This window comes from Podarcis muralis, chromosome 9 (assembly GCF_964188315.1).
Source record: "Podarcis muralis chromosome 9, rPodMur119.hap1.1, whole genome shotgun sequence".
In the NCBI taxonomy this organism is placed as follows: domain Eukaryota; kingdom Metazoa; phylum Chordata; class Lepidosauria; order Squamata; family Lacertidae; genus Podarcis; species Podarcis muralis.
The window spans coordinates 47,107,240-47,179,006 of record NC_135663.1 but is presented as its reverse complement, the minus strand read 5'-3'; the positions used below and the strand labels follow the sequence as shown (position 1 = coordinate 47,179,006).

Below are 71,767 nucleotides of genomic sequence, written 5' to 3'. Positions count from 1 at the left end.
GAAAGTTGACAGCTATGGGCTGATGTTTCTATCATCTGCCTTGTGAACGAACTGTTAATGGTAAATGATAGAGTAGAAAACGACGAGGATGAACTTTGTAACCATAGGAAACTGCCTCACACCAGGTCAGACGAATTGATCCACCAAGCTCAGTAATGATTGGCAGCATCTCTTTAGGATTTCAGATAGGAATCTCTTACAGCCCTACCTGGAGATGGGGGGGGGAATGGGACCTTCTGTGTGCAAGGAGGATGTTCTGTCACAGAGCCACATCTCTACCCCTTTAACTCTGTAAAATATTTCTATGTCCATTTGACTGGATATGCTTAAAATGGCTTTTTCAGCTGCTTTCACATTCACCTGGGTTTGCTCTAACGTAAGTTTACCCTATCCCCCCATTAAAACAAATCAGTCTGGGTTTAAGTACACCCATTCTGCGAAATAGTCTTCAGGGAGCATAAGCAAAGCCTCTGGTGATGAAATGTATGGAGATTTTTATTGCGACATTATCACATTATTGCCCACAGCAGAAAAAGTACTCAACTCTCACAGACATTAGAATGCTGCGAGGGAGCCATTTTGGAATTGTTCCAATTTTGTAAGCATCTCGGACAAATATGAGGCCATAGAGATTATTGGGAGGGGGGACTGGGGGAGAGATATTAACATTGAGGCAAAGCTTGATTTACTTGAGAGAGATGACAGCGATGGCTGTTTAGAGACGCTCTTGCCAAGGAGGTGATGACTAAAAGGGGAGAAAACATAAAATTGAACATTGTTTTCCCTGCTGCATGGCAAAGTCTGCTTATCATCAGTAGAGGAAACAGAACCCAGGTTGCAGTGTTTTCCAGAGAATGATAAAGATGCGACTGAGGTCATAAAATAAAATAAAAATGGTATATTACAATACACACACATGTTAATAGCAGGAAAGCTTTATGGACTTTAGTAAGGTTGTGTGTATATATATATGTATACACACACATGAATGTGAAAAGCAGACATTCTAAGATTGGTAAACATTGTCGAAAAGCTCCTGAGTATCCCCCCCCCCCACATAGTTTAACCCTTCGCCATGAAGAAGCGGAACCACATCCCAAATGCTAAAACAGGTGTACTGATCAGAATCATACATGCAAAAACAAAGGTGATTTATATAAGTGCTAGACCTGGATTAATAAGAGTTTATTTCGCTACATTTGTGACTATTTGATTCAGAGAAAGAACCTGGTCTTTTAGAAAACAAGATATGTTTATTTTATAAAAATTTCAGCATTATTATTTTTTAAACACTGTTGTTATAAAGGTAAAGGGACCCCTGACCATTAGGTCCAGTCGTGGCCAACTCGGGTTGCGGCGCTCATCTCGCTTTGTTGGCCAGGGGAGCCAGCATACAGCTTCCGGGTCATGTGGCCAGCATGACTAAGCCACTTCTGGCGAACCAGAGCAGCACACGGAAATGCCGTTTACCTTCCCGCCGGAGCGGTACCTATTTATCTACTTGCACTTTGACGTGCTTTCAAACTGCTAGATTGGCAGGAGCAGGGACCAAGCAACGGGAGCTCACACCGTTGCGGGGATTCGAACCGCCGACCTTCTGATCGACAAGCCCTAGGTTCTGTGATTTAGACCACAGCACCACCCGTGTCTCTCTACTGTTGTTATAAAGTGTAGTAATTAATAAAATAGGAGACTTTTTATAGCTGGCCATAGATTTATCTATTAAAAGGCTCACAAATGATTTAACGGTGTCATTGTTTTTCATTCACTAGGGTCACAGTCACCCCATTCATTTAAAGCACTATGATACCACTTAAAACAGTGATGGCTTCTCCCAAAGAATTATGGGAGCTGCAGTTTGCTAAGGGTGCTAAGAGTGATAGGAGACCTCTATTCCCCTTTCGGAGCTACAGTTGGGAGAAGATGTGAGCACGCTGTGGAAATAACAGAGAGAGCAAATTGGCAAATGTGCTCAGGCAAGATTCAGACACAACAGGAGGCTTTGAAGATGCAGCTCGAAAGAGCAAGTGACTCTGGAATACATTAAGAAAAGGTTAATCATTAATCCTGCACTATGTGTGTTGATGGCACCCTATAAATAATACATATCTTGAAGCTCCCACAAGATGGTCCTCAGGTAATGGATTATCTACTAGAGCAAACATCAGATTCTAAACTTGGCCATCTACTCAAGAAGTTAAGTCTCCTTGTAGAATATTGAAATCCAAACTGGATGCAGTTAGTAGTTCCCAGACTTTTTATTAAAGAGTTTCTTATCATTCAAGAACTCACATTTTGTGTTTCAGTTCTTAATGCAGTTGTGAAATTCCCAGTACCATCTGATAAGCAGAGAGGCAAAGTAACGAGGGTCTGTCATCCTTTGGGGAAAATGAGGCGCAGTGTAGTCTACAGTGTCTTTGGAATATGATTTATTTACACCAGAAACTTTCAAAGGAGAGAGATTTCACAGCATTCACATCTCAGAAGCAGCCTGTCCTCCACAGCAGCCCAGCATTGGATTCCCATACATCTCTGTCCTTCTCTCCCAGCCTGCCAGCTTCAGCCATCCTGCCAGTATGGTTTTGGCCTTGCACAGCAGCTCATTGAGTTCTCGCCATTGTTCCCCAACCTCTAAATTTCAACAGGATACGTTTTTCCTATGTGACATCACCCCTCCTGGAACCTTCTCCCCCCAACTCAGCTATTCACCCAGAGCTCAGGCAGAGGGTCAATGACTGGCCATTGCCTGGTAAGTTCAGGTTACCAGACTTTTTTCTAAGAATCCTGGGACACTTTTTTTTTTAAAAAAAAAAAGAGGGGGAAAATTATTTTTTAAAAAATATTTTAAAAATATTAAGAATTCTGTTCTGTAGTCTCCTCGGTCACACGGCCCTCCTCTGGGCCCTGGCCTGTTCTCTTGGAGCGTTAGCCACTGTGGAGTAGGCTCAGGTCAGGCCTGGGCTCTCCTACCACCACTCCTCCTTAGCAGCAGCAGCGTGGCAAGGTCAGGGCTCCCCTCTTTTTTCTCCTTCCTCTTTCTCTCTCTTCTTTCTCCTTCTCCTCTCCTCCTCCTCCCTGCATTGGCTCCAGGGTTTTTACTGGCTCCGGAGCATCGCTGGGCAGTCGGTCTGGTGGCTGGGTGCGCTCACTCCCAGCTCAATTTGGGTCACGGGGTGTGTGTGTCAGTGGTTCCCCCAGTTGAAAATGCCGGGTGTCCCCGGTTCCCCCTCAGCAGTGGCAGTGGCAGTCTCAGCAGCCCGTAGACAGCCTGGTAGCACAGTTGGCTCCGGCTGGCTTCAGGAGCTGCTCGCTGTCGTGGCGCCTGCCATTTTGCCTCACCGGAAGTCCCCATATGATGTGTCTTGTGCCATTGAACTAATCACGCAACATTCATTTTTACTAATAAATCTACAACACTTAAAATATAAATCCAGGGACATTAAATGAAATCCGGGGATATTCCAGGGATGGATTTTGTCCGGGGACAGATTTGTAAACCCAGGAAACGGGGACGTCTGGTAACCATATGTAAGTACACCTTGATAGCCCTTCTCCCCAGGGATTTCCTGGTTTAGCCTGCATTTTACATCTAAGAATCTTCGCTTTAATACTCCAAATATTGTCTAAATGCTACCATTTATTAATTTCTAACATCCTCTAACTCTACCAGCCCTTACACCCCCAAACATTGTTACCTGAGATCTGTAACAATATGATTGACTGCATGCAGAAAAGCTCCCCTACTGCCCAGAATAAGGATGTGATGACGGAGAAAGTTTCACCTGCTGTAATATTATAATTATTTTATAGTAGTAGAGGCAACTACCCTGCTCACTTCTTCCACCAACCCTACATACCAGCTCTTTGCCAACTCCCTGTCTCTTTACACCTGGCCAACCCCAACTTTACACCTAGCCCCCCCAAAAAAAACTTCCATCCTTTACAGTTTGCCCCCCAAAGCCACTCCACTTTCTTGGCCAACCCCCTCCCCTTGGCTTTACACTTTGCTCCCCCTCCCTTTACACTTCACTGTATCGGGAGGGGAACCCTCCAAGAACTGAAACGCATTTTCAGTTAAAATGCAGACATTCTCCTTCATATTTCCTATAGCAGTTTTGGGGGTGGGGTGGATGAAGGAGAGGAATAAGCCCCAGAGGAGGAGGCAGGACCAGTGGCGTAGCGTGGGTTGTCAGCACCCGGGGCAAGGCAAGTAATTTGCGCCCCCTAACCCGTGGATGTGCGCCCCCTAACCCGTGGGTTTGCGCCACCTAACCTGTGTATTTGCCCTAACCCCAGATGTTGCACCCGGTGCGGCCCGCCCCCCCTGCACCCCCCACGCTACGCCACTGGGCAGGACAGAGCTCAACCTCTTTCAATTGCAAATGCATTGTAGCTCTTTTATATATATATAATTTATCCTAATTTGTAAAGAGAAGCTGAGAAATCTTTCTGCGATACAGATTCATTAATAATTGTCATTCTGTCTGCGCTGTATGTTCTTTGCCAGAGCTCAGATAATTTTTCACTTTATAAATGGAGAGCATCAGTGCTGTCACATTACCCGGAGCGGTGAGTCATTTGCATATAAACTATAAGCAGCTTTCAGTATTATATGCACAATTTTGGTTCCCCCTGGATTTAACTTCTGTAGAAGAAGAAACAGGAGAAAACACTTAGTACTTCATAGACGAATCACACTGGATTGATTTAGATCAGTCAAAGTTTAAAGGAAGAGTTATTAATCTTCAAAGTTTTCAAAATATTTTACCCTTCCTGTCTAAATTGACTCTCAGCTTGTTCGCAACGTAAGAATAATGCAACATAATACTGGAGATTCAGCTGTGCATATTTAGACAGCATTTGGATAGGTGAGAACAGAAGCCGCTCACCCAAATTGATGGGCATTGCCATTCAAATGATGTATGTGTGCCGCGTCTTGTGATCAATTAAGCAGGGTGGGGCATACCTGCCCCCTCAATACTTCATTGAAGTTGGCACCCCAGTTACAGGTCTTCTCTTTTCCTCTGGAGTTCCTTGTCCTGTGTCTAATAACCTTTGGATGGGTGGTACCTTAGACCCAAATTGGCCCTGCTATTTGATATGCTGCAAAGGCATGAAACTCTTATGTGCAAAGGACACATAGACAGACACCTTGATCTGGGTCAGACTATTTGTCCAGCTATGAAAACAAAGAACATGCACTGATGCAACACTGCATTCTAAATTCCCAGACTTCTAGCTCTATTGCTGCCTCTTTCTTTCTCTCTTTCCTCTCTCTCACACTTATCAGTCCACTTACTTTAGCTGTGTGTGGAGGAGAAGGGAGTGTTACCATCCTCAAGTTCTGATAGGTATCTAATTCCTGACCATCTCCTAACCAAGAGCTCCCAAGGCAGAAATGTCATCAACTAACCACTCTAGACTACTGTTAACCAGCAGTCTGCCTAATAGAAGAATGGCAGGCCAAAATTCATAACACCAAGGTGTAAAGAAGACCTGTAACAGTAAGGAAAAATGTCTTTGCTGACACACATCCTGCCCAACTTTAGTTTAGTATCACCTGGTCAAGGCAAATTGCATTGCCTCTTTGAGAGCCAGCCCCAAAGATTACAGTATACAGAATCTGGGTGGCATTAAATGCTAATCCTACCCAGAATAGATCCATTGAAGTTGATGGACATGACCAATTTAGGTTTGTTACCGTATTTTTCGCTCTATAACACGCACCTGACCATAACACGCACATCGTTTTTAGAGGAGGAAAACAAGGGAAAAAATTCTGAATGAAACAGTGGATGTATCATTTTTGTGCTTCATGCTGTGGCCACAGACATGTGATCTGATGGTGAATTTGGGGTAGCTCAATGCAAAGATCCTGAGGATCCATGTGGATCCATGCTTTTTAACCACATTTTTGCACCATTGCAGCCCCAGGCAACAGTGGGTGTGTGATTTTTGGGGGGCAGGCTGCTATGTGATCTGATGGTGAATTTGGGGTGGCCCAATGCAAAGATCCTGAGGATCCATGTGGATCCATGCTTTGTAACTACATTTTAAGTGGGGAGTGAAGGAAAAACACAGAAGGGACAAGAGAGCGGTGTGCAGAGAAGCAGCTGGCTAAGAAAGCAGGAGAGAGATTTTACGGGAGGGAGGAAAGAAAGGCAAAAGTTTCCACAAACCGAAGCCAGCTTTCTCTCTCCTCCTGCATGTTTTCTGGCTGCCTGCGAGGAGCACGGAGAGGAATTAGAAGGAAAGACCTCTGCTTTCCCCTCTGCTTGCCTGGAGGGGAGGGGATTTGCCTGCTCTTTGTTCCGTTTGAGCAAACACAGCAACGAAACAGAGGAGGGTGGGCAGTAAGACCCTGAGGCAGAATGCAGGAAAGCAACCACTTCCTCTTTTCAGGTTTCCCTCTCCGACACAACGCACGGTTGATTTTTGCTGATTTTTGTTCCTGCGCTCCCCTAATCGGCTCCAGGGACCCCCCCCCCCCACATTCGCTCCATAACACGCACAGACATTTCCCCTTCCTTTTTAGGAGAAAAAATCTGCGTGTAATAGAGAGAAAAATATGGTAATTTCAGTGTGTTTACTCTGAGTAGGGCTTGTTGAATACAACTGAAGTGCCTTCCTGGACATGTATGCCCTCTCCAAAATGTCACTCATAGTTGCATTTAATCTACCACATGACTTTGTCATGCAATGAATGTTTAGACCACCGCTGTCATGGAAATATAGCCATATTTGTAATGCTTATTTACGTATTTGCTTAAGCATTAATTTCAGAATTGACCCCAACACTGCAAACACATGGGTGGTGCTGTGGTCTAAACCACTGAGCCTCTTGGGCTTGCCGATCAGAAGGTCAGCAGTTCGAATCTCCGCGACGGGGTGAGCTCCCGTTGCTCTGTCCCAGCTCCTGCCAACCTAGCAGTTCAAAAGCACAGCAGTGCAAGTAGATAAATAGGTACCGCCATAGCAGGAAGGTAAATGGCATTTCCTTGTACTCTGGTTTCCATCACGGTGTTCCGTTGCACCAGAAGCAGTTTAGTCATGCTGGCCACATGACCTGGAAAGCTGTATGTGGACAAACGCCAGCTCCCTTGGCCTGAAAGTGAGATGAGTGCCGCAACCCCATAGCCACCTTTGACTGAACTTTACCATCCAGAAGTAATTTACCTTTTACCTTTACCTAAACATTTATTTCAGAATTGACCCCAACACTGCAAACAAATGGGAGGGATACCATGGAAATCAATCAATGAGCATTTATGTTACAAAGAAGAATGCGCATGCTTGGACTGCTTGTACATAACAGTTGTGCTTCAGTTTACAGGCTTTCTTGGTTGTCACAGGCCAAAAGTCATACATTAAGTCTGGTTCTACAACAGAAGAAATCAATAAATGTGTGCATAGTAGGATACCTGTTGATGGGAACAGGATTAGAAGAAAATCTTCCCATTATTCAGAGTGAAATACACACAATGAAAGAATGAAAAATAAATTTGATTATTTTTAGTTGGAACCGTTATTGAAATAAATGTAAATAGCATACTAAAAATGAATAAAACATACCAAAGGATGACTTCATGTTTATTTTTCTCCAAAAGTGAGTGCAAGCCTAATGTAATCACTATTTTTTTATTTTAAAAATGTTAATGAATCATTAAGGCATTTCTGACATTTTATTTTAAGCCTTTTTTGTTGAAGTTTTGTTCAGCAATACATTAACTCTTACACTAACAAGTGCTAATGTAGATCCTGCCTTCTCTCTAAAGAGCTATAAAACTCCAGAGCTTTCAGGATTTAAGCACAGTTATAAATCTCAAAGCCAGGTGTTTCTATATCATTTTCTGTAATCTGCAAATGATACTAGACTTTCTCAGCTCAAGCCAAATATGACTGTTGCACATGTTAGTATTAAACGTAACCCGCTTAAGAATGAATATGTAAAGCAAAACAAAAGGCACACTGACAGATTTCACCTTTGGGGAAAGAATGTCAAATGCCCTTGAAAATCAGATTTGAAAGCCAGCCGTGGAAAGGTATGCAAGAGTGATAAATGAAAGGTAAAACACCACAAACTAAGCTGGACAAAATACAGTAGGGACCTGATTGCCTACTTCAAGTAGCATTCCTCTTAATTTATGACCTACCAAACGTCTTCCAAGTTATGTCAGCATTGACGATGGTTTGAGCTGGGTTGGGTTGCTTTTTAAGTTTCAAGCCGCCTCTCACATTGTGAATGTAAACTGTGAGGGTTGTTTTTGTTTTTAAAAAAGAACTGCTTCTGAAAAGCAAGCAGGGAAACTGTAAAAAGCTGCCAAGAGGCCAAAACTCATTCATTCCTCCTGCAAGCCCTGTATTCAGTTTTCATACGGTTCCACGCATTTCTCTGCTGCCATAGGAAAACCTTCCCTCATTACTCTGACTGATTACTTCAATTACCAACCGAGCAAGGCCTAATGTTCTAGGCTTCATTCCCAGGAATGCAAAAGGTTCAATGATATGCTTCAGATCCATCCAATTAGGAGGGAAATTAACGCTAAATGCTCCAAGAACACACGTGCAGTGCCAGCTTGTAAGTATTTGGCCGAATAATCTCCACGTACTATCTGCACACCTCTATGTTTTCAATGACTATAGCTTTGTTTACTTTGTATATTTATTCCAGAATAAGTGCTGATGATTAATGGAGCTTTCCACTGGAAAGGGCGAAGAATTTGTGTGGATGGCAATAGGCCAACGACTGGGACAGAAATGAGAAGAAACATTACAATTAGCACACTAAAGCCACTACAATTTATACACAGGCTTAACTTTCCCAGCACAAAGAATTCTGTTGAAATAATTAGCTAAAAAGTATTTTACTGTGACAGGGTTGCAAAGATTAGAAGTCTGTGTTGGCGTAAATTGGACAGCCCGCTCCATGCTACGCAGAGAAGCAATTTGTTGTCCTCGTTATTGATTTTATTGTCTGGTATTATTACTTGATTTAGAGCATTTGTAGCCCACGCTTCAGACAAAGTGCCTCCAGAGCATCTTGCATATGATCAATTAAAACAAGACACTCCTTACCTTTAGGCTTAGCTTACAGTCTTTAAAGGGGGGGGGGAGGACAGGGAGGGAAGATGAAAATAAACATCTACACTCAGATACCCATTTCTAAACAGCAAAGCTGATGGAATGAGCCCTGCTTCCTCTCTCTCCCACGGAGGCTGTCTCATGGAACGGCTGCTCCCTGGAGACGGCTGAGGGAAGAGGAGGTTTGATGGAGTCACAGCGGAGCCAATATCTGTACCAGTTACTTTGGAGCAACTACATTATACAGGTAACTCGCAACTTATGCACATTTAACTTGTGCACATTCAGCTTTACATGCTTGGCAAAAAAAGGGGGGGAGGTGGGCGTCCAAGAAAAAAGAATCTGGCAATCCCACCTGTTATTGAACCCAATGTGTTTTGGCCATTCACGATTTTGGCTTTACATGCTGTCAGGGGTTCAGGAGCAGAGGCAAGGGCAAGGAAGGAAACAGAGAGCGAAGGGGAGGAGGCAGAAGAAAGGATGAGCGATGACGACGACCCGAGATCTCCGAGTCTCTCCAGTGAGTCGGAGGATTCACAGAAAGGAGCACCAGTGGCCAAGGCAAGGGGGGAGTTTAGGGGGGCACCCCAGGGAGATAGAGCCAGAGGGGAATCAGAGGAGAGCAGTTGGAGATCGGGTCCAGCGTCACCGCCAGAGAACAGGGAAGAGGAAAGGAGCCAGGGGGCAAGCGCTGGCAGCTCACAGCAGGAGGGAGGGCACGAGTCAGGGGTGGCCACACCTCCATCTGGGAGCGAAGAAACGGTTAGACGGAAGGTGGAAGGTTGGGCGCGCGCGCCAAGTTCAAATGCACAGGAAGGAGGCGCAGTAGGCAGCCCGGAAAGAGAGCCGGGTCCTAAAGCCCGGCGCAAAGAGACAGGAGAGTCCGGGGGGTCAGCGTCCGAAGAATCCCGGAAGGAAGAGACCCAGGGGGGCAGAGGGACCCAGAGAAGAACAGTCAGGCGGAAAAGGTGGAGCAGGGCTAGGATATTAAGTTGGTGTACGAGGGGCGGAGATTCAGACGGAGCTTCGCCGATCTAGCTACTAGACGTAGGGTTGCACGCAGCAGCTTGAGAATGGAAACTGTAACTCAATAAAGACTTTTACTTAATGACCGTTGGCTAGTGTGATCCTCTGTGAGCTAGGATCTTGAAGCAACCCTGACACATGCTATCCCCAGAACGTAACCCCCATGTAAGTTGAGTCACTTGTAGTCAAAATAAGACAAACCAGTGCGGTGTAGTGGTTAGAGTACTGGACTAGGGTCGAGGAGATCCCAGTTCAAATCCTATCCAGCCATGAAGCTCAGTGGATGAACTTGGGCTAGTCATGACTCAGCCTAACCAACCTCACAAGGTTGTAATGAGACTATAATGTAGCACCATGTATGCCACCTTGAATACACTTGGAAGACGACAGGTTGAAATGCGTTAAATAACTAAAATATGGGAGGACAGAGATTTTAAAAATAATAATAAAATCTGGAAGAATCCATTTCAAAATCTGGGGAGAACTATTGATCTACGAATGGTTATATTAAAATCCTAGGTCCCTTCTATTCATTGGCTAGGACTCCCAAAATTGCTGGGGTGTTTATGTAAAATAGAAGCTGAAATTTGGTACCATATCAAGTTACTAGAAAATTCAGTTAGAAGTTCACTTTCAAAACACAGGACACAAACGGAGCTTCCTGACATCCTGTTTCTTGAGCATTTGTTTGGATACGTTTGATGCTTGTTGCATTAAAAAAAGTGTTCTCTCACACTTTCCAGTTTCCATTTCCCCACCATTTTCCTTGTCACAAATCTTTCCGGGAAGCAGGGTTGTTGCACAAGAGCTCCACATCAATCATAACTGTGCAACTTGATTGAACTTCACCTGAAAACAGTGAGTCTGGAAGCACCCAGGGTCTGCCACAAAGCAGCATCTTGCCTACACTGTTCAATTTATGGGGAGGGGCAACCAAAAAGGCCAACAAGTCTGGCTAATGCCCCATATGAAGCATCTGTTCTAGAATGTCCCCCATAATCATTTGTGGTTTCCAGCAGTTACTTGGCACTCCTGCAGAGCAAGGAGCAGTTTGACCCAAAAGGGTCATAAAAAAGAAAGAATATTTGTAAACAACTGTTGTAAGTGAATCAACAGGTTTTAATGTGAACCGATGAGATGACATATTAGAACTTCAGCTCCAGTTGTTTAATCAGGAACATTCAGTAAATTACACATCCAGCATGGGGAAACTTCTGTCTGCAACATGGATAGCATTTGTGTAGCCCAGCCCACTGAATGCACCATGCATTTGTTTTCAGTCATAATCTTGTCTTATCTGGCATCAGGCATCACACAAATGCTGCAACACAATCCTACTTTTGCACTTCTGGGAGCTCCAGTTCACAAGAGCCTTCTTACCCTGTTCAATGCACAAAGACAGCTGTTTGCATATAGTGTTGTCACACCTTCCCAGGTCTGACCAATAATAAAGGGAAAGCCTTGCTAACACAGCACCTTTATGTTGATTCTAGTGCTTCAGAATCTGGTTAGAGCATAGATTCATGTGGCCATGCCTTTTCATTAGGAACAGCTTACTTTTTATAAAGAAAAAGAAAAAGGCCACGTTTTCCCTTTGATAAATTACTTAAATCAACTAACTGCACTGACTAATTTATTAATGCTTTCAGACTCACCACAAGTATATAAACACATATTTAAGAACTGACTGACATGAATATACTTATTGTGTAAAGCTACATTATTTTCAAGGCATGAGCACTTCACCGCGAGAGTATTTATTCCTTGGCACTTCCTCTCCCTCTCTCCAGCCTGATTTATAAGGTTCTGTAGTTAATTTGATGTTAACATACTGCCTTACAGCTATGCTGGTATTCTTCTTCAGGAATACATTTTCCAGATTGTCACTTTAGTCATAAAGTACGATCAGAATATTTCAACTCCAAGTGCTGAAAGTCTAAAGGGAAACTTTTGGTGCCTCCATGTTTATTGAGAAAATTCTCTCACCGGTCTTGTATTTTCTGCTTTAAACCCAGAACTGTATTTCAGTAGGCTCACTTAAGTGATACCAGTTACTTGACATTTATTCCCACCCCACTGTGAGTGCTATAAAATGATCACTAGAGTGTCGACATTCTTTCCAATATTTTAGACCATAGCTATGCAAGGTACTAAAATAATGTTAAATATTGGTGAATGAATTCCAATTTTATTTAATTATCTAAATTCCTATTTTATTTTATTAATTTTATTTCAGGGGTTGGGATGATTTTAATTCAAACTCATTCAGGGACGTTAGGTACACTCTGGAGCAGCACCAATACCCTTGCGTGGGAGATCAATACAGATCAAAATGAGATCAATACAGATGAAACTGGGCTGATGAAAGACCTTTTTCATTGTATCCTTACTGAATTCACATCATTCCCTTCAGTCGTTTACTCTGAGCTTGGCAGGACAGTACAGGTAGAGTTCTGTATGCAGCTGCCTCATCGATTACTATTATTTATTGATATACCAATGAAGGCCAAAATAGGCTTCTATTACTCAAACTGTAATAGGGTCTGTGGCTTACTGCCATGAAAAAACAAAAGAAGAGATATGACCCATTGATTTCCTAATATGCAGTTCATTCTTACGCACTGTGCTACATCACCTCATTGACAGTACGCCCTCCAATGTGGTTTATCAATAATTTATTTTTCTCAGTCAAATACTAGAATTTCCTGAGTTATTTTTTCCCTTAGGAATTCCTTAGATCAGGGAAGCTTTTATTGTTTGATGTTTTAATTTGTAGGAAGCCACACATAGCGGCTGGGATACCCCGGTCAGATAGTTGGCATATTATTATTATTATTATTATTATTATTATTATTATTCCCAACTATATGCCATGAAGGCTGAGGCTGTTGGGAGTCCAACAAATTCTGAAGGGCCACAAGTTCCCCATCTCTGCCCTAGATCCTAAGAACACTTTTGCTTAGAAAGTTTAAATGCAATACAATCCTATGCATGTCAGTTCAGAGCTGAAGAGATCAAAGGACTGTGCCAGGCATCCCCAAACTCGGTCCTCCCGATGTTTTGGGACTACAACTCCCATCATCCCTAGCTAGCAGGACCAGTGGTCAGGGGTGATGGGAATTGTAGTCTCAAAACATCTGGAGGGCCGAGTTTGCCTATGCCTGGGCTGTGCAATTTATGAGAAAGAACTGAAAGATTTGCTGGCAGATTACTTTGGTGACCCAACATTACTAAAGTTGCATTTGGATGAGAGACAAATATTATTTTCAGACACTGCATTTAAAAGGTTTAGGAACTACTGCTATTCCACAACAAAAATTATAGGAATTTTCCTTGTACCACAAGGTGGTGCCAAAAATCTACTAGATCTCACAGGTTTTCAATAAGATGCTGTTTTCCAGAAGAAATTAGTTATAGCTAAAATCAAAAGATTATTTACTTTTCAAGAACCCCCCCTTCCCCTTTCATTGCAGCCCATCACATTCCCTCCTCAAGATACCTGAAAGACATGGGACTCTGCAGAGTGAGATTTAACCTGTTATTGAGAAGATGCAGCTGGGAGTAGGAAAAATAACTATCTTCCTTAAGTCCCACCCTGCATCCTGAGCAGTCCAGAAGCACTTTCTGCTTGCACACCATTCATTTTTTAAAAAGCGAGTAGCCCACAGGTTCATTCAAAAAACAAGCAAACAGCAAATCACCACCAGATTAAAACCAGTTCAATGGCATGCTGATATGAAAAGGTCTTTACTGTGAGTACATGGCATAAGATACTTATCAGCAGGCATGCTATAATTGTTTACACAATTGAGAAAGTACCTCTCTCCAGGTACTCTGCCTAACCTCAACAGGGAGACTCAGTGGGGGTTTCCAAATAAACCTATTAGGTAGGCTTGTGTGGGAAGCAATTATCTGTCAGGTACCCATGCACAAATATTGCTTAGGGTTCTTTGTATCCAAGGCCATACAGCAGCTGTTGCAAAAAGGGTATTCTATACAAACATGTACAATTTTAGGAATTATTTACATGTATAAATTTGTTTTTAATTTGCTTTTTTTTTTGCTTTTAACTTGTTTTTAACTTTTTAAGTTGTTATTGTTTGGCTTTATGTTTTCATATTGCTGGAATATAACTGTGATATATTTCCATGATACAGGTGCACAGAAAAATTTGAAAGAAAGCAAGAAAGTTCTACTTTAAATAAGCACATAAAAATGACAGTGTTTACTCATCGGATTCCTATTAGGGAAAATGCTGTGGAGGGTGGGGTGGAAGAAAAAAAATAGTGTCCTTAATGCAACAAGTTTCCAAACATATTTTTAGAGGCAAAAGGACTCAGAACTAAAGAATACTATTTTAATATATTAATATTAATTACAATATTAAAATGTGACTTTTACTGTCAGTCGCTTGAGTGGATGTCAACTCAGTTCATGATTACTGTTTATAAAGTGCATGGTTGTCCCATATAGCACAATGAGCACCAAACTAGAGACTTTTCAAATGAAAATTCCCCAGGATGCCATTCCTTGAGCACTGGAAAGCCTATTTAAAAATGAGAAGAGAAGCAAATGAACATAAAATAGCCTCAAGACCTAAGCTTCTTGCAGTTTCCCTGCCTGCAACCTTTCTGCTCCAGATTACCCACAAATGTCTGCCCTTCAAAACACACATTTTGAACTGTGTAGGAGTGTGTGCATGTAAGACAGAAATCCAGAGCAAAGACATCTTTGGACAGATAGTGTTCCCTAATGGTGGGGTGACAGCCCACTTAGCTACTTTCTTGGGAAGGCTAGAGGGGAAATGATTCAGATACCTGGCTAGTTAATTTCCAGTAAACATCCCCTACCTTTTTCTCCTCCAAGCAATGTTCCACTCTTTCTCCAGTCCAAATTCCTAGTACCCAAAGCAGCTTCCCTTTAACTAAATAAGAGAATCATTTGGGCTTATGCTTTTCAAAGATAGTTCATCCCAAACTCACATTCCATGAAATATAGATCCAGGCAAACCAACTATCCCCTTTTTTAAAGAGGTGAAATGTTAAAAGATGCAACTGTCTTCATGCCACTTCATGTTGTGCACAGTTCTAATCCCACACAACAGGCAAAGGTGGCAAATGGAAAAGGTGTGTAGTACAGATAGAAAGGGTACTGAAGACAATCCAGCTTTAGTTATTGGCATCTTCCTCATGAAAAACACTGAAACATCTAAAACCTTAAAAATGCAAGGTGCTGGGGCAATATTGGCCTAATAGAGAGTGAATAACTGGAGGTAGAAAGATTACCTCCCTAGCATAGCTTAGTAATTTTTATATTAGGATTTTTTTAAAGTTTATGGAATGGAAATCTGCTACACAAGTTGAGACATTTTCATTTAAATTTAATTCAAATCTGCTTTTTAACTCCTACCCCAGCTAATTTGGTGTAGCTCACATATGCTTTGGGAAAAGACAAGAAAGCTTATGAAATTAGCCATGCTTTACAACAAAAAGAGAACTGTTTTCTCATCATCCACTAGCCACCCCATTAAAAACCTGTGATGTCGAATGCTGTTGCGATATCACTGCGAGATCTTATCATAGGAAGTGGTGGAATTAAGGTTAATACTTTCTGATTAAATAGGTCCCTGTGCAGGACAGAAAAGTATGTGGCAATTCTGAGATCCAAATATCTCAAGTTCCTTCCTGTCCCCCACCATCTACTTTTCACCCAAGTACATCATATTTATGTCTGCTTTACATGAACTTTCCTCTTCAAAGAGACATTTTATATGGCTTCAAAATCATAAAACTGTTCTGTATCTCTGTATACTGACTGGATGGCCTCCAGCTGTGCCAAGTCTTAAAATGTGTCAGGTAATGCAGCACTCAAACGCTCAACACATTTCCCAGTCCAAGCCTGTAGACCTACTTACATATTTTAGTGTTTCAGATCCAAATGGCCTTCACTTTGTTAGTCTTAATCGATGCTACAATGTGTTGGTGTTTTCTGACCAAGCATGAAAATGTATATTTTTTCAAAAAGGCTTTAGAAAGTACACGTTTACAATATGGTGTACTTGGAGTTTTCGTTAAGGCTTCTACAGCTTCACAGATGGAAGGCATGCAATTCTCTTGGGTGCAATATGAAAGTCCCAGCTGGAGCATTTCCAACAGGATGTAAACCATGGTCCTTTAGCTGCCCTTTCAAAAACATATTACTTAGGCCAGTGCTAGCAAATGTCAATACGAAAACAGAGTGCAAGTACTGGAACAACTCTGCCACATGCATAGAGGGTTTTTTGTGCAGAAAGTAATTAAGCGCAGTTAGGTGAAAAGTGCATCAATGACAAATGTATTACAAAATATTTATTTTCATAAAAATAAATAGCTTTAAATAATTTGAGTTACAAAATATCACAAAGAGATTCAGATAGCTCTAAAAATTTAAAGGCATACATAATTGCTTGCAGATATCTGGCTGTGTAGGACAGAATGTTCTCAAGAGGTGTTTCTTGAGGTCTTCAACAACTCTGAAGTTTCTTCAATCCTGAAGATATTATACAAAGAGGTTAGATATGCCAAACAAAATTGTCTACTTGCAGAATGGTAACATTGAATAAGCACCAATTGCATTTTCCCAACTATAGTGAAGAAGAATCAGACTAAAAGACAATATGGAAATATGGATTATAGAAAACACATATTCCAAAATATCAAACACATATTCTTAATTTTCCAATTTAACTAGAAATTTTGCACATCTTATTTCTCAGTAGGAAATTATTTTAGAACAATACAGGTTGGGGTGGGTGTTAAAAATGAAACCTGTTGAAATAGAATTATACGGAAAGAAAAAACAAACAAACAATGATAATGTAAAGGTTCACAATCAGGCATTACTACATCAAAGTACAATGCTCTTGGGTGCGAAAATGATCATGGTTTTCATTTTGTTTTTAAAAAAGAGAAACTCCTTCAATAAAACATTACCGGGGGGAAATCTAATCACTAATAAACATATTTAGCACTCTAATCTCTAGCAGCCACCAGTAAATTCACTTAACGTTGTATTTCAGAAACAAAAATAGTGACTCATCCCACAAACATGGAACTGTAGCTCGATTTATTATCCAGTACAGCCTTAAGGAAATGCCACACCTGATGCAAAGGCCTTTGAGGTTTGGAAAACACATGTACTTTCTAGATATGTTTTAAGCCAAAACAATTCCCTGCAGAGAAATAAATTTGTCTTCCCCCCCTATTACTTACATTTTGCTTATTCTCTCCATTCTTTGTACTGTTGTCTCCTGCAATTTCAAAACAGGCTAAATTAATTCTTTGAAGTCCGCATTTTTCTAAGTTTAAAGGCATGAACAGAGTAACTTTATACAAGCACTTAATTTTATCAAAAGTGCTTTGAAAAAGTTTGCTGTTACCCACCCCCCAAATAATAATAAAAATCAACCAACATCTACAAGCTCTTCCAAAGCTAAACAGCTAGCATTTGCTGGTTTTTAAAGTACCTTTGAAACCTCTGACAGACCATGATTATTAACGGCCGTGGCTTTGGGAGATGGGTCTACAGATAACTGTGAACTGTATCCAGACGACTGATGAAGAGTCTCTGGCAGCTCCGCCTTCTCCCTATCTGTAAAGAAATATTCATTTTAAACATCACCTTTGCCTTTTTGCTCTCTCACATCAGGTCAGCCATCACACAGTTTGATTTACAGAATGTATTGACAAAGGAAATTGAGGGAGATGAATTTGCAAACTCCAAGGTCTTTCTCTCACGTTATTTCACAACCATATATTGCAATTATAACATAGAAACTACCTGCGACGATTAACCAGGTATGCCATGATTCCTAGCAATGTAAGCTGTTGCAGATGCCATTACTCAAAAAGGTCATTACTTGAGAATAAACTATTTCCCGAGAGCTAATGCTTATCCGGGGGGGAGGGGGGGGGAGGACCAAAAGTTTAACAACAAGTCTACAAGCAACACAAATGGCAGCAGGGTTCTTCCAAGCCCTTCTTAAATGCCACACTGTTCATGTCAGTAGGATCTTGGCACTACCCGAAAGTGTTTTTATAGGCCAACCAAAAGTGAGAAAACATCACATTGTATAAAATATCCTGTTGGCAGATCTCAGAGCCAACAGAGAGCAGCTGTACTTTATCATACAATAAATCAGTTCCAACTTACAGAGACGACAATGAGTTGATTGACAAGTATTCATACAGCAAACCAACCATATAGTTAATATACATTTTAGATAAAATGAGAACGGATGTGGAAAATTTTCTGTCTGTTCCGCAGTTCTAAGGCATGGTGAAGTTTTAAATGTGTCTCTTGCAATTATGGTCTATAATTTTTCAAAACAAGATGTTTTCCAAAACAGTTTACAGAAACATAAACATACAAATAAACTATAATACAATTTTAAGACAAGTCTAAAAATGTACATTTCAAAACACTACAAAATATTATTAAAACTAGCATGAACATGACCATACAAAACAAAACATAAAACAATCACAACCCAAAACTAGCCATTTAAAAGGATCAGTAAAAAGATAGGCCTTGAAGGCTCATTTAAAGGTCCTGAGGGATGGAGCCTGCCTAACTTCAAGCAGAATTTAGTTTCTTAGTTGGGGGCCCAATGTTGTACATGTACAAAGAGAGGACAAGGCAACATTCCCAAAAGTGACTATCCACTTTGGTCTGGATTCCAAACTGGGCATCTCTCTGAGGGCTACTTTTGACAGTGGGAAGATCTGCCTACCTGTCAATCACCTGATATCATAGGACATCAGGTGGCTCTATGTCCACCAAAAAGCACCAAGGCTTGCATTTGGTGCAGAATATGAGCGCCACTGAGACTGGTTCCATTTGGAATCTTCCAGTTGGGTTAGGTTTTGGAATTGGGCCCAAATTTAAATAGTGTAGAATGCAAGCCCTGCTGCAATGGAACAATCAGGATTTGTTCCAGACAGCAGGTGACATGTGAGTGTGGTTGGCCAAAAAAGGGCTGCATGGGCCAAACTGGTGGCCTTAATTTGACTAGCAGGCCAGAGGTTTCCAAGCCCTGCTCAGCATAAAATGAAATTTAAATAGACTGCATTTCAGTTTGCAAGAAAACATTTAAACTGACAATAGCACTGCGTATTTTTAAAAGTGGACTGGAGAAAGCTACATCAAATACTCACCAGGAGAAACTGGAGTCATATTTCTGCTAGAGGTATTTTCTTCGCTCATGTTATTAAAATCTGCAGATATATCAGCCTGAAATTATAAGACATTTCCCACTTTATAATGGTGCTCTTCAGCAAAATGGCTAGCATTTCCTAGATCTCGTTAATGATCTCCCTCAGTACCTTTCAGTAAATGGGTTATACCGTATTTTCCGTCCCATAGGATGCACCTAGTTTTTTGGGGGGGAAATAAAGGGGGAAAAATTTCCTTTATTTCCCCCCCAAAAGCAGGTTGGGGAAACTGAACCAGGTCGAGGAACAGCGGGATGGCGGCGTTGCGCCTCCCTGCTGTCCCCCGAGCTTGTGGGGCTGGCCGATGTCTGCCCAGCGCTAGGGGCGCCCTGCTTCAGGGTGCCCCGCCCGCCGGGCGGCAGGCTGCTATCCGCAGTGTGGGGAGCCCTGCGGGGAACTCCTGTAGGGCTCCCCACGCTGCGGATGTCTGTCCGGCGGGCGGGGCGCTCTGCTTCAGGGTGCCTCGCGCGCCAGGCGGCAGGCTGCTATCCGCAGCGGCTGCCTAGGCTGCGGATGTCTTCCTGAAGCCTGGAGAGCGAGAGGGGTCGGTGCACACCCCATAGGACGCACCCAGATTTCCCCTTCATTTTTGGAGGGGGGAAAAGTGCATCCTATAGGGCGAAAAATACGGTAATACACTCCCTAAAACAACAGTGTCAGCAGCATAGAGACAACATCCCTTTTCAGACACTACCTTTTAATCAGGAAGATCCCATGGGTTCATGTATGCCAGTTCTATCCTTTGTTTCCTCCAATCACAATCATCCAAATTTGGCAAACTATGGTCTAAACCAAGCCACCAATGTTTCTTGCACATCACATTGGGCTCAATCCAATGCTGAAATTATGATGATGCAACGGCCTTTCATGTCTACCAACAGAGCTCCCTCTCCCTCTCCTGTCCCTTCCAGCACTCCCTTGCAGCCTCAAAATCAGTTCTAAAGGACTGGGGACCATTCAGGAGGGAGATGAGAGAGGAAACAGAAGTCCCATTGCGTCAGTGGAACTAGCTCAATTGGTAGAGCATGAGACTCTTCATCTAAGCATCATGGGTTCGAGCCCCATATTAGGCAAAATATTGCTGCATTGCAGGGGGTTGGACTAGATGATCCATGTGCTCCCTTCCAACTCTACAATTCTATGACTCTATGATTCTATACACACAGTGTACATTGAATAAAGCAAGTTTATTTCTTGCTAAAGTAACCAACAGTTATTCTCTAATTATACCTCACAACTGGAAATTTATGCCCTACACAATTTACATTCAACAGAATAAAATTCAAGGTGCTGGAGGTAAGAATAAATAAAAAATAAATACAGTAAAATAAGTTAAGTTGGCTCATAAGAAAAAAGGCCACAGTTGAGCAACATCTTTACTAGAAGCAACCCAAAGGATACACAGCTGGTAAGCTAAAACAAAACATCCTTCCTCTTCTTCTTCTTCTTCTTCTTCTTCTTCTTCTTCTTCTTCTTCTTCTTCTTATTTAGGAGCTCAGTGGCAAATACATCAATGTAGCTGTAGGTGGTAAAAACATACCTTTTTGGACTGCAGTAACAGTTGTGTTTCAAGTAGTAACACCCGGCTCAGTAAATTATTCCACTCCTTTTCATCTATAACAACCTTTCCCTGTAGTTTATCTTCTAACGCCTGCAACTTTTCTTCTACCCAGTCCAGTTTATTAAGCTTCTCCTGCAGTTCATCAAGTTGGCTCTTTAATTCTTGCATTTCATTAGTAGTTTCCTCCAAGACCTGTAAATAATATTTTATTCATCCAAAGTTTTAGATAATCTTTACTCTTTAGCCCCCTTTGTGCCTTAATTCTCTCCGACAAGAGGCAGTGACAGCCACCAACCTGAACTGCTTTAAAGAGGATTGAGGGTTAAAGAAATGAATGGAAGATAGCCATCATAGCTAGTGGCTATGGATAGCCTTTATGTTCCACCTCCACTGCAAGAGGCTTTATGCGTCTGATACCACTTGACAGGTTCTGCTTGCAAGCTTACCACAGGTATCTTTCTGGGCACTGGAGTGCTAAGACTAGACAGGCTTTTGGCCTTATTCACAGGCTCTTATGTTCTTAAAGGGTGGGTACAGCCACACTTTGGGCCCTACTGTTATGATGAATGCCTTAAGGGGTTACTGGCAGCATTATGTATGTTTTCCCACTAGCTGCTTTTGCTATTTAATCATGTGTCAAATTTATTACTATTTCCTGTACCATTGGAAAAATCTTTCCTCTTCTCTCCCCCCCCCCTGTTCTAGGGGTTCTTTCAACCCCCCACCAGAGCAGATTTGGGGGTGCACAGGGGGAGGAAAGCCCTGATGTGCTAGCGGGACTCTTGCTGGCTCCCACTAGCACACCTCTTTAGCTGAATCCAGCCCATAACAATGCACAAGACATATTAGCTGAAAAATTATGATTATTTCAACAGGCAGGTGAGTAAAGAAAATTTAAATGGTCCTACCTGTTCACGTACACTGACTGGATCATCAGCAATACAGACAACTTCTTCCTGCTCCTCCTGCTCCTCTTCTTCCTCCAGTGCTTCATTGATTATGTCTTGAGGGAGTCTTGCACTCAACATACTTTTATGAGGTTCTATTTTAGGATTCTTTGCCATGTAAAAGACCCCACACACAAAGTGATGCAGAGAGCATTAATAAAGACCATATAAGTCAACAGCAGAACACCTTTTAATTGAACCTGGCTATAAAACACATGTATGTGCAGGATAAAATACTTGAGGCATAAAATGCAAAAACTTAGAAGTGATTTTGAAAAGATAAAAACAAAATTAAAAACCACTCCCAGTATTGTATAGACAAGGAATCTCTAAAGGTCCCATCCTCATATTGGTTCAGCATTAGCCCTATTTTTAATAAGTTGTGAGAACCAGGAACTGAGTTTCTAATATAACTTTTGCGAACTGTTTTAAAGGACTGTTTAAAAGAGGACTGTTTTAGAAACCCTCTATCAATGGTATTTGATGCCTTATTAATATACAAATAGGGTCTGATAAATGTTGTAAATGTAGATTAAACAAAACAGATCACATACACATTTTCTGGAATTGTTCTCAAACAGAAATATTCTGGAAATCCATTCAGACTAATATCTGTGATACATTAGTATACCCTTGGAACTTAAAGAATTTCAGCATGGTTATCTAAAAGAGTTTATTCTAGAAAATGATCAAGAAATAATGTTCAACTTTATTACTGCTGCTAAGATTGTAACAGCTAAAAATATCTGAATGGATTGAAAAACTGTGGTCCATAGTAGCTATGATTATTATAAAAGACTACATATAAATCAGCCTAACAGGTTTATGGAAAAATTGGGTTTTTTCGTAACGTTTTGGAACAAGTTCAATGATAATATTCAAGTTTATGCTGCTTTCAACCTGCTGCAATGATATTTCTTCATGTTGTTTGAATTTTGTTTCATAAATTTATTATTAAAAAGTATGTTCCTACAGACACACCAAATTACTGAGGAATCCTCCCCAGTCAAACTGCTTCAGGAGCAGAGGGTCAGGATTCATAACTCCATATTCCATATTCCAATTACCTGAAAGGTAATCTTACAGTGCCAGGATGACAAGCCTAGAAGGCAGCGGCACAAAGAATCAGCCAGATATCTGAACACAGTTCAGTTTCTGGTGCGCATTTTTCAGACAACTTGCTCAGTAAAAAAGCTATTGTTGCTGGAAACATATCTACAGTCTTTCAGTTTTTTGTCTAAAATAATTGTGTATTTTAATTCTCCTTCTAAAATAATTTTGAGTGCTCTTGCCTGCTGAAAATCCATAGTAGAGATTGTTGCAGAATCCGGAAGAGTAGGAAAAAGATTTGTAGCACAGAATGTTGCAGAATCGGGCACACTAGGACTGTTTGCTTGTAGCTGAGGTCTAACTGGATGGGTTCTCTTTCTTGTTTGGGATTTGACCTATAAAAAACACAGAAGTCCCATCCAAATAGTTAATGATGCATATATTTTCCTGTTTTTACAATATGTAGTATGTTCTAACAAAACATTTTGTTGACGTAAATATGCAAGTATATGAGCTCTAAGGGAAAGATATAAACACATACACTGTATCCTCTCAAGAGTGATTTTGAAGAGCAAATTGTAGCAATCAAATCCAAACATAATATTATACAACTTTGCAAGAAGTTATAACTGAAATTAAGTCAAAGTATGGCACTATGTCATTTTAACTGCCTATACACTGATGTGCAGGAAGAAGAAGAAAAATTAGGGGGGAAATGAGAATTATCTGATTTCCCCAATACCCATAGACAACAGAAAAGGGGAGTGGGGTCCACACCCAAACCAGAGCCAGTTCAGTAAGACACCCTGAGAGCCATTCATAAATTTTGTTAATTAAAATAATAAACTGATAGATGGAGCAAACACAAAGTTTTCACACATCCAAGAAACTGTAATAACAAAAATGTGCTGGTTATTTTACTTAGACCTTAATAGATATTAACATTTTTATTTCTCAGAAGTATGAACTAAATTAATAACTTGATCAATACCTTATTCATATTACTTAATTCTTTATGCCTTTTATAGACTGAATTAATAATGTCACAAACAATCTGTATTTTTCTCTCTGCAAAGCCATATTGGAGGAACTGCTGTTTTGATAGGACTGGCTTATACTGAAATTGATCTCGGAGAACCTGCAAGGAACAGAGAAAAAAGAAATTGTTTTCACAGTCACTATAACTGTGGTTACAGGTAGGCAGCTGTGTTTGTCTGCCGTAGTCGAAACAAAATAATAAAAAAATTCCTTCCAGTAGCACCTTAGAGACCAACTAAGTTTGTTATTGGTATGAGCTTTCGTGTGCATGCACACTTCTTCAGATACGGGTTACAACTAGTGCATGAAAACCCAGGAAGTGCTTTTTTGCATTCCTGTAATTTCTAGCCCTGTCCAGCAGTTGAAACCATATCAAAAAAGTAAGAGGGGGGGGGGGAACTTCTGTTCATTAGTATTCCTATTAGATACCTAAGTGTACTTAAGTCTATACTTTTTATTTGGACAAGAGTTTAGAGATATAATTTATCCCAATTTCCCTATGCCAGTTTGACTTGTAATACACAGGTCTGTGGATAGCTTTTACTGTTGATATATTGCATTTAATGGTAGTGAGACACCTAGTTAATTTATGATAAGCAGGAGTAAGCAATTTTAAAAATACAGTGAGTCATGTTCTATTATGCATCAGCTTATGTACAGATCACTCGTTACATTATCTGGCAAGTTTAATGAGCACCAGCCTTCCTTCGACTCTTGGACATTCAGAGGATGGCAGATTCCTGCCTGCTCCCCAGCTCAAAGGCTGAGAGTAAGGCCAAGAAGACATTTGCTACTGCATTGTGAAGTGTGTTGCTGCAGCACTTCCACCAAACTCTCAGTGTCTGATGCTAGAAGATGCTTCTTTAGTAGAGTTAAGCCAGGGTTGGGCGATTGTTCCTGCATAGTGTGAGATCAGTGAAAATAGTAGGGACAAGGTCCTGGTAACAGGTTTTAGCTTAGCTAGTAAGATCAGTCCTAAAACCATAGATCCTTGAACTCGCATGTGAACAAACTCCATCTTATCTCTCACTTAATATCTCATACAAGCTAGAACACTGCCTATAAAACATCACAACATAATACATGTTGAGATCATACAGTCATGTGAGTGCTATAACAATTTAAACCTGTTTGTAGCCTCCATAATGCCACACAACTTTTTCAGAAGACCTTTACACCATGAATGTTGCTTTAATGTTCTACTCTTGGACGTTTTAACTTATGTTTTAAAGTAGATTTTCCTTTTTTATTTTTGTAAGGTGCTTTGAGAGATGTGGTGAAAGTAAAGTTTAAAACAAACTCTTACTTTTCCATTATTCTCAACAAGTGGTAGCGTCACAAAGGACTCTTGAACTATATAAATACCTTATAAACGGCATCAATAAAACGCAAGTCATTCTTTGCCATGAGTTTCACATCCGATTCCACTAGAAGTTCTGCAATATATGTTGAGAAGGATGTGAAGCAATAGCTGATGATGGGCAAAAATGCAGATGGATCTCCCTTTGCCAACCTGTAATAAAGATAAAAGCTAGACAGTAAGAGAATATTGTATTCTACTGCACCAGTGGGACTGCAGCTGTTCTATTTCTGTTCCTCTAGAAACACTATATTAAAATCAGAGTTGTAACTATTTTACAGTGTACTCACATTTTGGGTGCTTTCAAATTTCCAAGCATATCTCAAGTCCTTTTTCTTGTTAACTGCAACCAACATTTTGTAAGAAAGTTTCTACTTTATAAGCATCTTTGCTTTCCATTTAAAGACACAGGAAGGGGAGGCAGGGTAAAAAAGGGTCCCTTCAGACCACTGTTTTCTGCATGTCTATTCTGCATTTGTGGTGAATTTAAACTGCAGCATCCACACATCATTCAGCTTTATAAGATTTTCTGCATTGATGATACAATACCATGATACAATTATGAACCCAAAGCATCATGAATGCACAATTAAAAGAATGCCTGGAATGACCCTTTCCCCATCCAACATCAGACTATATGGATTAATATGTTGCAGATAGTTGGTTTTAGCTGCCTACCAGTGTTCTTCTATTATCCAAACAGGAATACAAGCAAAATTCTTGCCTATTCTTTAACAAGTCAGTTTATTATACTGTATTTTTTTAAAAACTGGTCCACAGTCCAAGCAGAAGCAACATTAAAATAACATGATTCTGATATGAGAACTGTAGATCCCTTTCCCAGCAAATCATGTTTGATAGAACCAATGAATATTATAAAAAATAAAGATATACTTGCACTTACCCAGCATAATCAACATCTCTGGGATAATTTAAAAGTCGAAGTCCTTGCTCTATTTTACGCAAGTTTCCTTTTAAATCTCCTGTGGCCATGCTATCACGTTACAATTCTTATTTCATTCAGATCATAGGAAGTGCTCAGTACAGACTAGAACACAGAATAGTTGCATTTTAGAATTCAAATGTTTTGGTTAGTCATATTATACTCTTACCTTATAGAACTAGCTCAAAGCAAAATTGGACTCAAGCTTTGTTGTATGAAAACAGCTATCCTCTTTCAACCTTGCACATGGGAAGCACACATTACATCTTAAGTGGCATTTTTAGGGTCGCGAAAACAAAACAAGGAAGAATTGTTTTGCAAATACCACACTTTCACTCTGGAAACCCAGGCTACAACTGTACGCCCATTAAACCCAGTAGGACTAGCTTCTGGAGCATAAGATAGGATTGCACTGGGAAGGTTACAGCCCTGTGCCCACTTATTCTGCTTGCAATCCAACTCCCCCTTACCTGGAAGTAAGCCTCGTTGAATTCTATAGGACTACTTCCGAGCAGACATGGTTAGGAGTCTGCTTCCCACTGAGCTTATTTCCACAAAAATCAGGTGTAGGATCAGACTGCAATTCCCCCTCCCCCCCCCTTTCTTTTTTACACAGACTGCAATCCTACACACAATTAATTTACTTGCTGTTTAGCAAGCACCTACTGAACCCGGCAAGGCTTATTTCAGCAGCTGACACATCTCTATTGCCATTAATAAACAGCAATGTCAACGGCGCCTTATAACGAACAGGTATGACAAGCTCCTCATGGTCAAAAACAGACTCGGGACAGCAAGAAAAAGGAAGAGGGAAAGAGAAGCACAGGTATACGGGAGATGTATAGGCGGTTATTTCGGTTACGCGTGCATAAGGCTGCAGAGTCAGCTTACCGGCCCCGGCCCACCTTTGGCCTGAAGGATGGTCGGAGCCCCGCCCACCCTCCTCGCGCCGCCCCCGCCCCCGCCCTTTCTTGCTTCCTTCCCTCCCCCTTTTGGCGGCAGTTTGAGCGCTCCCGCGGGAACTCGAGGCAGACTTTCGCTCCGCTCCGGCAGATTCCTCACACCTTCCTCCCTCTGAGGCTGCTAGCCCTATTGGCCGGCCCCTAGAATTTCTTCTCAGACAGCGCTGTGTCCTGCAAGGGGGAGGGAAAGCGCCAATCTTTCGCAATAAATAAATAAATAAATAAATAATAATGTATGTTTTATTTCCGACCCCCGTGGAACCGAATCTACCGCTGCGAACCCCGCGTCGGTCTCTCTGGGCCAGGGGGGGGCCGACGTCACTTCCGGTAACAACATATGCGGCGGCGGCAGCTGTAGCAGCAGCAGCAGCAACAACAAGCGTTTAGACGCTCTGGGGTGTGTGTGGAAGAGGTGACGACTCATGTTTTTGCGTAGGGACCCGGAAGCCCGTTTCCTCCGCCGGCTGCACGAGGCCGCCTGACGACGGTCCCTCCCCCCCGCTGCTTATAAGGCTCGCGCACCCGATTTGAACACGGCTCGTCGCGGCGGCGGTTGGGACTGGAGCTAGCACAGGTAAGGGGAGCCTTGAGCGCGACACCCGGGGGTGGGGAGTGGCGCTCTGGCCAGTTGTCGGCCTCTGCGGGAGGCTAATCGGGGAGTGGGGAGCGGACTTTGCCGTCTCTCATCCACCCCCGGGTTGGGATGCGGTTGGGCAGCATCTCTCTTTGAGCGGGTTTTCATGGCTGGGAAGTTGCCCCAGCTGCCTGTATCCTTCATAGGGTTAAGTTCCTCCACGCATCCCTTCCTTGCACAAGCTCTGGCTCTTCACATCAGAGTGTCACACGCCTGAAATCGCCCTGGGAGTAGTTCAAATGTGGTGTAATCTCTCCCCACCCCCCAGCCGGCAGCCCTTCCGGTGCATGTGCATGGAGGAAATTAATAATATATATATGCCACCAAACCTGTTTAATAATTTGGGTATTTAGGAACCGAGAAAAGTGATTGCATAACAGGTAACTTCTGGTTAAGTTAACTTGGGCTAAAGTCCTATTGCATACTTAGGTTGGAATAAGTCTTGCTGGATTCAGTAGCAATTTCTCAATAGACATTAATGCAATTTTGCCATTGAATATGTGCCTCTAGCATAGCTGTCAACTTTCAGATTTGAAAATAAGGGATCAGCAGTCTCGAAAATAAGGGATCAGCAGTCTCACCTGTCCCGGGGACAGTCTACGGGATATCTAACAATCCGGGATAGCAGCGGGAAACGGCACTGGAATAAGGGAATTTCCCGCAAAAAAAGGGAAGGTTGAAAGCTGTCTTCCTTCCTGCAGTTCTACTCATTTTAAATTTTTGCAGTTCACCTTGAAATTATCAATAAAGGGAAGTTTATAGATGATCTGACTGGTGTTTCTCTCCATACAAGCTTGTGCATGCCAAAACAAGCAAAATCCTAATTGGAGAGATGTTTGCCATTTCTGCTTTAAATCTAGGTCTCCAAATCACCAGTACATTGAATTGTTGGTCAGGCCTATGACATGCCACTTTTCTTTGCCTCTACCTCTTTGGCTTTAGGACTGACCCTGTGCTTAGGCTGGGTGAGACAATTGCTTGAGGCAGCAGATACCATTATTGGTGTGGTGGTGTGCCTGTCTAGTCGTCCTCAGCCCTTTGACACTTCCCTGTCAGAGATCACCGCTGCTGGTGTCACAAAGGCTTTCATGCACCCCCTAAACTTTGCCTGTTGCCAATGTTGAAGTATGGTTTAACTGCCAGTTGAGCCAACTTCTGAGTATGGTATGGACAGCACCATCTTGACCTTTGCCTTAGACAGCAATATGTTTGGGCAGGTTCTGCTATGGAGCCCTGTTATGGTGAAGGTTTAGAGAGGATGCAACTCAGTGGTGCAGCACATGTTTTGTGTGCCTAAAGTCCTCAATTTAAGTCCTGGCATTGCTGCATTTAACTTTTTAGGTGTTGAAGATGAGATCCTGGATTGCTATTTTGCCAGTCAGAATGGTCAGAGATACCAGTGTCTTGAAGCAAGGCTTTGTTTCATTGCAAAGGCAATGATTCTGTTGTCACTTCTGGATTTTATAGATTGAACCCTACATTACAAACTTCACTTGAATGTTGGTTTTCTCTCCTTACACATTTGTGGAGGGTGAGCATGGCATGTCACCGGCACTTGTTTGGTGTGGAGAATGTGAACTACCTGCCCTGTTTGGGCGTGGGTTAATTATAATATTCTAACATCCATACTTTCTGTATGCAGCGTTAATCTTGCATCAGATGGGATTATAGTCACATTTGTCCATGGAAGGGGGAGTGACTTTCGGTCCTGTTCTTTCATCACTTTCTCTGCTCACGTCTGTGACATCTGCGGTACAGTTGAACTGATGTCCGGTCAATGTCTCCTGTGTATGTGTGGTGCTGGAGCTGTGCAGTTCCATCAGTGCAAGCTGGCAGCTAATGAGTTGCACTTGACAGAACTTAAGACAGTCTCCTTTCCAGCTCCCACAGAATTTGACAGTGGATAGAATGTGGCACTATATGTGCTTTGTTGTAATTTAGATCTGCAGCCTGCTTAATATGCATAGTTTTGCATAAAATTAGGGTGTTCATTATTTATGCTTTGTGGATTTCACCTTCTGTGGTAGCTGTCATCAGTTTGAAGTGTGGTGATTAGACACCTGTTCATGTTTGTACTTTGAGAAATGTCATTTAGGCTTTGGTCGGATATTGTTCAATTAGTTATATAGTTTTAGCATTTATTTAGCTGCTTCTCAGATTTACTCAGGGTGAGATACCGAAATTAAGCATTTTAAAAATTAGCTAAGCTAAGCATCAATAAAATCAGAATCAGATACACCATTAAGATGTTACAAATACAGTAGATTTCTTTTAATGCATAGAAATAGAGTAGCAGCATAAAAATGTATGTTATAGATAAGGATTAGAATCTTCCTTAGCAAAGCTGAATTTATTGTGGTATGTATTCTTGCATTTCAGGCTGAAGAGATAAAACAGATTGACATATATAACTACTAGCCAACCAGTGACTGCTGTGAAACAAAGAGCTTAAGGCTCTCTGTAGCTTTTCAGTGCTAACCTAGGAGTAAACTCTTAATGTGCTCAGTGGGGATTACTTCTGAGCAGACATACATAGGATTGCAGTGCTGGTGAAGCAAATTTTGAAATGTCCTCTGCTGAAGTTACCTACTGTGTACAGGTTGTTTCTGAAAGGTGTTCCTGCTTTCCCTATGCAAACTTCAGAATAATCCATAATGATGTTATTAGAGATGGGCAGAGGAATCATGTGGAGATGAGGTGGGGCAGAGAGTCCATGGCAGAGGAACTGCTGCTTCTTATGCCCTGCTGGCTAGGGTGAAAGTTGGTGGGGCAGGGCAATTAAAAGAAATTCGTTTTCTTTTCTTTTGCTGCAATTGCCTGTTTGGGAAAAGGAAATAACTACGGTAGTTCAAGGGTTGGCATAGTTTTGTGGCCAGTTTGGGGGTTGGGGGAATAGAAGGACTTTAGATCTTATGGATCCAAGCCTCCACCCTCATATTTCCCCTTTTCATCCCCCACTGATAGGAATGGTGTGGTGGTGAAGAAGCCTCTGGCAGTAGAAAACATCCTTCTCTGACTCTCTCCAGCCATGGAGGGGAAGGCTATGGCATTCTATAGCCCATTGGCTGCCCACCCTGGCAGCTGAAGGGGAAAGGTGATACTGGCTTTATTAATGTGGGGGGGGGGGGGAGTGCTGAAAGACAAATTGCACAAAAGCATGTGCTTTTCGTTATTTAAGTCATGCTCTTTTTTGCTATATGTTTCTTCCAATGGGCATTGTTCATTACAGGATATGAGGTTTTATCTTAGATGTTCCAGTAGTCAGCTTCTGGAATGTCCATCTCAGGATTATTGCTAAAAATAATTGCTTTGTAGGAAAAAAGCAGAGATAAATCCTTGGAAAAGCCACAGAGAACCTTAAGCTCTTGGTTTCACAGAAGTCATTGGTTGGCTAGTAGTTATATATGTCAATCTGGTTTATCTCTTCAGCCTGTTCAGTTAGTACTTCGTATAAAGGAGAGCACAACCTATTTTTTATAAATATTGTTGACAGGTTTCAGTAGTTACAAATATAGTTTTATTAGAGCCTCTCTTGTGAAATGCTTCCATGTTGTGTATGAAATATTAATTTTCAGTTAATTTTTAATCTGATTCTAATGCATTTCCACTGAGTGTGTCTCCTAGATAAGTATGCACAGTTTGCAGTCTTATACCATTAGTTGCCCTTGCAAACAGTATATATGGCAATATAGGCTCTTTTCAGTTTGGATAGCTACTTTACAGTTTGGATTTCACCAAAGCCTAGCCTCTAAACACTTCACCAAAGCAATGCAACATCTTTATTTAAGCAGGCTTGTATTAATAGGGGAAGTGTATGTGGTATTTAAGTTTTGTATGTTTTTGCTTCTTATTGCCTATGTTCTTATTGTCCATCTAAGAACAGGTTAATGAATTTTTACTGTATTCTTCAAAGATGAGAAGCATGTTATAAAATTGTACTGAACACTACTGATTGTTGGAATGCAAAACAACTGGCATAATTATTTGTTCTGAAAAGCGGAAGCTTTTGTTCCGCTCATAGTCATTACAAGTGTATCTGTTGTTCCTAGACTACAGTCCACAGCTTGTGATCTGCTGCAGATCGGAACACTGTGTTACAAAAATAAGTTGAAATGCTTATTTGAGTTATCAGTTGTAAAAAGCATGATTAATAGTAATTAATATTACCATCAGCTGAAATAGTTTAATTCTTCAATACTATTCAATTCTTATTTAATGCCAGTCACGTGCTGTGCACTGTACTGAAGTGATAGAAAACTGTTTTGGATGTAATGACGTTGCATAGGGAATAGGAGATGGGACCCCCGCCCCCGGTGCCTTATCCCTGGAAGCCCTCCCTGTATTAAGTTTTGCCTAATTTTGAATTTTTATATTTAGGGTTAAATGATGTATACCGTGCTCTGCTGTTAGCAATGAGCTGCAATGAACATTTCATCTATAAAGCCCAATTGATTTAGGAACTGTGTACCTTTAAATGTCTTTGCTGCTGCAGATTGGACATGTTTATGCAAATTACTAGAGCAGTGTTGAGATTCTGGGCTATGTTTCTTCCATCGTGAGTTCGCATTTATGGCCTAATTCAGGAGACCTTTGATTTGTTGACCTTCTAAGAATTGTGCAAGACTCATGGTTGTTGTTGTTGTTATAATCTGGCTTTGCTCATTTGTATGTATGATCATGGATGGGCAAGATAAGGCCGTCAGCCTTATCAAGCCTTCATAATCTCCTCACTCAGCAGCCTACACTACTGTTACTGAATTGTTTGGTGGGGGGGTTGGTCCAGATTTGTTGCTTGTGAACCATCTTCTGATTACTCCAGTGATAAGTTGTTGGGATTCTTACCTTTTCTTTGTTGATCTCTTTTAAAACATGTAAATAAAGTTCATATAATTGTTCTACGTTAAGTGATTTGACAAGTTCTATATTGTCACAACATGCATTCTTTCTCTAAAAGTTGTTTTATTCTGTTCATGCGCCTATGTTCAAGTCAAGAACGGATAACTACTCTTGAGTTTGGGGATTGACCTTGGAAAGCCTGTTCTGCCTGCACAAGCCCCACTAAAATTAGCAGGTTTTATGATGAGAAACTATGAGCTTATACAGCTTTCCTTCAGCTTTTTAGTAAATACAAGCTAATACTGAAAAACGTAATGTAGGTGCCTAATTTACAAGGTGACTGAACTAGACTTCAGGGAGGATGTTTTTAATTGCAGTCTAAAACATATGTTGAACATATTTAGGATACAGTCCTTTGCACAACTCTAAGCTGCTGTTATATTCTATCAAAATCAACAGGATTTAAGTATTCCATCTGTATACACAATGCAGCCTCACATGTATTGCCATGACTCCTTTCCCAGTGCAGTTTGTTTATCTAGGCAATGTCATTGCTCCCTTAATGCTAGAGAGAAGTGAAAGAATTTCCAAGTCCTAAACAGCTGTCCTGAAGTTGCCTTCAAAGCTGGAACTTGTAATATATTATTTGGCAAATAATTGTGGAGAACAATTGCTAGAATTCAGCCCCCCCCTTCCCAAAGTAGAAATTCCTTTCACACACATACATAGGGAAAGGGCTGATCTTTCAATGAGCTGTCTCTTGCAGCTTTTAAGAGGTGCTGCTCTACCTGACCTACTTCCCAAAAATGTTGCATTTTTCATCTCGCCCATAAAAGGAAGTGGCAAAGGGTATAAATTTGGAGATATAGATAGTCATAATAAAGTGGACTTCATTAAGCCTGAGCAGAAAAAATAGCTCTTGGAGTATAAAGTCTTCCATCAAATAGCTTCAATCATGCCTTTCCAGTTTCCTCAAACACCTGATAAGCTGCTTAAAAGCATGTGTGCTTTGTTTTAACACAATAAACTAAAATAAAATCTAGTTGTTATATTTATATACTAGGGACAAAAAGTTTTTAAACACCGCAGTCTCATAAGATACTTGGAAAAGAGATATTTCCTGCAAAACCACAGTGAAAGTGTTCCTGGTGTCTGCAGGCTTACCTGGATGCTTTCTAGTACAGTTATAAGACTTCTGTTGGTGGTGGTTGTTTGCAATGACATTTTAATGGTTTTCTGAAGTGTCAAAGTAAATATACCAGTTTGATTTTTTAAAAGCTAGTAGTTCGGATGAATGAAAGTTGTAGTCCAAAACATCTGGAGGGCACCAGGTTGGAGAATGCTGTTATGGGTTATGTTTGTCATGCCTTTCATTCATTTTGTAATCCTTTAGGTGAAAATCACTTTAATGCTGTGCACTGTTTAAGCATAATTGCATGTAGAACCATAGACTTTATTTGCTTGTTCTTACAAATATGACTATGAAACTGTTGCTTCTGTTGGTTAATGAACTAATCTGGGTGTATCCTTGTGTTCCTCCCCCCCTTTACAACCTGCAGGCTTGCAGATGGGTCAGGGGCTGTGGAGAGTGGCCAGGAACCAGCAGCTGCAACACCAGGGATACGCGGGACAAAGCTATCTGTCCAGAGAGCATGGTAGAAGGATAGCTGCTAATAACGTTTCAAATGCAAACCATCGGAAACATGCACAGGGAGGCATTGACATTTACCATCTGTTGAAAACTCGGAAGTCAAAAGAACAAGAAGGGTTCATCAACCTGGAAATGTTGCCTCCTGAACTTAGCTTTACCATTTTGTCATACCTGAATGCAACAGACCTCTGTCTGGCTTCATGTGTTTGGCAGGATCTTGCTAATGATGAGCTTCTTTGGCAAGGGTAAGTTAATGAGAGGTCATGAGCACAGGTTACAACAGTCAATTTAGATCCAGGATTTCTTGTCCAAACCACTTGCTTCTTTAAACAAAACATCAAAAATGAAAAACTACTGTGTAATTGTAATTGTAGCTAATTAACTAGGCTTTTTGAGTCTCCAAATTGCAACTTAAAGCCGATAAGGAGAGTACAGAGTGATAGAACTTCAGGAGCAATTAACTTAAGTTTTCAAAGGTGATGGTACTTCAGAAAAAGAGTGTGCTCTCAGGTCATGCAGAGGCATTTCAGAAATGGTTAGCGTTCTTGCACGTGCTTCTTACCCTTGTGGAAACTGTAACGGCTCTATTAAAAAACTAGGTACATGATGGTCTAAAGCAGGCATAGGCAAACTCAGCCCTCCAGATGTTTTGGGACTACAACTCCCATAATCCCTAGCTAACACGACCAGTGGTCAGGGATGATGGGAATTGTAGTCTCAAAACATCTGGAGGGTCAAGTTTGCCTATGCCTGGTCTAAAGACTCTAAAGTGAAACTACATGTTTGGTGAGAGCATGAAACATAACACTGAACTCATTGTGGCTGCTTCTTGAACTATTCTTCAGCATAGCTATCACAAGTATTCAGTTGCTCATGAAAATTCAGTTCCTACCCTGGTCTACATATGGCTTGCTGAATTTGATAGTGCAAATATTTTTGAGATCAGCACTTTGGGCTACAAGGTTGTCTTAAATGGATAGGGCCTGTTTTTGTGTAATGGCACCAGTCAGTAATGTTTCTGGAAGCAGAAAGCTAGCCTTCTCTTCATAATGCTCAAAACAACTGCTTGCCTGGCTACACCTTACTAACTGGTCACAAAAAATGGAGAGTGGAGAAAATGAGTTTTGTATGTGCCACTTCCCAACATATGGGTGTGCATTAATAAGATTTTGTACAGAGCAAGCCCTTGGAAGGGTAAAAGGAATGTGTTGACCCATGCGATTGGAAATACGTCATGATTTTTTTCATGAGATTTATTTTTTTCATAAAAATAATAGTTCAATTGCACCCTAAAGCACCAAGTTCCAGATATAGTTAGATGTTCTTTTCTTATTATATACTGTCTAAAGGATAGGCAGTACTGGGTTGTAATCCTGCATGAAGCAGAACAACCACACACTGGATGACATTCCTTCTCTGTGAATTGATAAAATATCTGAAAGTAAAGCTTCTCTCTCCTAATGCCTGGTAGGTTTATTATTTTTTTAAGATTCAAGCTTGGGTCAACTGATGTTTACATTTACTTACCCGGTTAGTCTCTGAAATATTAATTAATGAGACTTTTACGATGAGAAGGCAAGTACTGGATAGCACCATTCATTAAGCCCCTCATGCTACAGAGGCTTACATGTACTTACAGTTGTCTGTTTAACTATTTCTGTGTGGAAATTTAGACATGTATATGTTTGGAAGATTTTTGTACTGATACTACATGCGTTGGCAATGATGCAGTACAAAAAAATAAGTCAGTTTTTCGGTAGTTGTGCAAATCCTAGGTATTTAATTGGTTCACTCATGTTCATAAAACATAATGAAAAGTATGTTTTAGACTATTTAGAAAACTCCTATTAAAGTCTGTGTACTAAGTTATATAACTGAAACATTAAGTGGTACTTTTCAAGTACTACTGTAATATCTGGTGGGCTCTTAGAATCCTGAAATCTTGGACCTGAAAATGAATTAGAGCATAACCTATTTCCATATTGAACATGCTTCTTCCTTTTTTGTAGATTGTGCAAATCCACTTGGGGTCACTGTTCCATATACAATAAACGTCCGCCTCTGGGATTTTCATTTAGAAAATTGTATATGCAGTTGGATGAAGGCAGCCTCACCTTTAATGCCAATCCAGAAGAGGTGAGTTGATGTTGATGACAATAGTAAGTGTTGGTGATAGTTCTGGTGCTCTTGTTGGTTTCTAAACTGCTGGGCAGATCTAACGTTAGTGGAGCATTGAAGTGCCCACTAGATGTACAATTGAAAAATAATAATAATCATTAATTAGAAGCATACTTTTTGGATGTACATTTTATTGAAATCCATTTGTACTTGCTTAAAGCAAATGTTTTAGGATTAAGGTTTAACAGAATGTACGTTATTTTTACTTTGCCTTTGACTTCAGGTTTGTGAATAAATGTCTCATTTGTAGAAAAAATGAGAAAATAAACATGCAGTTGTGGCACAAAACGCTAACACAATCCAGTGTACTAAAGCTGTTCATTAATTGGAACTTCAGCTTTGTTATGGAATTAAGAAACAAAGAAAGTTTGACTCATAATGATTGTTTTACTTTAACAAAGGACGGAGTTGTCTCTGATCACTTTGTAATGCTGAAACAAACCTTAAATCTAAAGTAGCGGGTTTGATAACTGAGAGCTTTGGTTAGCAGGTGGGTTAGAAATACTCCAAATAAATTAAATACTGTTATGTGTTACATTTATGCATCCTGTGTGTGTTTAGAGCCCTTAATTTTTTTGATCATGTTCATTTTCTAATTTTCTGTTTGCTTTTTCTGTCTTGTAAAGCTATTTTGTTGAAATAAAGAAATGTTAGGTAATCACCCCCTTGAGCCAACTTAGGTGGGCGGACTATCCACCTGTCAGTCCTCATTATGACATCAGGTGATTGACAAATGAGGGTTTCCCATCCACTTGTCAAAGCTGGCTTGTTTATCACCTGGCTTGGGGGTGATAAAGATCTGGCCTGCTGGGCCCAAAAGGTTCCCCAGACTTGCACTATAGGACCATCAGCTAATCTGTTCTTGTCAGTAGCAAACTAGTTATGGCTTCCTTGCTGCTTTTAGCAAGGACAAACACTGATGAAGGAGCACAAGCTGCTGTTGGGAGTAGGTGCAGTTTCCAGTGGGAGGATACCAGAAGTGCCTTGTGCAAGTGTTATGTTTCATCATATATTTTATAATTTTCATTAAACGTGTGTGAGCAGTTTTCCTCTTCTCTTCCTCATGTGGATAGTGTTTAGACTGCAGGCATAGGCAAACTCGGCCCTCCAGATGTTTTGGGACTACAACTCCCATCATCCCTGACCACTGGTCCTGTTAGCTAGGAATGATGGGAGTTGTACTCCCAAAACATCTGGAGGGCTGAGTTTGCCTATGCCTGGTTTAGAGCAAGAATAGTCTAGAAAATGTAATCAATATTTCTGTAATTTGATTATAAGAACTAGACAAATAACATATTTTACGGCACATGCTGGTCTGTGAGTTTCCTGAAATATATTTTTTAACATTTAGAATATGTTACATGGTTTCAAGACATGTGCAAGCTAAACATGTCTGCATTTTAACATCTTATAAGTTCAAAACCATGCATTCATTTGAATGTGATCTTGTACACAGCAGGACATGAAAATGACTCTTTTAAAGTAAAATGAATGCTAAATAATAAAGGCTGACTAAATTTTCAGCATGATACCCAGTTAGGAAATGAAGTGCAGTTCCTCAGCAGTCTTAAATTTCAACCTAATATGACACACACAATCAAAAAAGAGAGAAGGTTCATGTTGAAGGAAGTATGTTTCCTGCTGCTTTACTACATATAAAATCTCATTCATAACTACACTAATGCATGTTTTATTTGCATATGAATTGGATGGCATATATTGAAATGTAGTTCTGAAGATAGAATTTCTTCATCGTTATTAGGATTTGTTCCATTCCAAATTCCCCTGTTGAGCACAAAAACCTAATATTGCATATATAAAACATCTCTTTGTCCCAGGGAGTCAACTACTTCATGTCCAATGGAATACTGGATGATTCACCAAAGGAAATAGCTAAGTTTATCTTCTGTACCAGAACACTAAATTGGAAGAAACTGAGAATCTATCTTGATGAAAGGTAACTTTATTATAAACTGGGAAGCATTGTATTCCCTTTTATTTAGTAGAGTTGTATTTTCATTTGAAACACTGGAAGAATGGGGCATTAGTTAATAATAAAATACATCAATTTAGTGACGGCAAAGCTGAGGATCTTTTTTTATTCTTTTTTTTTGGCACTTTACCAATGAAATTTACCCAGTAGTGGAAAAATGTGTTGATAGCAAGTTTCTTGTAATAGAAATCTAGCATTAATTGGAATGATGCTCCTCTGCTCTTCATCAAACACTTCAAATTCTGGAAAGGAAAGTAATCCCTCAGTTAAAATCTTATTCAGGTTGCATCTGTCACCCACTTGCCCCAGTTATAGAATCATTTCTTTAGCCATGTTAGGTTCAAACTAGTAAGCACTATAGTGCCTGAGCAAATTCAGATGTTCTTGATATTATTTTAAAAATATACTATCCATATATGGTATTGAGGATTTCCTAGGAATAATTATTTGTTTACATGCTCAAGACTATCTCTGGGTTGCTGCCCTGGGACAGCTATCTAGTTTGCAGAAGGAATTCCAGACCTGTTTTCTTGACTCCTAACTTTGGTTTTTATTGGCTCACTGTATGTCTGGAATTGTGGTCTCCGCTGATGATGATGATGATGATGATGATGATTATCAACAACAACAACAACAGTCAAAGTTGTGATTCCGTTTATAACATATCTTGGGAGAAAAAGTGAGAGCCCCTCACTTTTATCCAGTCCATGAAAGTCCATGTATTCTACAAAATGTTTACACCATAATAAATCTATTCCTGTTAAGGTACCACAACACTGTTGATCTATCCAGGGAGTTTTCTTTTGAACTGAAGCAAAGGGTAAAGCAATGAAAGCCTAAAAAGAGCCAAGCAGATGTAGGAGTAGGAAAATGGAACATGTAAATAGGCCCTTAGAAGGAGAAAAAGCAAAGTGTACAACAGAAAACCCCCAAAAATGTTGCATATACAAAAACCCATAGACAGCTGTCAGAAAGGATATCAAAGTGATCTGAGGATGAAATGAATTTTAGATTTTTAGAGACAACTCATTTTGGTAAAAACCTGGACTGTAATTGGAGGCTGTAACTAACGTATAGCAGAGGTGCCTGTTGTGACCTGCTTCCTGTATACCTCTTCCATCATGTGTTCTCTTCCTTTTATCTGACATTCTCCGTTGTAAATGTGTTCATATGAAATGTATTATTGTTTAATATTATCTGTAATTGGCTTTGTTTATTTGTCAGTTGATGGCTCAGGTGTTTGAAATATTAAGGTTTCAGTTCTGTATATATGTATCTGGGAAGTAAGCTCCTTGGAAATTGCCCATGTAGGATTAGGTTGTAAATTGTATTGGAAATATTTTGAATGTTCATGTAATCTTGATTGGCACTTACTGAGAGCTGTTGCAACCTGAAAAGTTTGAGGAAGTGTCCAGGATATACAGTCTCATGGACAATGCCATGCAGATTCTTAAGGTTGGGCGCATTAAGAGCTGAACACATATGTATGATCCACTCAAAGAGCCATCTTGAAATTGAAAACAGCAGCCTCAGAACTGTTACTTATTTTTCCAGCTCTAGTAGCTATCAATGAACCAGTCGTAAAGACTACTGTACTACATGCATATATGATATATGACCATCATCAGATGTTTCTGTGGCATATCTGATTGCATTACAGTGCATTGTTTCAATATTTTAAAAGAACTGTGTTAGTCTTATTGCCATATCTTTCTCTAGCAGAGGGAGGTTTTGTTTTCCATTATTTGCATATCTTGATAAATTATGATGTCTGGGTTTTTTTTACAGTATGTTGTTGATACATACAGACTTGCAATGCAATATATTTTTGCCATTCTATATCCACAGAAATTAAATAACTATACATATTGCAACATCCTTTAACCTGCTATACCAATGGACAGGATCATAATACTTTGGTGTTCTTTATAGTACAAATCACACCTATTGTGCTAAATATATGTTATGAACTGTATACTGTTTGTTCTGGTTTGTAGATCTTCCTTTATTAAGTCTTGATGAAATGAAGGATTTAGAAAGGAAAAGTAATCCTCCCCCCAAAGTCCTTATGGTTACAGTTCTATACACACCTGGGGTAGGTTCCATTGAATTCACTGGGACTTGCATCTGAGTAGACGTGCATAGGTTTCACTGATAAGTTTTAAAAATGTGTTTTGCATAATTGTCACTTGTCTTTTCTTTTTCCTTTTTTTTAATTAGGCGAGATGTTTTAGATGACCTTGTGACGCTACACAACTTCAGAAATCAGTTCTTGCCAAATGCACTAAGAGAGTTTTTCAAGCACATTCATGCCCCTGAGGAGCGTGGCGAATATCTTGAGACTCTTATTACAAAGTTCTCACACAGATTTTGTGCTTGTAACCCTGATTTGATGAGAGAACTTGGCCTTAGCCCAGGTAAGAAGAAATGGCCTGCAGTTTAGATGGTGTGGAATGTTGTTTTGTAGTATTAATCAAGACCTGACAAATATGCAAATGTTTCTTTTTTAGGTCTTGCATGATTTAAGAGCTCTGAATCTGCATATCCTTATGGCTTAGTAATGCGTTAATGGAGTTTATTTCCCAGTAAATATATTTACTGTAACCCAACACAGGCTTATGTTCCTTTTAAGGTCAGATTGGTTTTAGTGTGATTTGAGCACCAGTAACTACACAGTGGATTGCTCAGGTTAGATGGACACCTCTAGTAAGCATTGTGTACAGCATTCCAGGTATACTCATATTATCTGTGCTCCATTCCTTTACCTGTGATTGTTTCTTCTTTAACTCAAGAATATTGATGCATCATAGGTGAAGCTTGTTAGAGCAAGAGATAGGACTATTTTGGAATTGGAAGCCCAGTTATAGAACACCTTCTCCAGGAAGATACCTGTAGCAAAAAAAAACCAACCCACCAGACAAAGCCCTCTTTTTCCCCCCACCCAGCCCTTTAAAAACACTTATGATAATAAAAAACATTTTAAGTACTCTTAGTTGATCCAGACAGTCATGCTTAGAGTAGATTTATTTATTTTATTTCATAAAATTTAATTATGTTGACTGTTTTAAAAAAAACAAACCCCAAGAAAAACATTGGCAGGGCCATGCCCTAAAAAATATTTGTTTAAAAAATCGTTGTTATAAAAAGTTGTTGTGTTTTCTTAAAATGTTATCTATTCATGACTTTTTCTTCCCTTTCCCCTTAGATGCTGTCTATGTACTATGCTACTCTTTGATTCTGCTTTCCATTGATCTTACTAGTCCTCATGTGAAAAATAAGATGTCAAAGAGAGAATTTATCCGAAATACACGCCGCGCTGCTCAGAACATTAGTGAAGATTTCGTTGGGCACCTTTATGACAATATCTACCTTATAGGCCATGTGGCTGCCTAAAAAGCACAAGTTGCTAGGACTTAGAATTTATAGTTTAAAAGGAATTGGATCTCCAATGAGATTTGGGTTTTGTTTGTTTTGTTTGTAGATATGGGGGTTATATTAGTGCTGGTCATTCTAACCTCCGTCTGCAATCAAAAATGTACAAGAACAACATTTTTTTAGCAATTTACCATGAGAACTGAAGAATTTTGGATTTTTTAAAAATTTTGCTTACAGTTTGCACAAAAATTACCATTAGTTTGACATGTTACAATTTCTGAATGTTAAACTGACATTATGATTTTAAACTGACAAAATGGTGGACTTATGCAGTAGATTTGCTTGAACACTTTAACCAGTTCTTTTGTTTTTTTAAAATACCATGTAATGTGTACATATTTAAAGAGATTTATAACCATAATTATTTTATTGTAAAATATTTTAACTAAAAAATTTCCTGTCTCTCTCTAGACTAGACTATGTCTTTTCGTATTTATTTATTTATTTATTTATTTACTTTGTGAGACTGCTCTGGTTCATTTTGCTGTTGCCTTTGTTTAATAGCATTTGGTATGCACACTCTTCAAAAGCTAATTTAAAGACACAAAGCATTTTAGATTCTAAACTGCCATTTACAGCCACCAGCCTAGCATAATTGGGTAGTATCTGGCTGTCTTTGTGCCTCAGTGTTTAGTGCCTTAAAACATGGGACATTTTTGTAGCTATGGCTCAGGGTTGGGTGCCTTCATAGCGGCTGCCCAGAAATAGTAATAATAAAAAAATCAACACTGAAAATCATGGAGGTTATGCGAGAACAGTTGCATTACAGCTGATTCATTTCACTTCCACTTAAGCAAGAGACATTCTTGGTGAATTTGACCTAGAATTAGTGGCTGGGATCCTTTGCACAAGCCTAAGGCATTTCTGTTTGCATATGGTCCCTCTTACCCAATTTCCACCAATTCCTCCTGTTCAAGTTCTGACCCAGCTATTCAGAAAGATCAATGGTGCTCAGGAATTCTTGAGGTGGGAGAAATGAGAAAACCGCACTGTATGTGTGAAGTTCCACTTATGCAATGTTAACAATTAAATCTCTCTCCTGCCTGGAGTATCCCAAGTGTGCCTTGCATATGGAAAATTCTCCTTTCTCAGTTACTTTCTGCTGCTACCTACTACAGTGCCTGTGAATAGGTTGTGAGAATTATCTGAGTGGTATTGTTCACCAACAGCAGCACAAGCATTACTTGAGCTGGCACAGGTGAAACACAATAATCATAACTCACAAGTGGGAAAACGTCCATTTCCCCCTTAGTTATAGCTGGTGTCCATTTTTCCGTAGAATAGCCCACCCAAGAACTATATATGCTCATGGAGTTTCACAGTATGAAAACTCAGGGTCCTGATTATGATAATGAAATGTTAAAGAATATATTTAAAAGCTATGGAAATTAAGCAGCTTGGGTTCCTTTCATTTCTGCACAAATAACTGAACCTGCTTTTTTTTTCCTTTGACCAATCCCAGAGTGTGGAAATAGGTTATTTTCTTTTTTGGGTGAGGGAGGATGAGGTTTTTATAAAAATCTCGTAGGGATAGTAGTTAAACCCTCTCCATCCCTTAATACAGGCATAACTAAAGCCAGCTTTGATATGGAAAATAACTCATGCTATAATGTAGACAAATATTAGCCACAGGAAAAGTTTGAGTCCCAATATAAAAGCTTACCCAGGGCCTCAAAATTTCCATAGAAAACTCAGACATCCAAAAGCAAAGAAATGTGTTCAATGTGTAAATTTCAGTTCCATGTTTTGTAGATGTTCAGTATATCAGTTTCATTCAGTTTTATTTTAGATGCGAAAAAAATCTTGTACAGCTGCTATTCCTTGTTTTCAGGGCTACTCTGTATCTTTTGCAAAGCAAGTTAAACCCATCCTACATTTGGGAGGATACATTTAATATATCTTTAAACATGCAATAATTTAAAACATTTCTCAAAGCTTCAAATAAAGGACAAATTTGAAGAAGAATCTACTGACTAAAAGGTCCTCGACTGACAAAGGCTGCGTGTGTCTGTTTTAAAAAGATTTAAAACACCACTTGAAGTAATGTGGTGTTGACAGTGCTTGATAATGCTATTTAATTCATTATAATTGATTTTTCCCAATTACTAGGATTCATGATTTATGCGAACTACTCATTTGTAGTTTCTTAGCTTGACAAACTGGTATTACTTTTCAGCCAATATAAGTGCATAGCTACACCATTTAGAAGAAACTACAAATTACACTACAAATTTCTTTAAAAAGAAAAATGGGGGGGGGGGGAGGCAGGCATGCTTCCTAGTGAATTGCAAATGAAGACATGAAATGCAGATTGAGGAATATGTTGCCCCCTTTTATGGTTATTTTAAATAAATATCTCACTCAATAAGCTTAGAGTTGATTACCAGCTTTTTTTTTTTTTTTACTGCTTTTAGAAAATCGTCTCTAATCTCCAAAGCATTATTAAAATGAACAAAGGACAGACTTGAAGGATTTCCTGTTTCCCTCGCCATGCATGTTTTGGCTTCATTTTCATTTAATGTGTAATAAGATACAAACTTCACAATCTGCATGCAAATCTGTCCCACTGTGCTAAAAGGCTTTTAATATTACTATCGTGCAGTCCTAAGGATGGCTATGCAGATGTAAGTATAAAGTTCAATGGGATATGTTAGTCTTAACTAGATTATTATTAAACTAATGAATAAGAGTCCTTCAAATAGCATGCATGTTTAGGTATAAATCTAAGCTTGCACTTTAACTATTTTGACGGTGCTTTTTTTTTAGGAACTCTCTTGTTAAGGGTTTGTCTGCAATGCACGTTTGTGATCAAATAGTCACCCAACTATTCTGTGGCTCTGTGAGGCACATTTTCAACACAGTTTGGTTGTGAAATTGGACTTTTAATTTTACAATGAAATTAAAATCATTTGCACCCTTAGTCAGAAGACAGACATAGGGTTAACTAAGAGCTGCAACTTCACTGACATTTAAAACAAGCGATTGGCAGTGGTGCTCCAGCTGTGCAGAACTGAAATCTGCAGATCCTTCCAATTTCTATGAAAAGGAAGGAACCCATTGGTCACACCTTAATTAATCAGTATGGCAGCTTTAGCTGTACCACACAAGCTTCCAGAGGGTTGCCTACCCTGCCCCACGGGGTTCAAAGCCCTCATGGGCAAATCTTGGAATACAGGCAACTCCCATTTTACATGGGGGTTACATTCCGAGACATCACACACATCTGTGAAATCACATATATTTGAAACAGCATTGGGAAAGCCTGCAAACACTCTATCCGGCCCCTTTTTGTGACATTAATGGGTCACTTCCAGGTTTGGGTTGATGCGTGTGTGCACGGTCGCACACATATTGAACACACATAAATGGGGAGTTGCCTGTAATCTGTCACCATAAAGGTGACTTGGGGCATTCCCTGATAACTCATCTGCTCTTAGAGAGAAAGAACCAGACCTGTTTCCCACAGTGTGGCACCTCCCCAGGTTGCTTGGTTGGTTGGTTTTTAAAAAACTTAGTTGGCCATGAAGCAATCAACCTGACCTATACTGCCGCCTTAAGGGTGGGTGTGAGAAAGTCCAAAGAATGTCAGCAAGTAGCAAGGCTGGTTTAGCTTATGCCGTGCCACCTTGTTTAAAGCTGCTACCTTTGTATGCTGGAATGTTGTCTTGCCTCCATCCGCTGTGTTCAATGACACCGCCAACCCACTTATTGTTTGGGGCATGCTGGAACAGGGTGCACACAAGTGGGACAGAAACTGGCATTCTAGTGTCTGTCCATGGTGCTATGTTCACTTTGCCCTCAGCTTTTCATAGAATGGAGACACAATGATGAGATTGATTTCAGCTGTAGATTTCTTCCTCCTCTGAAGCTAAAGAGTCTCTTCATAAATAAGCTGGAAGCCCTATACTGCTGGAAGAAGAGAAATGAAAAAGGCTGTAACAGTGATTTTAACCTCCCCCCCCCCCCCAATCCTCTGCAATCGCCTGGCTTATGCTAGCCATTTTTGGTTTCCAAAACAAGATGAACCAGCTCTCTTTCAGTTGGCTATAGCTTCATTTTTTACCAGAGACCGCCAACTAAGTAACTGCCTGCAAGTTCAACCACGGTATTTTATTTTTTTAAGAAACCAAAACTTCCTCTTCACCATGTTTATAGAGAATGAGAGAATATGGAGTGTGTTCTGACTGTGAAACCTCTTTCCACAGAAGGCTCGGCAAAATCTGAATGCACGGCTGTCCCTACCATTAGGTAGAGTGAGGCAATCACATCAGGTGGCAAATGTTTCTTTGTGTGCAACATGGCCATCCTGCACCTCCCACAACTAGCTTGCTGTCCTTGGATGCAATGGAGAACAACATTTGCTGCCAGCATATCTAGTCAGTTTCTGTATGTGGACTAGAGGGGGCAAGGAGTACCATTTTGCCCTGCACTTCAGGCACCATAACAGACCAAAGTCCAGCCATTTTTCAGAAAACAAATCCCAGTACCCAAATTCAGTGGGCCTGGTTTGGTAAAACTTAACTAGATACAACGCTTGAATCCAGCAGCAGTGAGTCCCTTTCAGAAATAATACTTTACAGTTTGTCATGTTTTCATATTTTACATTGTGTGCTTGAGGGGGTGAAGCAGATTGAGAATCTAATAAAATTTGTGAGGAAATGGAGAAAAGTTCTAGCTGGGCCGGAAAATTCAGCCCATCACTAAGTCAGGTTAGAAACTGTTATTTCCTCTCTGTATGTGTCCTTCAAAATCTGTTTATTTGGAGAGCTACAAGGCTGGGATATTGGGTCTTTTTCCGAAGGCATTTTCATTTGTAAAAGTTAGCCTCCTTCTTGGCAACAAGGAGGAATGTTGTATTTAATTTAAAATGATTAATGAGATTTTGTCAGACTCCTGCCCTCTACCGCCACTGCAGTATGTCAGAACAACAACCTGGGAAAACGGACGCCACTCTGTCGCCCCAAACAGCTTCCCAGGAAAAATTAAAGCTGAGTAGCCAGCACCAGGTACTTGTCAATGGTATTGTCTTTTGGTTGCTTGACAGTTAAATGCCAAGTTAAGATATTTACCTGTTTGGAACAGAGGGACCTACATTAGTTACTTAAGTAGGGGTCTCTCTCTCTTTTATGCTAGAGATCAGTATTTGGTTTCTGCTGTTTTCTAAAAAATGTGTGATGCTGGAATTAAATTGAATGTCTGTTTTCCACCAACCCACCCAATAAGCAAACATATGACAGTCTTGTTGGATTTTGAGAGAGATAAGGCTCTCTCCCTGCTCACAGATTAGAAGAGCGGACAGGAAAGCAGGAAATAACCTGCTTTTGAGGTGAGCCTCATACAGATCCTTTGCAACAGAACTGTGAATGTAATCTGATTGTAAGATATAATATTAATCAGCATGAGACCCTGCAGATGATTGCTTCTGTGTCATCGTCCAGAGAGTGGCACTCTAAAGGGACTGAGGAAACAGGTAACTAAAGCCTTAGCTGCCATCTCACTCTGTTATTCCTGGGGGAAAGCCCCACTGAGCTCCATTTGGCTTCCTTGAGTAAACTTGTAGAGCAGGGGTAGGCAGCCTAAGGCCCGGGGGCCGGATGCGGCCCATTTGCCTTCTCAATCCTGCTCGCGGACGGTCTGGGAATTAGCATGTTTTTACATGAGTAGAATGTGTCCTTTTATTTAAAATGCATCTCTGGGTTATTTGTGGGGCCTGCCTGGTGTTTTTACATGAGTAGAATGTGTGCTTTTATTTAAAATGCATCTCTGTTATTTGTGGAGCATGGGAATTCATTCCCCCCCCCAAAAAAAAATAGTCTGGCCCACCACATGGTCTGAGGGACGGTGGACTGGCCCACGACTGAAAAAGGTTGCTGATTCCTGTTGTAGAGGATTACACTATTAAGCTAGGTGCATCTACATATGTATGTACTGCCTTATTTAACTACCAGTGCAAACCTATACGTGTTTGTCCTCTTAGTGGTGCAGCTATAGAACAGCTAGCACATTTGCAAAGCTAAGCAGGATCCAGTATGGTTTCAAATTGGATGGGGGACTATGCATTGAGATTCCTGCATAGCAGGGGGTTGGACCAGATGACCCTCGGGACCCTTGCAACTGCAACTCTATTCTTCTCCAAAGTAAGCCTCACTAACAACAATGGGACTTCATCACAAGTGGGTATAGGATTACAGGCAAAGAATATTAAAACAAAACCTTTAGCCATCTAGAATATTTTCAGCTTTCCACTTCAAAAATAATTACATTTTTAATCCTTTTATTGACTGTTAATTATGCAGTTACAATTGTACCCAGTAACTTAGCAACAGCTGACCCTGTCGAGAAAGACATAACTATAGAAACAATATCGTAAGTTTGTCAAATTAATACAAGAAAACCTAAGCTTAAGTCCATGCTCAAACAGAAATTCTGCCTTTGGCCTTAGTTAAACTGCAGTCATTCTGGATGCATGAAGAAGAGTAATTTTGATGTGTTTCATCACAGGTTTGCGCTCTCTGTTCTTTTCATCCTCTTTGTTACACAGGCAACAAAGAACCTTCTTCCTTGAATTGTGTTGTTCCTTCCCTCCCCTGAATTTGTGTGCATGCACCTATTCACCTCCCAAAATGCTTTGCCACGATGGAAAATGAGCGATTCTGGTATAGAACCTCTAAATCTCTGTTTTCTGTGATATTTTATTAAATCTGCATATCTGCCAAGGTTAGCCGGAGGGAGGTGATTAAACTATCTGTCCTAGGTTTTTTCCTGGCTTTCTGGCCCCCTCTTTCTCTGTCTTACGCTTTCTCTTGTCATTTGACTTCTTGCAAGGTATTTGGAGATATTACAGCAAATCTTTCCCCCTGACGTCTCCAATCAAGGGGAGAGGTCTGTCTGCTTCCCCTTTGCAGAGCGCCTGCTGGTTATCTGTAGTAGCATCAAGGGCATGAGCAGCTGCTATAAAGCAGGGTTAAGGAAAGCAGCCTCCAGGGATTGCAACTCTGCCCTGGGAAAAATTAATCATCCTGTCCTTGCTTAGACTCTGAGCCTGGGAAGGGCCTTTCCACTTAAGAAACTCACTGGTAAAGAGGTCCATTCCATTTTTTAGCTGCAGTCTGAAAGTGCCCAGTTTGATCCTAAGATTCTGATCCTAAGCACAATTAGGAATTATTTGCACAACCCATCACATACTTTGTAGCCACAAGAAGTCTGAGCTGGGTGCATTGGCTTCCAGACTGTGGCACACATGAACCAGTCTGCACACAGGTGGTAGGTTAAGTGAGTCCTGAAACAAAAGGTTGCATTATAGAGGGCTGTGTTGGAGAGAGATGTTTAGAAAAGAGATTCCTACTCTCCAGTAGCAGAGTTAGCAGACTGGTGATTGCTCCAAGTGCATTAAAACTGAGTTTGATTTGCATCTGCCCCCATCCACCTTTAAACAAACATTCCCCATAAAAATACTTTGTTGTTGTTTAGTTGTTTAGTCGTGTCCGACTCTTCGTGACCCCTTGGACCAGAGCACGCCAGGCACCTCTGTCTTCCACTAGCCTAAATACTTAGGCTAGAATAAATCACACACTGTTAGCTTCACAAATAAGTGAATATTTTACTCACTGAGTTTTCAGAAGTTACAGCAAACAAGTCTCCACTGGTTGGCAGTAAAACAAAGATGAAAAAAGGTTCCAAATGACTTATTAAAAAAAAGGTAGCTGGTTTCCTTTCAAAAAGGATTGTGCAATATTTGGGTTAGGAAAGATACAGGCTTTAAAATATATTTTTAGAGAGATTCAGTTCACTTTCAGGGAGCCATGGTAGTAGCATGGCTACTTTGCTTGTTCCAGGAAGCACAAAGAGAAAAATAATGAGAAGCGGGGAGCAAATGCTCCCCTTAGGGGTTCCCCCCCCCCCTTGGGACCAGCTAATATCTCTCCCTCTTGTCCATGCATAGTGCCATCTTGACTAGATAAGGATCCACACTTAAAGAATGCATAAGATGCTAAGAGATTCCAGAACATGAAAGTGGTAGTAAGTGCATAAGTTCAGCTCACTATTTATAGTGCCTTCAGTGTACATAGTGCTTCACAGAATAATATTTACAGAAGGCACCAGCCCAATGCATGCAATTATTACAAGCAATCACCAGGATCCCAAGTAATGGTGTATTATTCTAATCGGAGGAGTTTTTCATTCCATGCCACGGCCAGATCATTAATACATTTACTCCTTTCAAGTGCAGGAATTGCAAAAAGGTGGTATAAACCTGAAGTCACATGACTGGGTTCAGTGGGACTTGTTCCTAAAAGGATGGCACTGCAGCCTTAAATTAGTTTTTGTATTTACATTGCCTTGTCATTCAGATATGAGGCATTCATTGGCTTGAATTTACATTGAACCACTTTCTATCCTAATTAACAAGTGAAGTACAGTGGTACCTCGGGTTACATACGCTTCAGGTTACATACGCTTCAGGTTACAGCCTCCTCTAACCCAGAAATAGTGCTTCAGGTTAAGAACTTTGCTTCAGGATGAGAACAGAAAGCGTGCTCCAGCAGCGCGGCGGCAGCAGGAGGCCCCATTAGCTAAAGTGGTGCTTCAGGTTAAGAACAGTTTCGGGTTAAGTACGGACCCCTGGAACGAATTAAGTACTTAACCCGAGGTATCACTGTACTTGTATTTAGTCCATAATTTTTGGGATCAGAACCCATTGATACAAAAATCCACTTCTGGTTTCTCACAAAACATTCTCTTTCAACAAACTTTTTTTTTTTTTTTTTGGTGGGGGGGGGAGGGGAGTAGTTGTTAAGGTTAGAAGCCCATGGTGATCTATTGCAAATCACACAAATATCTACCAGTAGGTCTTGATCTACCTTCTACCTCACTTCTAGTGTAGAAGATGACATTGTGTAAAGTTCAGTTGTTTGTGTAAAGTGATAGTTGTGATAAGAAAAGTTGCACCTCGTGAAATTCCCTCTTCTTTGCATAGATGCAGGAGCTGTTTTGCCACTGATCATGCAATTTCTAGGAATGGCGGTTTGCCATTTCTGATGGTGGGAACTGTTTCAAAACACTTCACATCCATTGTCTCAGTTCATGAGAACTACTTTTGAAAAAGAAACAATTACCAGTTATTCAGCCCTTTTGTGTTGCTGATTTTATGCGTTACTTAATATTATGATATAGGCAATAATGATCTGATTAACATTTATTTACAATAATCTCCCTGTTATGAGAAGGGTATAACACAGCTTTAAAGCCACCCTTAGATTTCCACAGATTAGCAATCATTTATTTTTTAAATATATCTATGCTGCTATATTATTTTTTAAAAAACAGTTTACAGCGATTTCCACATACACACCCCACATAAAATTTTAACTTAGAAATCATCAACTTAACTGTTACAGAAAGGTGTCCTCCTAATTGTCTGCATAAGTCTGGCAGCCAAGAAAAGTTTTCAGCAGGCGTTTAAAGGTTAAAACAGAAGGCGCCTGTCAGGGTTGCTTCAAGATCCTAGCTCACAGAGGATCACGCTAGCCAACGGTCATTAAGTAAAAGTCTTTATTGAGTTACAGTTTCCATTCTCAAGCTGCTGCGTGCAACCCTACGTCTAGTAGCTAGATCGGCGAAGCTCCGTCTGAATCTCCGCCCCTCGTACACCAACTTAATATCCTAGCCCTGCTCCACCTTTTCCGCCTGACTGTTCTTCTCTGGGTCCCTCTGCCCCCCTGGGTCTCTTCCTTCCGGGATTCTTCGGACGCTGACCCCCCGGACTCTCCTGTCTCCTTGCGCCGGGCTTTAGGACCCGGCTCTCTTTCCGGGCTGCCTACTGCGCCTCCTTCCTGTGCATTTGAACTTGGCGCGCGCGCCCAACCTTCCACCTTCCGTCTAACCGTTTCTTCGCTCCCAGATGGAGGTGTGGCCACCCCTGACTCGTGCCCTCCCTCCTGCTGTGAGCTGCCAGCGCTTGCCCCCTGGCTCCTTTCCTCTTCCCTGCTCTCTGGCGGTGACGCTGGACCCGATCTCCAACTGCTCTCCTCTGATTCCCCTCTGGCTCTATCTCCCTGGGGTGCCTCCCTAAACTCCCCCCTTGCCTTGGCCACTGGTGCTCCTTTCTGTGAATCCTCCGACTCACTGGAGAGACTCGGAGATCTCGGGTCGTCGTCATCGCTCATCCTTTCTTCTGCCTCCTCCCCTTCGCTCTCTGTTTCCTCCCTTGCCCTTGCCTCTGCTCCTGAACCCCTGACATCCATCCCCCCCTCGAAGCCCCCCACTCCCCCTTCCCCTCCTTCCGGTGCTGGAGCTGGGTGCTGCTGCGTCAAGGAGACGAATGTCGGGTACCGTTCGGTTCCCGTAGCGGGCCTCCCTCCGAAGTCTTCCGGTTCTTCCTCCCTTCTCTCGTCGACGACGGTCACCTCTGCTTCCATCTCTGTGCCGCCGTGCTCGAAACCTGGATCGTCCCCGAAAATGTCCATGTCCGTCTCTCCCTCGCTTCCTCCAGGCGGCGTTGCTCGGCCTGGACCTTCTTGCCACTTCCTGCGCCACTGTTCCTCTGGTTTGTCGTCCCACCAATACGAGGGTTCTGAGGCAGATCCCGAGGGCGACCCCTCCGGGGAACGGACGTCTCGTATCGGGTCCTCGTCAGAGTCGAACCCCCGGAACGTGCTGCCCGAAAGCGTGGGTGTGAAAAGCCAGTCGTCGAAAAAGTCTGCTGGCATCGGTCTATGTGGGAAGAGGGCATGAAACTCGTCTTTGAGCAGAGGTTCGTCCAAGGCGTAGTCCGGCACCCAACTGTTCGCACTGGCCGGGGTGCCCTCCCTGGCGAGAAAGTATTCTACCCCTTCTTCCCCCCATCTGGAATCCAAAATCTCTGTGACTTCGTTGATGCGCTCCTTCTGTGCCACTCCTGCGTGCCCTGTTCTGTCTCTGGCCGGACTCTGCGCCGTTCCGGGTTCCTGAAACCTGTGCGGTGCCTTGTAGGGAGTGAGCACCGATCTGTGGAATACCGGATGCATTCTGGAACCCTCCGGAAGCGCCAGCCTGAAGGCCACCGGGTTGACCTGCTCTTCGACTTGATAGGGCCCCAGTTGCTTATGCCCTAGTTTCTTCTTGGCCAACGACCTGGCCGGCACTGCGTGGGCTGCTAACCAGACCCAGTCCCCCACGTGTAGCTCTTCGCCAACCCTTCTGCGTTTGTCCGCTTGTACCTTGTATGCGTGCTTGGCCAGCTCCAGGTGGCGCCTCAGCTGATCGTGGACTTCCTGCAGTTCCGACGCGAACGCATCTGCCGTCTGCGGCTCCCCTTCCCCCAGCCTTTCCAGTCCCGGGAAGGTTCTGGGGTGCCTCCCGTTGTTGGCGAAGAACGGTGTGACCCCCGTGGACACGTGCTTCGTGTTGTTGTAAGCGAACTCGGCGAGCGGCAGGTAATCCACCCACGTCGCAGGCTGTTGATTTGCATAGCACCTCAAGTACTGCTGCATGATGGCATTGACCCGTTCTGCTTGCCCGTTGGTTTGCGGGTGTCTCGCCGACGCCAGGTTGATCTTGACGTTCAGGAAGCCCATCAGCCGCTGCCAGAAATTTGAGATGAACTGCCGCCCCCGGTCGGACAGAATAGACCGTGGCAGACCGTGAACCTTGAACACGTGGTCTATGAACAGTTTGGCGGTTTGTTCCGCCGTGGCCACCTTCGCACACGGAATGAAATGTGCCATCTTGGAGAACAAGTCCACCACCACCAGCACTGCCGTCTTGCCCCTCGAGCTGGGCAGATCCGTGACAAAGTCCAGGGCCACCCTCTCCCAAGGTTCGGCCGGAGTTTGCAGCGGTTCCAACAGTCCGGCCGGCGGTCTAAGCACTGGCTTCGCCCTCTGGCAGGTGTCACACCTCGCCACGTAGTCCGCGACCTCCCTTCTCATTCCAGGCCACCAGAAATCCCTGGCTACTAGTTCCACCGTCTTCTCCTTGCCGAAGTGCCCTGCAGTGGGCGCGTCGTGCAGCTGCTGCAGCACCTTGGCGCGAAGTTCGTCTCCCGGCACGTAGATGGCCCCTTTACGGATGAGCAATCCATCTCTTAGCTGGAAACCGTCGGCCGCTGCTTTGCCCCTTTGCACCTCTGAGATCTTTGCTTGCGCGAAGGAGTCCCCTTGCAACGCTCGTCGCACCGCCTCCAGATCCACGGTTGCCGCGGCGCACGCCCACACTGTTGGTGCGAAGATGTGCATGGCGGCCGCTGGCGTTGCTTCCTCCAGATACTGTGGCTTGCGGGAGAGAGCGTCCGCCATGATGTTGGTGTCCCCCGGGACATACTCTATTCGGAAGTCGAAGTTCGCGAAGAACTCAGCCCAACGTATCTGCCTCTGGTTCAGGAACTGTGCCGTGCGCCAGTGCTCTAGGTTCTTGTGGTCCGTGCAAACCTGCACCGTGTGCTTGGCGCCGATCAGAAAGTGCCTCCACGCCTTGAACGCTGCATGAATGGCCAGCAACTCCCTGTCCCATATGGTGTAGTTCTGCTCGGACTTGCTGAGCTTCCTGGAGTAAAACGCTCCCGGTCGCCACACCCCCTGCGGGTCTTTCTGCAGCAGGACCGCCCCCACGGCTCTGTCCGAGGCGTCAGTCTCCACCCTCATCGGCTTGCTGGGGTTGACATGAAGCAGCTGCTTTTCCGACGCGAAGAGACGCTTGAGTGCCTGAAAGGACTGTTCCGCCTGCTCTGTCCAAATGAACTTCTTTTTCTTGGAGCTAAGCGTGTCAGTGATGGCCGCCGTCTGCATAGCGAAGCCCTTGATAAACTTGCGATAGAAGTTCGCAAAGCCGACAAACCGTTGGACCTCCTTCCGGTTGCGCGGGCTCTTCCAATCCAACACCGCTCGAACCTTGGCGCTGTCCATGGCGAGCCCCTTGTCAGACAGCTTGTAGCCCAGAAAATCCACCTCCGTCACGTCAAATTGGCACTTCTCCAGCTTGGCGTAGAGCCTATGGTGCTTCAGCCTGTTCAGTACTTCCTTGACGTGTTTGTCATGCTCCTGTTGCGACTCCGAAAAGATCAGGATGTCATCTAAGAAACAGACGCACGTCTTGTAGAGAAGTCCCGCCAACACGTGATGCATGAATGCTTGAAAAACGTGGGAGCCATTTTGCAATCCAAAAGGCATAACTCTATATTCGTAGGTCCCCAGTGGCGTGAACATGGCTGTTTTCCACTCGTCTCCCTCCCGCATGCGAATGAGGTTGTACGCACCTCGCAGATCCAATTTGGTGAACACTCTGCCCTTCCGCACCTTTGCGAGGAGGTCGTCAATTCGGGGCATGGGGAAGTCCGACGGCTTAGTCACACTGTTCAAGATCCTGTAATCCACTACGAGCCTCTTTTGGGGCGTATCCCGCTTCTTAACGAAGAACACCGGGCTGCCTCCCACCGCCTTGGACTCTCGGATGAAACCGCGCTCCAAATTATGATCTATGAACTCCTTGAGTTCTTGCAGCTCGTCCTCTGACATGGAATACAGTCTCCCCTTAGGCAGCGCCGCCCCTGGCAGCAGGTCAATCTTGCAGTCATATGGCCTGTGAGGGGGTAGCCTGTCTGCCTCCTTCTCGCAGAAAACTTCCAAAAATTCTGCGTACTTGTGGGGAATCGCTTGCAGCGTGCCTAGCAGTAGCTGTGACTCCTCTTCCTCTCCTTCCTGCCTGGGCACGATGCAGTGTTCAGCACAAAAGGAAGAGCCGAAGGTCAGCTGCCTCTGGTACCAAGCCAGCGTTGGGCTGTGTTTGTCCAGCCAACTCATGCCCAAGACAATGGGCGTGTCCGACAATTGAGTGACGTTGAAGCTGATGACTTCTTGGTGATTCCCAAGTCGCATCACCATCGGTGGCGTCTGCTGCACCACTTGCCCTCCTAGCAGCTCCCTGCCATCCACCGTGACCACCTGCAGGGGCAGTGTGGCCGGCAGCAACTGTATAGCATGCTGGTTGACGAAGTCCTGCCCCATAAAGTCCGCATTGCTGCCTGAGTCAATGGTGATTGGCACGTCCATGGTGATGCCATTGGGCAGCTGGAGCGACGCGGTGAGCCTCACCACTGGTTTGGGCGGGAGGGGGTTCACGGGCTGTAAAATCTCTGGGGACTGCATCATTAATACGTCTGGCTGGGCCCCAGTGCCTCTTCCTCCAGCCAGACAGCGTCGTTTCCCTGCTGTGGTTCTCCTTGCTGCGTTGCTGCAGTCGCCATTGCTGAGGCTGCAGTGAGCTTGTGGAGCCTCTGGGGACACTCTTTCGCCATATGCCCTGGCTCCTCACAGACGTAACACTTCCTGTTCCCTCTAGGAGGCTTCGCTTTCACTGCTGCTGGTGCTAGGGCTCTGGTTGCTGACTGAGCCCTGGCACCTCCAACCTCCATCGGTTCAGCTCCTCCCCCTGGCAGAGGCGTGGATTGCGTACGTGCTGCTTCTCTGGGAAAGAAGGAGGAGCCCCTGGCTGGTTCGCGCCCTCCACGCCCTTCGTCCCTGCTCCACGGACGTCCTTCCAGCCGTACCCCCACTGCCAGCGCCCTCTGCACGACCTCCTGGGTGGTCCGGGGTCTCTCCCCCCTCGCAATCTCATCTTTTACAGAGCTGTTTAGTCCCTCCCAGAAAAGGTCTCTTACAGGGGTCGCATCTCTGTCCCATTCTAGGGCACTGGCCAAGGCGAAAAAGCGGGCATGGTACTGCCGTACGCTGGCCCTTCCCTGCTTCAGTCCATGAATCTGTTGCCGAGCAAGATCCACGTCAATGCTTGATAAAAAACACGCATCCATCGCTTTAATAAAGGCATTCGCATTTTGGAGCGCCGGATCGTTATCCCTCCATAAATTGCGCAGCCATGCTCTGGCATCCCCATGCAAATAAGACATGATGAACCCCACTTTCTCTTGCTCATCTCTAAAATCTTTACTCAGCAGTTGCAGTGCACACAGTACGTCTGCTTTAAAATTGGGATACTGTTGCAGGTTCCCATCGAAGTGAGAGACCAGACCGCCTGTGCGTCTCCCCAACCCAATCCCCTCTGGTTTGGGTGTCTGTTGCCCTTGCTTCGTAAGCACTTCCAACCTGACCTGGAGATCCCTGTAGGCGGCAGCTGCGTCCTCCTCTCTCTTCCTGGATGCGAGAGCCTCGGCATTCAGCTGTGACACTGCTTCTCTGAGTTCCGCTATCTGCTGTTCAGCCGTCATGTCGGCTGCCGTTCGTGAGCTCACTAGTAGGCACCTGCTTCTCTCCTCTCCTCGAGGCTGTAGATGCCCACAATACGGGAGACGGAGCTTACTGTCAGGGTTGCTTCAAGATCCTAGCTCACAGAGGATCACGCTAGCCAACGGTCATTAAGTAAAAGTCTTTATTGAGTTACAGTTTCCATTCTCAAGCTGCTGCGTGCAACCCTACGTCTAGTAGCTAGATCGGCGAAGCTCCGTCTGAATCTCCGCCCCTCGTACACCAACTTAATATCCTAGCCCTGCTCCACCTTTTCCGCCTGACTGTTCTTCTCTGGGTCCCTCTGCCCCCCTGGGTCTCTTCCTTCCGGGATTCTTCGGACGCTGACCCCCCGGACTCTCCTGTCTCCTTGCGCCGGGCTTTAGGACCCGGCTCTCTTTCCGGGCTGCCTACTGCGCCTCCTTCCTGTGCATTTGAACTTGGCGCGCGCGCGCCCAACCTTCCACCTTCCGTCTAACCGTTTCTTCGCTCCCAGATGGAGGTGTGGCCACCCCTGACTCGTGCCCTCCCTCCTGCTGTGAGCTGCCAGCGCTTGCCCCCTGGCTCCTTTCCTCTTCCCTGCTCTCTGGCGGTGACGCTGGACCCGATCTCCAACTGCTCTCCTCTGATTCCCCTCTGGCTCTATCTCCCTGGGGTGCCTCCCTAAACTCCCCCCTTGCCTTGGCCACTGGTGCTCCTTTCTGTGAATCCTCCGACTCACTGGAGAGACTCGGAGATCTCGGGTCGTCGTCATCGCTCATCCTTTCTTCTGCCTCCTCCCCTTCGCTCTCTGTTTCCTCCCTTGCCCTTGCCTCTGCTCCTGAACCCCTGACAGCGCCTGTTGAATCTCTATTGACAGAGCATTCCATATAAATCTTTGCCTCTGACATCCACGTTCTGTTGCATCAGGCAGGGTTTGCTAAACAGAGTACTTTGGTACTCAAGGTGTTAACCACACAACAGTGGAGAGTGAAGTGCCTTAGGCATAGTAGCAGGCACATTTATGTGTGGCCTTGTGAAAAAGTGAATGCTTGTAGTCTTATTGCATTGTCTGAGAAACTGGGACAAACAGTCTTCTGTTTAAGAATTGCCCTACTGGCTCAGAGCAAGTTCTCCCTAGTCCAGAATTCTTTCTCCATCAGTGGCCAGATCACAATAATAATAATAAATCCTCCTCATGCTTGGTATTTGGGTATACGCTCCATAATCCTGAGAATTCCATTTAGTGATCAGGTTTCCATTTGTAATGGCAGCTAATCTCTAAAGACTGGATGTCGTGGGAGCAGGTGGTCATCACCATCTTGGAATACGAAATTCCATGTAACAAGATTACCCATTCCCATCAGGAATCACGCTGATAATGCTGTTTTTTTCTGGCTATGCCATATTAATTCAGCATCTGTAGTGAGAAATAATCCTAGGGTTCCTGTTAAGTTGAGTAGAACCGGATTTGCTGGCCAAAATTTGATTCTATTCAGTTTGGATTTAATCAGAACCGTGGGTCTCATTAAAGCTATGTTATGTTAGCAAAACATTGCTAGAAAGGCAGTATTATCATGATGACTGGCCACTCGGATCTTACGTTGTAGCTCTTTTATGCTCCAGAATGACATTTTGTGGCGAGATCTTCTCCAAGGCCCTCCCTGTCTCCAGTGTTGGAATTTGGGATCTGAAATTCCAGCAGCGCCCTCTGTGACACCAAAATTAGCACCCCTGCTCAGTGGCGTAGCGTGGGGGTGCAGGGGGAGCCGGCCGCACCGGGCGCAACATCTGGGGGGGGGCGCTCGCCGCCTCCGGAGTGGCCGAAGAGCCTCGGGCGCAGGCTGTAGCAGAGCCCCATGTCTCGCGGAACCGACGAGCTGGCAGCGGCTCTCAGTGCTCACCACGGTCCCCGCGCGTCAGGGCCGCGGAGGGCGCGCCAGGCAGCCCCTCCTCACAGCCCCGCCGCCACCGCTGCTGCTGCTGGGCCATGTTGCATTTTCCTCGTCTCTCTGCCCTCCTCCTCCGGGCAAGCGGCGTCGTTTGGGCGCCAGCGCCAGCGGCAACTCGCCTCAGATCACCTGACACGGACCCGCCGCCACCGCCGTGGCTACCTTACCATAAATACCCCAGCCCAGGCAGCAGCAAGAAGAAGCTGGCGGCGGCGGCAGGTTAGGGGTTAGGGGGCGCAAATTACTTGCCTTGCCCCAGGTGCTGACAACCCACGCTACGCCGCTGCCCCTGCTTCTTCTGCTCCAGTCTATAGAATAGTTGTTGCATCCCCAGCAGCACCCCTGAGGCTCCCCACCTGGTGTGACCAAACTGGTCACGCTCCCCTAAATCCACCTCTGCTTTCTCCTTATTTGTGTCAACGAGATAATATTCCATGCATCTAATGAAGTGGGCTCTAGCCAATGACTCTGCAAAAGCTCACACTGTGATATACCCACAAATCTTAAGGTACCATTAAACCCTTTCCTGTTCCTGCTACTACAGGCTTCCCATGGAGGAAAGGGCTATTGATGGCTACTAGCTATTTTGGCTATGTTCTTCCTCCATAGTTGAAGGCATCAGTGCTTCTGAATACAGTGGTACCTTGGGTTACAGACGCTTCAGGTTACAGACTCCGCTAACCCAGAAATAGTACCTCGGGTTAAGAACTTTGCTTCAGGATGAGAACAGTAATTGTGCTCTGGTGGCGCGGCGGCAGCGGGAGACCCCATTAGCTAAAGTGGTACCTCAGGTTAAGAACAGTTTCAGGTTAAGAACGGACCTCCAGAACGAATTAAGTTCTTAATCTGAGGTACCACTGTACCAGTTGCTAGAAACTACAGGAGGGGAGATGGCTTTTGTGCTTGAATTGTGCTCATGGCTTTCCCATAGGCATCTGTGAGAACAGGATGCTCGACCAGATGAGCCATCGGCTTGATCCATCAGGCTCTTCTTACATTCTTACTAAAACAGGCTATCCAGTTCAAATTCTATGTCTTATTTGCGGAGGGAAGAATACTTTCTTTTGTTTTCACTAACCTACGGCCAATCAAATCCCTTGATTAATGTTGAATTCAGGAGGAGGGAAGAGTGGATCTTCTGTCCATGCCATACGTATCTTTATCAAGCCTTCTGAATTTTGTTTTGTCAGGATGATGTCCTCATAGCAGTCAAAAACATATTTTCCACTCCCCTACCTGATCCATCCCTGTTTGTATGTGCAATTTAGGCTTTACCCCTATACCCTTGTTTGGGAGTAAGCCCACTGAACTCAATGATACTTACTTCTGAAGTAGCCATGTATAGGATTGTGCTGTTAGCTGGTTTGTGCCACATACTCTTACCGTACAGATGCCTTCGTATTAACTCAGATACAAATCCCATTTTGCTCACTGGTGCTTTCTCCCTAAGTAATTGTGTTCAAGTTGAATTGCAGTCAACTTGAAGTCATGGTACTCCAAAGCAAATAATCAAAAACCCTCCCCATATTTCTCTGCTCCTACACACAATATAACCAACACTGTAATGTAGATTGGAATCTGTTCTTGTACCTATTAACCCTCATTAAATAATGGAGAATGATCACTAGGAGGGAAGTTCTGATTCTGTTGTGGCTGAAACAAAGGCTGCTGTCTCTGATTTTAACTTCAGCTCATGTGTGCAGAACATGTTAGCTTTTATAGCATTTCAACCTCTTGAGTAAATGGATCTGTTTCAGTATTTCAAAACAAAACACCAGAAGATTAAATGCTCATTTCAGAGGGGGTATCCTGTCCAGGAATAATTCTACATTCTTAACTGCTTTGAAGTTGACTAAGGGTTTGGATTTCAAGAATTATTTTGGATTATAAGGATATAAATATTTACACATCCAGTTGGGGGAAGGGGAGAGAGGTTCTATTAATTTCCAGCTATCCATATTTCAAATACGTTGTCAAGACCTTTCCTCTCTCTTTCTCTGAAATGTATCAGTATCTTTGCAGACACACGAGGGTGGGGAAGCAGCAACGTATTTACAGTCTTAGAGAAACAAGATAGCTGGAAGTCTTCTGAACAATTTGTTGCCAATTTTGGTTAAACGGATGGTACCCGGCAAATCTATTACCCGCGCAGGGCAACCCTGTTGTATCGTTACGCAGAAGCAGACTCTACTAGGGTCAATGGGTCTCACTCCTAAGTAACCATGCATAGGATTGGTATCTCAGGCTACAATCATATGCCCACATTGCTAAGACTGGGAGTTCGACCCATATAGACTGTAGTGGGACTTACTTCCGAGTAAACACGCATACTGTAAACCATTCTTCACCATTCCCGTTAAGACTTGCTCCTTGCCTACACACAAAAACCTGCAGCCCATCACTCAGACTTCAAAGATATGAGAAACAGCTTGACTCCGTAGCCAAACTCCGGATAAAACAGACTGCTTGATTACGCAGGTTACTCGGGAGTAAGTCCTATAGAGTTCAATTGGACTTAACAGGCACATAACTGGGCCTGGAGATTTCCTTAGGATCGGGCCTGGGATCTGCGATTTAATTTGATTTTAAATCGGTTCGAATCTAAAGGCATTTTTTTAAACAATAAGGACTGCTTTGCACGAGAGATTGGCAACAGCTAGCTACTGTTGTTGGAAAGCGAACATACTCTTTTTGTTCCAGTTAGGGGTGGGGATAGTGGATTAAAAATAATAATAAACGGCCTGTGGGGAAATCTCCCCCCCCTCCAGTTTTTCCTCTCTTTCTGCATTGTTCTCTGAGACAAACGATTACAGGAAGACACCATTGAAAACAGTAAGGTCACGTTACGGCAATAGTTTGGGCAGCATAAATGTGAAGTCTGGAAAACGATTGGCAGTTTGTGCGTGAGAGTGCAAAGTGCGTGCGAGCTTTTAACAGTCTCAAAATAAAATTACACCCTCGCTTTGCAAACAAACAAACAAACAAACAAACAAACTTCCAGTATCAAACCCCCTTCCCCTAAAAATAAATCCCCCGTATATCCAAAAGTTAAAACGCAGGGTTTTTGTTTGTTTTCATCTGTTTTGATACCTCTTAGGTGAAAAGGCAAAGGGAAGAGAGAATTATGTTTGCTTGGTAAATTCTTCTGTGCTTCGTCGTTCGTGTGAATGGAATAACCTACCACTCCCGGGATAAAATCCCGCAGTGATTAACACCGTGTGAAGCATTCGAGTGGAAACTGACAAGGGTGAAACCCTGACGCGATTCTGTTAATTCCAAGATTTCTTATGAATGGGTTTGTGGACTGAGCTGAGAAAGAAGCAGAATAACGTTGTGCAAGTTAGAAAAAAAGTAACTTTAGGCTGTCGGTCGAAAAAAATCGTGGAGTAACTTCCGAGGTTTAATTCCATCTTCATCAGAGCTGATTTCTGAACAGGAGGCTACAATTGTATTGTGTCTGTAGGGGGCATTATTTAATAATTCGTGTGTTTGGAATTTAGGCTCCTTATTTAGAAGTAAACGTCTTAAAACAAAATTGAATTTACTCTGGAGTAAATATACGTAGAATCCGGCCTGCAGACAAGTTCTCACCCACCCCCAATCTTAGGAAATTGAACAGAAGCTCCTTCTGCTCTTTTGAGTATTAGCGGGTCCCTCAGCCTGGCCTGCTCTGGTCCATGGGGTCACGAAGAGTCGGACACGACTAAACGACTAAACAACAACAACAGTTCATAAAAGAAGTAAGGCTACATCTTTTGGGAGTCGGTTCTGTTGAACTCGGTGAGGCTTTTTTCTGAGTAGACATGCATGTCATTGCGCTGTTAGTGATGCCCTTTAAGCATGAGAAAACAAACAAACAAAAAGGCCCCATTTCTCGCGGGCGAAAGATATTGCCTGACATATCAAGAGCTTCGCTCACAACCTTGTACATGCTAGAGAGCTAAATCTGTCAATCTGCGATAGCAAGCACACAGTAAAAGGTCTTCTTGTTTTAGATGAAGGTAGCAAAAGCTTTACCTAGTAAACCACCTATGCAAAATTACCTGAGAGCAAATCCTATTGAAAGCACCGGAATTTGACATTGAAGGTTTGCCACACTTCCCTGGGGGTCGATTCTCTTTGAACCCAGCAAGACTGACTCCTGAGTATGCGGACACGGAGTTGCGCTCCGTGTTAGTACTCCTGGGGTCGGGCTGTTAATTGTGGCATCAGCCTTCGCAGAGCTGAGCCTGCTGCAGGATGGCTCAGTGGGTTGAGCATGAGACTCTTAATCTCAGGGTCGTGGTTCAAGCCCCACGTTGGGCAAAACGATTCCCGCATTGCAAGGGTTGGACTAGATGACCCTGGTGATCCCTTCCACCTCTACCATTCTATGAGCTGTAAAGCTTCGTTGGCAGGTCGATGAATTTGGACTCAAAACTTCAGCGGGAAAACCGGAAACGAGGGGGACAAAAAACGTCTGTGACATTTCGGCTCAAAAGTGTACAAGATATGGCCAGTGACCATTCACAACAGCAGTTAACTGGGTTGTCGCTAATCTTTTGCTCTGCTAAATTTATCATTGGTGTAGGGGGAGGGGGGACAGTCATAAACTGACACAGCTCACAGTCAAATTCTTTCATTAAAATGTTTATTTCATTAAAATGTTTATATTTCATTGACTACATACCCTAAGTCTATTTAATTAGTGTATTGATTGTTAAATTCCACATGGGCCGTTTTAATGTTTATGTAAAAATTTTGGGTTTTGTATGCTGGCTGTTTAGCCGTAATAATAAACACTCATTCATTCATTCATTCATTCATTCATTCATTCATTCATTTATCCCATGGAGACATTTAGGAAGAAAGCTAAGCTTGGTGTATTCAGCAGCCAATGCCAGCGGACCATTTGTGCGCAAGTTAAGCACTCGCTCAGGCTCCAAACCGACCTCCTTACGTCAAAAACCGTCCTTGGACACTGCGTTTTATCCATCCCAATTATAAACGCCTGAAGTGCAACCTTAGTGCCACCGTGTTCAGTGGAAAGGATCGCTGCCCAAAAGCGTTCTGTGCCTTTCTACGAGGACAATAGCGTTCTTTTTTTGACTTGAGCAACCCCCCCCCCCCAATTTATCCTGCCCCGCTTTCCAAAGCGCTCCGGGCGGTCTACATCTTTCTCTTTGCAGCGGCCAAAACTCACAGCAGTGGTCTAGGCGGGGAGACCGGAATTACAAAGAAAGTCGTCACCACGTGCATTTTTGTTGCCGGGCAGGAATTCGAACCGGAGTCTTCTCCTCGAAGACCAATACCCTAACCACTAGGCCACGATACTTAGATTCATTTTTGTAAGCCGCTTTGAGAGCGCCTTTAACTGGGAAGTGATTTGTCAGCGCGCAGCGCAGCTGCAAGCTGCCTCTGCCCAAGCCTCTTTTGCTGCGCTCGAGAGGCACCGCCTCGATGGAGTTATAATGGCTGGCATAGCGCCAATCGGTGGCCATCCAGCTCTCATCGCAGGTGGGGCGAAAGGAAATGGACCGGCCTGGAGTTCTTAATCCAAACAAGCGGGTCATTGGCTGGCGAAAGAGAGGCGGGAGGTCAAGAGAGTGTCAGCTTCGAACGTGGCCTTCCCTGGTCTCCAGGACGCAGCGGGGAGCGCGCGGAAAGCCTGGCTGTCTACGCCCTCTTGGCTTTCAGGACCCTGTTGCGAAGTCAAGAGGGACAGGTTGCTGCTCGTGGTTATATTAACAAGGCTAGAGCTTCGCCTTCCTTCGTGGCACAAAGAAACAGCCCTGCTTGTAAACGTCAGGGCGAACGAATGGATTCCTTTCCTCCCTGTCCACTTGCCAAAAGCTCCAAGATCAAACAAAAGGATGTTTGGGGGGGGGGGGTCCAGCTCCCATTCCTTGACTGCCTCTCTTCTCCTTCCCTCTTCCTTCTACGCCTTCCTTCTGGCCACCTTGGGGGTTTTGTGGCGTGGTAGTGGGAAACGATGGGGTGGAAGAAGAACGCTGACCGCCGCCCCCCTCCTTAGTTTTGTTTTATTTTATTTTATTGAGCGATGGGGAGAGTGGGTATGGATGTGTTGCCAAGATCAACACGGCAGCGCAAGCAACTCCGGAGTCTGGCAATCATTCCTCCTTCTGAAGATCAAAACTCGAGCTCGTCAACAAGCGGCGGTCAGGTTTGGATCTGGCTGCCTCCATGACATCATGCCAGTTGCAACTCTGCGGAACCCGGATGCTTTCCTTGTTAGTCACTTAAAGCTGGGTTTATGTGAAGGCTGGTGTTGCAGCCGGGAGAGAGGGCTCTTTGCTGCTTTGGATTAGGGCAACCTCACGCAAGGGATCAGCCCAATATACATGTCAGGCAAAAGAAGGAAAAGACAAGCGGAACAAGCCCCCACCGCCTGCAAAACAAAAAACAAAAACTCTCTGAAGCTGTAGGCAATAATGGCCCCGAAAGCAGCTCTTTAACAAGCGCCAAGCAAGCCATTTCATCGAGGGTAGAACTGATTCTGATTAAACGAGAGATTCTAGGATTCTTGACTGCACCAAGTTAAGGTTATTACTTTTCCCCTTCAAAAGAAGGGGGGGGTGGAGAGAGAGCTAGGACCTGGTTCAAGTTAGTTGTGACCAACAGCACTATCTTATACACATCTGTTGAGAAGTAAAGCCCATTGAGTTCAATAATTCTAACTGGGTATAGAATTGCAGCCCATCCAACTCAATGGGGCTTACACCCTTCGGATTGCACTGCAGGGCAATGAGGATCTGTATCCTTTACTGAGAGGAAGCCACGTTTGCTTTCTAAGGCATCAGGCTAGCACCTGGCTGCAGAACGGATTGTTAACCTGTTTCAATAGTATCTAGTCACAAATTCAAGTAACTTTAACTTAAATTGAGTCTGTTATGCCCCCTTTTCTATGCCATGGTAGACAAAGAAAACAAGTGGTGCTTTTAAGCTTTTCCTTTGCCCCCAAAGGATTGAGATTTTAGACTTTCCATGCTAGGCTAAGGTTACTAATCAGGCATATGGTTACTGATCAGGAATACAGTTGCTGATTGGTCACATATTTTAAACAGGTAGAGCTTTAATTTACCGTAATTTCTGAAAGGGAGGAGGCTGTGCCCAAAAGATACAGGTCATTAAGATGCTTTAGCAGTGGAGTACTTTCCTGTATGGCCAAGGGTTTCAGTTGATAGGTAATTAATTATTTTTCCCAGTTTCAGACAATATGTGGATTCTTGTCCAAGCGACCCCTTTGAATGGACAGGTCAGTCTAGGTAACAGGTCACAGCCTCCACAATCTTCACATTCCTTGAATCAGGGAAAGTTTTCTAATACCTTTTGGAAACAGCAGATATGTTGTGCTATTTCAAGTCAAAAATAACTCAACCACTGAATGATACCAGAGCATCACCCACAGATACTAGCTGAGGCTTTAAGCAATATGTACTCGGAAAGAATCCTTGATTTTTTTTATTTAAAAAATTAATAATAATTACTGATGTCCATTCTAAAAAAACAAAAACCAGTGGTTGGGGTTACAGGATAAAACACCTCCCTCTAAAGGTCTACAGTATACTTACAAATGACATGCTTTGACATTGTATTACCATCATCATATCACTCTTTAACCACGTATGTGAACATGGGATAGCCCCTTTTTATCCTCACAGACTCATGAGGTATTGTGACTGACCCAGGGGATTTTATTATTATAAACATAATGATTTGCCTAGTATAAACAAAAAAAATTCCTTCCAGTAGCACCTTAAAGACCAACTAAGTTAGTTCTTGGTATGAGCTTTCGTGTGCATGCACACTTCTTCAGATACACATGTGTGTATTCTTCAGATACAAGTGTGCATGCACACGAAAGCTCATACCAAGAACTAACTTAGTTGGTCTTTAAGGTGCTACTGGAAGGAATTTTTTTTGTTTTGACTATGGCAGACCAACACGGCTACCCATCTGTAACTTGCCTAGTATAGTAATACTTGGTGCAGTGCCTATGCAAATTATGAAAGTGTTCTTCATATATCTCTCTCTGTGATCCTTACACAACAGTCTTGTACTGTAGGCCAGTATCAATCTTTTCCTGCTGCAGATGGCTGGAGGTGGGGGCTGAGGCTGAAAGATAGGAGTGTGCAAAGGCCACTTGGAAAGTTCATGGATAAAAAAAAAACACCCAGCCTGGGACTGTCCTGCTCACAGTTCCTGGATGAATAGTGCAATCTAATACTGTTTAGTGATGAGAAAATCCCACTGAGCTTCTTGTGGTTTACTCTCAGGTAAGGTAGAATGTAGACTTAAACCTTATGATACGCTAGGAGACCATAGACTGTAAATGGGATCACTGATGATCTGTCTATTGTAACCATCCATTCTGATGTGACTCTTAATAGACAGTATTAGAACTAGAGAGTTCTTTCAAAACATCTTTATATATTTGCTAGGCAACTGCAGAATAATGGCTGCTTAGACATTTACTTGTAATACTCTTTGAAAGCATTTGATAAAAAAAACCCTAGCAGTGAACAGCATGACTAATAATAATAATAATAATTTATTTATACCCCGCCCATCTGGCTGGGTTTCCCCAGCCACTCTGTTATAAGGATATCTCTTTTCTGTAGAGCCATTGGTGGCTTGCTTGGTTCAAAAGGAAAGACTCACCCCTTTGCAGAGGACCTCCAAGTTTCCACATGTTCAGCCTGACACCCTCCTGGCACTGTCTGGTTAGGCTGCAGGGTGAGCGGCCCTGCGTCCTGACACTGACATTTGATTTAAAGCTTGCTTCATCAGAAATAAAAATAAATAACAAACATGACCGCAGACTGACATGAGCTGCAGCTTAAAATGCTGTGCGTGGATGATAGAACCACAAAAGTAAATAAATCTTCGGTACCTAATTGAAAGGAAGAAGAAAGCTGTTTGTATAAATAGTGCTTCAGACGGAGGAAAAACAGAACCCAGTGACACGAGACAACTGGCGGTCCGTAGGCACATGTGTAGCTATGGGATGTCTGGGCGGCGCATTGGAAAGCTGGCTTGGCCAGCTGGGATGGACTCGGCCTGTTCAAAGGGAAGGAACCAGCCCTGCTTTTCCTCACACATTGAAGCACTGTCATGAGAGAACCCACAACAACATTTCCGTCAGTGACTGAGGTACCATGAATAATTATCCTGATGCTGGCTTACGCTTTTCCAAATTTTGAGATTTGAGGGTATGTTCAGACAGTACTGTTATGCCCGGGATTGATTTCCCAATGGTTGAGTGAGGTATCTGTGGGGAGGGGTCCTCTTTTGAGAAATACTCACTAGGGCAGGTATGGGGGATCTAGATGAATAGTGTATAGATCACAAATGAGGAACAATGTTCAGCTCTAGGTCACATTCTCTTCTGGGCAACTTTCTGGTGGGTGAGGCCAGAGGCAAAAGTGGGAAGAGCAACATATGTTTTTTGCGCATACATAAGCCTCTGTTTTTAGGAGTAATGCAACAAGGCTTGCAGTAAATTACCTGAAGCAGATGGTGATGGGGAACAGACAGAAAGCCAGCCTATTATTCCAGTAACTATTTGTTGGTAATGTAGATCACTTCCACTCAGGCTTTACTTCCTTCCTGCTTTTTCTCCAGGTTCAGTCAGTATCATTATGAGTTAGCATGTGTTAGTGTTAACTTCTTGGCTCCATCTTGCCCACATGCAAAGCTTGTACAGTGGTACCTCCATTGTGGACGGGATCCATTCCGGAGGTCTGGTCAGATCCTGAGGTTTCTGCAACCTGAGGTCCGCTTCTGTGCATGTTGCGCAGCGAAACCCGGTAAAATACTTCCGGGTTTGCCATGTGCACATTCTGAAGTTTGCGTTATGAGAGGGTTATGTAAACAGAGGTACGACCGTACTAAGAATGGATTTGTCTGCCATGAATAATAAGCCTTTATCTCTTCAACCAGCAGTCTGGTTTTGGGCAGGGTAGATCACTTGGGGAAATGCCTTTACTGATCAAATTGCACCCAGCCAGAGGGTTTCCCACCTCTCATTTAGCCCAAGATCTGGTCCCAAAAATAGCCCTGGAAACACTTGCCCAACTTTTCCTTGAAAATATCCAGAGAAAGAGATTCCATAACTTCCTCGGAAGCCAGTTCCACTGCTTGACTGTTTTCCTAGTCAGGAAGTTGATCTGATTTTTAATGTTACCCTCAGTTCTTGTTCTGGCCTCGGTGGACAAGTTTGAACAGTAATTTCTTTTCTCAGAATGTAAGTGCTAGTTTATAGGACACTGGGGTTCTTTGTGGAGCTATATCATGGCACTCAGGACAATGAGTCCATTCACAGAGACACACAGAGACATACCCAGGCAGTGCACTTTCAGTTTCCCTGCCACTGAGAGTTTAGCATCTTCTTTCCACTGCCAGGGAATATGGGATCCATGGACAATTTTAGGAGCTGAGCTGGATTTTAAAGGGTTCAAAGGTGATTTCAAAAAGTGCACTGCACTAGGTTATTTATTTACTCTGGCTTTGAGACAATCAAAGTGGGGTTCAGTGGGGGCAATTAGTATCCACCTATAGCTTGTCTGGTGTTGTGAGTTAGGCAGCAAATATTTTGGAGGGTATTTACAGACATTCAGACACCGATTAGGCCTGTTGTGGAGCTCAAATGTCTTAGCTGAACTCTGGCTCTTGCAGAAGCAATGTCTATGCTATCCGGGAGCTCTCCTAGGTCCTGTACAACTCGTCTTTTAGGGTAGATCTACACTATATATTTAAAGCATATTCAACACACATTTAAAACACTTAACTTCGCCCAAAGAAACCTGGGAACTGTTGATGTTGACCCAGTGTGCAGCAGCTGTGAAAAGGACAAATTTCATGCTAGGGATAATTAGGAAAGGAACTGAAAATAAAACTGCCCATATCATAATGCCATTCTCAGCCTTACCTGGGACCTTCTGCATACAATGCAGATACCCTACATCCGAACTACAGTCATTGGTGATCTTTTGAAATCTCAAACATTCAGCTTTTTTATATAAAATTGATTTGAAATATTGTAGGTGCTATTTGAAATCTTGTTGCAGCTTGAAATGAATGTGTTCTGCTAAATAAAAACCTCCAAGTGAAGGAAGCGTCCTATTTTTGTATTTTGGAGGGATCTTTTCTTTCTTTCTTCTTCTTCTAATCTTTTTCTGTCAGAGTGAGGAGATGAAGAAAAACATGGTTGTGTGTGAGAGAGAATAAGATACTAATGTTGAGAAAGAAGGCAATCCTTACAGATTTCTTTTCAGCACCTGCTAAAAGCATTCTTGTAGCCTACCTAAATGCTTAGAAAAGCTGGTGTGAATTTTAATCAGTTTTAGTACTTTAACTTCTTGTATGTTTTAATATATTGCAATACTCCCAATTTTATCATTTCATAAACCATTTTGAGGTTTATTACCATCAAGTGGTGTATAAATTTTATGAAATATTATTATTATTATTAGTAGTACTAGATAGCTCGGTTAGGTAGAGCATGGTGCTGATGATGCCACGGTCACAGGTTCGATCCCCATAAGGGACAGCTGCATACTCCTGCATTACAGGGGGTTGGACTAGATGACCCTTGGGGTCCCTTCTGACTCTGCAATTCTATGATTCTGTGAATTCCAGAGTTTGCATTACCTCGGAGACCCATACACTGAAGAACTCATGGCACTAAAATATTGCTCAATCTGCATCTATCGTATCAGTTTGTTTCCAAGTACAGTTCAAAGTGCTTGTTATTTCCTACAGGAGGCTATAATTCTGTTAAAGCATATTTTTTCTAATCATTGCAATCTTACTTTATTGAACAGAATGGCATGTGGTATTTGATTGTGTGCATTGGCCTGGTCACAAAATCTGTCTGTAATGAGGTGTGTGGGATCCCACCAGTGTCTTGTGCCTGGAACAGGCTGATGCGTAGAACTAACTGGCCATGTGTATGTAGTACTGAAATGAGCCCCGGCAGTGATTGTTATGAACTGGCCCACAATCTGGACTGTGCTATGCTACGTTTCAGTGGGCTAGCTGGATTTTGTGAGCAAATCAAAGACCATGATAGGGTTCTGGGTCTGCAGACTGGTGCATAGCACTGACAACAGCTGTAGAAACAATTGGAGATCTTATGCCTGAAATGGAAGGCAGAATGCCAGATGGCAGCCAACCAGGCCAGGTTCAAATAAATACTGCAAAGGAACAAGAGACAATCCTTTGGGGAGATACATATTTCATTTTATTGTATCCCAAATCTACTCTTGGGCTCTCAGACTTCCACCCACAAACTTCTGCAGAATGGCTCCTAGCTATTTTGGAGCAGGAAAACTGATCCACTGAGCATTTGACGGGCTGCTTAGCCTCCTCTGTCATTTTTCTTGTCTCTCTTCATAATCCCTATGTATTCCAGAAACAGCCAGTAGAAAGGGAGAATTTCTGTTTGTTTAATTGCTTCCTGATAATTTGACAGCTACTACTTCAGTTTCATTGGTTAATCTATATTTAAGTAACCTTACTTGTCAAAGGCAGCATAATTGTTTGACTCTACTTACTTCCCAAGCTATATATCATCCCTATCAAAATTAAACAATTCCAACAGACCTTTCTAGCAGGCAATTCCCTTACATTTACTCCAGAGCAGCAGCACTGAGGTCAGTGGGACAAATTCAGGGC

General features: G+C 42.7%; 2 protein-coding genes across 4 annotated transcripts; one reads left to right on the top strand and one right to left on the bottom strand.

Moving 5' to 3' along the window:
* Positions 1-16,436: 16,436 nt before the first annotated feature.
* On the bottom strand, positions 16,437-27,214 carry CEP44 (centrosomal protein 44). Of its 3 annotated transcripts, none has more exons than XM_077934177.1 (11): positions 27,149-27,214; positions 26,219-26,362; positions 25,320-25,467; positions 23,908-24,054; positions 23,159-23,311; positions 21,828-21,974; positions 20,899-21,111; positions 19,302-19,377; positions 17,612-17,736; positions 17,358-17,395; positions 16,437-16,635 (listed from the first exon to the last, which is right to left on the bottom strand). In XM_077934177.1, the coding sequence occupies exons 2-11, from the start codon at positions 26,305-26,307 to the stop codon at positions 16,587-16,589; spliced, it is 1,185 nt and encodes a 394-aa protein (XP_077790303.1). In that variant the 5' UTR covers positions 26,308-26,362; positions 27,149-27,214; the 3' UTR covers positions 16,437-16,586. The 3 variants fall into 3 exon arrangements, with proteins under 3 accessions (XP_077790303.1, XP_077790304.1, XP_077790305.1); XM_077934178.1 differs by lacking the exon at positions 27,149-27,214 and adding an exon at positions 26,728-26,859; XM_077934179.1 differs by lacking the exon at positions 27,149-27,214 and adding an exon at positions 25,605-25,657 and having other exon boundaries at positions 26,219-26,323.
* A 324-nt stretch (positions 27,215-27,538) lies between these two features.
* Positions 27,539-42,356, top strand: FBXO8 (F-box protein 8). Its single transcript, XM_028743953.2, has 6 exons — positions 27,539-27,793; positions 34,249-34,585; positions 36,350-36,476; positions 38,357-38,475; positions 40,732-40,928; positions 41,717-42,356. The coding sequence occupies exons 2-6, from the start codon at positions 34,257-34,259 to the stop codon at positions 41,902-41,904; spliced, it is 960 nt and encodes a 319-aa protein (XP_028599786.1). The 5' UTR covers positions 27,539-27,793; positions 34,249-34,256; the 3' UTR covers positions 41,905-42,356.
* The last annotated feature ends 29,411 nt before the right edge of the window (positions 42,357-71,767 follow it).

Excerpts from the sequence above, each read along its gene's own strand:
- CEP44 (XM_077934177.1), bottom strand. The coding sequence starts at position 26,307 with ATGGCCACAGGAGATTTAAAAGGAAACTTGCGTAAAATAGAGCAAGGA. Across the intron at positions 21,975-23,158 it reads CTACTATGGATTTTCAGCAG|AATCCTAAAATAGAACCTCA; the intron begins GCAAGAGCACTC and ends TACATGGCAAAG. Across the intron at positions 16,636-17,357 it reads ATGGAGAGAATAAGCAAAAT|GATTGAAGAAACTTCAGAGT; the intron begins GTAAGTAATAGG and ends TAATATCTTCAG.
- FBXO8 (XM_028743953.2), top strand. The coding sequence starts at position 34,257 with ATGGGTCAGGGGCTGTGGAGAGTGGCCAGGAACCAGCAGCTGCAACAC. Across the intron at positions 38,476-40,731 it reads AGAATCTATCTTGATGAAAG|GCGAGATGTTTTAGATGACC; the intron begins GTAACTTTATTA and ends TTTTTTAATTAG. Across the intron at positions 40,929-41,716 it reads AGAACTTGGCCTTAGCCCAG|ATGCTGTCTATGTACTATGC; the intron begins GTAAGAAGAAAT and ends CTTTCCCCTTAG.